This window comes from Phocoena sinus, chromosome 2, assembly GCF_008692025.1.
Source record: "Phocoena sinus isolate mPhoSin1 chromosome 2, mPhoSin1.pri, whole genome shotgun sequence".
In the NCBI taxonomy this organism is placed as follows: Eukaryota; Metazoa; Chordata; class Mammalia; order Artiodactyla; family Phocoenidae; genus Phocoena; species Phocoena sinus.
The window spans coordinates 61,730,787-61,800,005 of NC_045764.1; the positions used below are offsets into that span (position 1 = coordinate 61,730,787).

Sequence of the window (69,219 nt, forward strand, 5' to 3'; positions counted from 1 at the left end):
ACCCCAGGACCAATTCCTTTTAAGCATACTTTTTTTAAAATAAATGTATTCTATTTATTTATTTAGGCTGCGTTGGGTCTTCGTTGCTGCGCACAGGCTTCTCTCTAGTTGCAGCGAACAGGGGCTACTCTTCCTTGCAAGTGTGCAGGCTTCTCACTGCGGTGGCTTCTCTTTGTTGTGGAGCATGGGCTCTAGGCATGTGGGCTTCAGTAGTTGCGGTTGCAGGCTCAGTAGTTGTGGCTCACGGGCTGTAGAGCACAGGCTCAGTAGTTGTGGCACATGGGCTTAGTTGCTCCACATGATGTGGGATCTTCCCAGACCAGGGCTTGAACCTAAGTCCCCTGCTTTGGTAGGTGGATTCTTAACCACTGCACCACCAGGGAAGTCCCAAGCATACATTTTATTGTATGTAAATTATTTCTAAATAAAGTTGACTTAACAAAACTTGAGAAAATACCTAAGATAACATTTTGAGGGACATCCCTTGTGGTCTAGTGCTTAAGACTCCACACTTTCACTGTAGGGGGCACGGGTTTGATCCCTGTTTGGTGAACTAAGATTCTATATGCCACACACCATGGCCAAAACAAAACAAAGATAACACTTTGAGCATGCTAACTTATTTTATTTTCATGTCTTTAGTTTTTATATTTTTTATTCATACAGATCTGGTTTTTGTTGCTTTCTGTAAAATGAATGAAATGGATTAAAAATTTTAATTGTAGACCTCAAGTGACATGTTATTTGCCTTTTCTCCCTTAATAAAAAAGCAGGCCAGCTAGTCAACTTCACTCACCCAAAAGTCACTGACTACACATTCCTCCTGCCACTGAATCTTTAATCTAATACAATGCCCTAGTTTAACTGTATGTTAAAATGCAGACCCAGGGACCAATTTTGGACATTTCTGGGAAAGTTTGGCCACAAACTTACACAAAGTACAGGTCGAGGGTTTCAAATTCTCAGGGAAGACTGTTCTTTCACACAATCAACTCCCCTTTCACTGACCTGCCTTCATAGCAAGCAGAGAACTTTTCTTATCTTCTCTTAGTGCTGATGTATGGGTTTGGGTTTTTGGTTTTTTGTACTTAGGAGGCAAATCTTTTAGTTTTTAAAAAATATTTATTTATTTATTTGGCTGCATTGGGGTCTTAGTCGCGGCACGCAGGATCTTCGTTGCGGCATGTGGAATCTTTAGTTGCGGCATGTGGGATCTAATTCCCTGACCAGGGATCGAACCTGGGCCCCCTGCATTGGGAGTGCAGTCTTACCCACTGGACCACCATGCAAATCTTTTAAAGGTTTCAACTTTATGTAGTGGAATCAGTTTCAATTGCTCAAGGGCCCAGCCCAATGTTTTGGTGTTAAAAGAAAAATCTCCAAGCAAGGCTTCCAGGGCCACTATTCTCTCTGGAAAGGTGCTCATCAGCTTCAAAGCTCACTGCTTTTTCCAGTTACCTCTTCATTTCTAGCATCTGAGGATTTCCTATTTCTCCTGTGACCACAGTTACGTGATTTTTAAGATGTATTATTTATATACATTTTTCTTTGTAGCAGGAGTACTTACAGATGATTTTCATTTGCTGTCTTTGCCAGACCCAGAAATCCCCATATTAATTTATAGTTATTTTAAAAATGCAAATGTACTCTTTTTTTATTTTAATAAATTTATTTGTTTGCTTTTATTTTTGGCTGTGTTGGGTCACCCTTGCTGTGCGCGGGCTTTCTCTAGTTGTGAGTGTGGGCTACTCTTCGTTGTGGTGCACGGGCTCCTATTGTCGTGGCTTCTCTTGTTGCGGAGCACAGGCTCTAGGCACACAGGCTTCAGTACCTGTGGTGCTTGGGCTCAGTAGTTGTGGCTCGTGGGCTCTAGAGCGCAGGCTCAGTAGTTGTGGCACATGGGCTTAGTTGCTCCGCGGCATGTGGGATCTTCCCAGGCCAGTGCTTGAACCCGTGTCCCCTGCATTGGCAGGCAGATTCTTAACCACTGAGCCACCAGGGAAGCCCAAATGTGTACTCTCATAATTTGTGTTCCAATAGCAAATGATTGGGCAAATAGTCTCTTGAAGGTTTAATGAGAAATTGTCCACCACTTTCTCAGAGAAAGCTAATGAGGGTATAAGTCTCCAAATATGGATTGATGGAAGGACTGGGCCTGGACACTTTCTTTTTTACCATGTCTGGTTATTTGTCTTGTGTCCAGACTTCTAATTTTATCTAGAACCTGACCCTTGCATCTGGCCACCGCACCTATTTGGTAAATTGGTTCCCAAAGAACCTGTTCGGTCCTGGGTTATTCCTTCATTCATTTACTCATTTAATAATTTATCATCACAATGTACAATTCAGAACTCAGAGAGGCGTACCTCCTTTCCTGGGGGCAACAAGCTACAGCAAGACAGCCACATTTGGTAGATGAATTCTTTATTCAACACATATTTATTGCTCACCTACTATGTGCCAGGTCCTGGTCAACTGCTGAAGATAAAGTGGAGGGTAAGATAGTCATTGCTTATTCTCCTATGGAGCTTATAATGAAATGAATCAAAACAAGAAACTCATAAGCACCTAGTATATTCAGTTCTGCTATGAGGAAAACCAGATGAAGACAGGGTCCCTGTCTTCTCCAGCAGGCAGTCAAGGCACAGTATTGAACAAAGTTTAATAAAACGCTAAAGTATGTGGTTCAGGTGCAAGTACCTTAGTAGATAAGAAGGAGCTTAAAGAGGGCTGGATAGTTAGGAAGGATTTCCGAAAGAGAGGTTATATCTAAAAATGGGTACGATGGGGGAGAGGCTACTTTGGGGACAACTGTGAGGAACCTAGGGTTCAGCAAGAAGACAGTGACAGACTTTCGTGAAAATCTCCCGTATTAGAAGAGCAGAGGAGTGACTAGCCTCCAGTGTCAGGCCCTCCGAGACCCTGCAGTTTATCTGCTCTCCTCAGTCAAGCTATCCTGCTCACAGTTGCTGCCTTGCTGCCCCAGGCTGTACATTGGGACGTTGCAGAGTCATCCTTTTACGTTTGTGTACACCGGATCAGCCTTTAGTTGCTAGGACCAACCTCATTATTTTTTTATTCACCTGTGTTTTTTTTGTTTTGTTTTTTGCTTTCCTTAGTCCTTGAATTAATTCCTCGAGTAGAGTCCAATCAGAATAGTTGGATAATCCTAACCTCTGTGCAAACACCATCTATTCTAATCGCGCATCTAACAGTCAGCCCTCGGTACCGGGCGGGGCTCCGCATCCGAGGATACGGAGAGCGACTGTGCTATGCCATTTTATATAAGGGATTTAAGTATCCGCGGGTTTTGGTATCCACGGCGTGGGGGGTGGGGGTCCTGGGAGAAAGCCTCCGCGGATACCAAGGGACTACTGTATGCAGTTTCTCTAAGAATTCAGCGGAAATTGCCCTCCCCGAATTGATTCCCACCATTGCATGCTGGGGCGTAAGAGGAACCCGGCTTGGTAACTTCTCTCTACGAACCAACTTTTGGAGGAAGTCATCGCTGGGTTCCTGGTATGCCCTCAAAGGTAGGGTCGCCACGAGAAGCCAGAGGCGAGAAGCACAGAAGAGGCTGACTTCACCCGAAGGCAGGCCGTTTTCTGGTAAGGGCTGCAAAGTTGAGGCGTGTCTGAAGAGGCCGCTCAGGAAAGGGCCCCTCTGGGAGCGAAGGGTCCGAGGCGGGAGGGGATCCGGGGGTCCGCGATGTGCCCAAGAGCCCGGCAGTGGGAGTTCCCACCTGCGGCGCTGTAAGGACCCGGAGTAACCGAAGGACTCTGCATGCGTCCCAGGACAGTGGGGGAATCGCAGGGCTGTAAACCTCACGCCAAGCCCCGCTCTCGTGACCCGCCGCCTTGGAACACTGACAGCTCTAGACTCCTCTCCGACGAAAGCACGAAGACGCTCTCGCGCCGGAACTTTCAAACCGCGGAGGAGCCACGCCTCCCTGGAAACCGGAAGCTTTACAACTAGTGCCACTTGCAGGCTGGCTATTTATAAAGGGGCGGGGGCCACAGTAGGAACTGCAACTCCCAGAATGCAGCGCGGAGCTTCCTGTTTCCGGAGAGAGGACCTGAGTGAGTGTTTACAACCGGCGCCCTGCGGCCGGGTTCCTTCCGCGGGACGGGTGAGGGCGCTGGGGTCCTGGGTCGCGCGGGCTCGACGTGTGTTGACTTAGTTAGCTGGTCCCGTGGGAGCGGTGGGTGGGGCCGTTACCCAAAAGGTAGTGTCCCTGTCCCAATATAAACTATTCAGTGACTTGGGCCACTGACTTCACCTTTCTGAGTCTCGGTTCCTTTGTCTGTAGTATGTAAATGAGAATTCCTGTTTCAGGGAACAGTTGTGAGGATTAAATGAGATATGGTAGATTAAAGCCCCATTTCCTTCCCTGCCATAAACCTGGAGATGGACGGTTTGAGGATGCCTTAGGGTCTGCTGGGCAGCCTCTGAAGCCTTTTCTTTCCTCTTACAAAGAAGCCACTTTGGAAGCAATAATGATGATAGCAAGGGGCTTATCTTGCCTTACAAGGTTCTTCCCTCAGGTTTTTGATTCATTTTTCCTGGGCACCCATAAGTACTCGCGCATTGGGACAGTAGCGACCAAAAATTCTGGTCTTTGCTTTCAAGAGCCTCTAAGAATGGGATGCGGGGGAGATTGAGAAGTAAATAGATATTTGTAACCCTTTGCCATGAGTGAATATGACAACAATAGAGGGAAGAAGGGGACAGAGAGGTTGTATTTGGGTTGGTCTTGATGGGAGTTTGCTTAGAGATGGAAGAGAGAAGAGGAGTTACATGCAGAGTTAGCAGATGAGCGGAGGTATAAAGAGTGGGGGAGAGCTTGTTTGAATCCAGGCTTGGGGGGGTGGGGCAGCCAGAGCTCTTGAAGAGGAAGGCTGGCAGAGAGAACAGTTGTGAATGTTTTTTAAAGCCAGGCTGTGCCGTTTAGACTTATTCATAGAGGTGGTCTGGAGTCATTGGAGGGATTCTAAGCAGAGGAGTGACTTGATCAGATCTGTGTTTTAAAATGATGGCTTGGGGGCTTCCCTGGTGGCGCAGTGGTTGAGAGTCCGCCTTGCCCGATGCAGGGGACCGCGGTTCGTGCCCTGGTCGGGGAGGATCCCACATGCCGCGGAGCGGCTGGACCCGTGAGCCATGGCCGGTGACGCCTGCGCGTTCCGGAGCCTGTGCTCCGCAGCGGGAGAGGCCACAACAGTGAGAGGCCCGCGTACCGAAAATAAATAAAATAAAAAATAAAATGATGGCTTGGGTGGCAGCATGGATATTTGGTAGGGAGAGGCCAGAGGCAGGGAGCTTCTTGTAAAGCTGTGTGGTAGTTAAAAGCAAGAGTTGATGAAGAAACACGGAGTGTACATAAGGGAGAGTGTTGGATGATCTCATTTGAACCTCACAACATTCCTATTAGCTGGCATGTGACATTTTTTTTTTTTTTTTGCGGTACGCGGGCCTCTCACTGTTGTGGCCTCTCCCGTTGTGGGAGCACAGGCTCCGGACGCGCAGGCTCAGCGGCCATGGCTCACGGGCCCAGCCGCTCTGCGGCATGTGGGATCTTCCCGAATTGGGGCACGAACCCGTGTCCCCTGCATCGGCAGGCGGACTCTCAACCACTGCGCCACCAGGGAAGCCCCTGGCATGACATTTTTATGTCCACTTTAAAGCTGAAGAAACTGAGGCTTAGAGAGCTGAAGTCCCTTGCTGTCTGTCATAGGATGAGTGAAGAGAGGACCCCAGGTTCTAGTTCTGGCCTCCTGATGCTGCATCTTGCGCTTTTCAAGTGTCACCCTGAATTACCTCTCATTCAGCCCCCTGGTGGGGTGGGGGCGGTGTAGGGTGGTGGTCTGTCCTTTAACCACTAAGGCTTTGTTCCTTACAGGGAGAAAGAGAGGAGCGCGAAAGAGAGAGGATTGTCTCTCTCAGATTGGCACCTGGCGGTGAAGCTGGCTGACCAGCCACTTGCCCCCAAATCTATTCTTCGGTTGCCAGAGACAGAGCTCGGAGAATACTCACTGGGAGGCTATAGTATTTTCATTTCTGAAGCAGCTCATTGCTGGCAGAAACTCCAGGAGTCTGTTCCAGACCCCGAAACTGATCGGTGGAGCCTCTGTGGACTAAGGATGGGCTGCTGCTCTGATCTCTTTTGGGGGAGAATAATTCTGGAATTAAAGGGTAAATTAAGAGTTTGGGATTTGTCTCCTAATGTTAAACGACTCCAGGGAGTTGATTGTGTTGGGTGAATAGAAACACAAATCATAATGGAAGTGATTGTTGTTGGGTGAATAGAAACACAAATCATAATGAAACTATTGTTGCCATTTTAGTCCTTCGTTATACTGAGCTACTTTTATCACAACATTCCTTAACTATGACATTGTTGAATTATTTCTCTGATAGAGCAAGAGTTTGGGGTAGGGAGACTTCCTTGGTGGTCCAATGGGTAAGACTCTGTGCTCCCAATCCAGGGCGCCTGGGTTCAATCCCTGGTCGGGGAACTAGATCCTGCATGCGTGCTGCAACTGAGAATTTCGCATGCCCCAACTAGAAGCCTGCGTGCTGCAACTAAGACCCGGCACAGCCAAAAAAAAAAAAAAAAAGAATTTAGGTTAGGAAGGAGGAGCTGGCTAGGGAAAGCCCTTCAGTATATGGCATTTGAGCTGGGTATTAAGGGGTGGTTAGAAGGATTTTTGGTTTGGTTAGAGGTAAGGCAGTGAAAAAGGACAGATGGCAAGGGCATTCTAAGTGGAGGAAGAAGGAATTTAAATATAATTTCTTCCTTCCTCCCTCCCTCCCTCCCTCCCTCTCTCCCTCTCTCCCTTCCTTCCCCCTCCCTGCGTGGCTTGTGGGATCTTAGTTCCCCCACCAGGGATTGAACCCAGGCCCCCGGCAGTGAAAGTGAATATAATTAAATTATATTATAAACTCAATGTCATATAAACTGACAAAATGGTATAAGCTGGCAAAAAGTGTGTTTTCCAGTCATAAAAATATGGAGTTCATCCTTTTTTATTGTTGCATTTTCCAATTCATTTAAATCGAGCAGTCTCCATGGTGTTTAAGCTCTAGAGTTTTTCCTGCATAGATTCTGTGTTTTATCAGTTTGTGCTCGCTAACAGTTGTTATTAAAATGTATTTATTGGGTTTCCCTGGTGGCTCAGTGGTTAAGAATCCGCCTGCCAATGCAGGGGACACGGGTTTGAGCTCTGGTCCGGGACGATCCCACATGCCACGGAGCAACTAAGCTTGTGTGCCACAACTCCTGAGTCCATGTGCCACAGCAACTGAAGCCCATGCACCTAGAGCCCGTGCTCTGCAACAAGAGAAGCCACCGCAATGAGAAGCCTGCGCACCGCAACGAAGAGGAGCCCCTGCTCGCCTCAACTAGAGAAAGCCCGCCAGCAGCAGTGAAGACCCAACACAGCCAAATAAAAAAACTTAAAAATGTATTTATTAAGTAAGAGTACCTTTAAAAGCATATATCATTCTCTAGCTATCTGTCCAATCAAGATAAGGTTCTTAGGGGACAAAAATTCATTTAAATTGTTTTGAGGAGCAAAATATAAATGAAACAGTTCTTTTTGTTTTTTAGATCTGATCTACTGTGGCCGGAAGCTAAAAGATGATCAGACCCTTGACTTCTATGGCATTCAGCCTGGGTCCACAGTCCATGTTCTGCGCAAGTCCTGGCCTGAGCCTGATCAGAAACCAGGTGAGAGAGTGCTGTCTGTAAGACAGGCAGGGCTTCTGTAATATCTACAAGGGAAGGACGGTCTGTGTGTGTTCTTGAGGCAAGGGCCTGGAAGGAGGGTCTGTGTGTGTTCTTGAAGCAAGGGCCTGGGTGGAACAAAGGGGTGATTTACTGAGATGATAATAGAGGATATCTTTATTACTTATTGGATTAGACCACATTGATTAACAGAGTACAATTTTGATCTTGCTGCCAATGCCACTAACAGAAAGGGATTTGTTTCTCTACTTTTAAGTTCATTACCCACTGTTTTAATGGGGTGGGGAGGGATGTGTCTATTTAAATTCCTTTAGGGAGTGAACTTTGTATTTTTGTTATTGTTGTTCTCATTAGAAAGAAGCTGGAAACTCCCTGCTTTCCTCTAAATGCTGTAGTGTGCTCTCATGTTAGCAAATCTTCGCACAAACTGTTTGCAGGCGGTGATTTGTTCAGTCACCTCACTCCTGCTATACTGATAATTTATTTTCCTGAAGTTTGAAAATGTTTGAGTGGTATGAAAGTAGCTCTTGGAGAAACATACAAAGCCTCTAATGCTTTTTGACTTATTAATAAAAGGTGCTGCTTGGAATTTAAATTTTGCATCTGTGTTTTAAAAGCCTCCCCAAAGATAAAGCTAAGCTGTATAAGAGATTAGCTTTGTTAAAAACGGGCAGTTTAAAAAAAAAAAAAAAAAAAAAAAACGGGCAGTTTGACATATTTTAATAATGTTCACGATTGCTTTGACTGGTTATTAGCTTGAAATTTTTCCTCTTTTCAATTCTAAACATAAAGGACAAAAGATCTTCTTTTGTACCCTGATGGGAAGTGAGAAAGAGAAAGGCAGTCTCTGACATCTGGGGGCTGGCCTGGCCTTCAGCTAGGCCTTGAAACATGAACAGTTTCACAGGTCACCAACATCTACAAGGCCACTCACTCTGGGACTGTAATGGATCAAGACAAAAACAAGATTCTTCTCATTTCTGACAGAGACAAAAACATGAACATTGTCCAAACCAGAAAATGACCAAATATCCCTCTATCCTGGCAATATGAGTGACTGCTGCTTCTTTACCAATTACAGCTTTCACCTTGCGCTAGTTTTCCTTCCTTCTAGATAAGAATTATTAAGATACGTGATCATAATCATACTTCCTGACAGCCTCTAGTCCAGAGTAAAACCCTGCTTCCTTAAACTTCACCTGCCAAGTCACCCAACCGAAGCCCAAATCCTATAAGTTCTTTCTGACTCCCTCTTATTGAGATGCCCCATGGTTCTCGTGGTGGCATTCTCTCTGTAAGAGCAGTAAACGCAACTTGCTCAACTGTAGGTGTACCCCTCTGATCTTTGGCTGGAGGGGATTGACAGAAGGAAAGTAGCATTTGTTGCTTCTTCCAGCCAGATTGTTTCTCTTTGGTATCTCATTTAATCATTACAGTGGCTCAGCAGGGTAGGGTAACAGCATTAGCATTTTATAGACAAGAAAAAGCGGGTTAGAAAGGTATTTATTCAAGGTCACCTGCTTAGAAAATGACTGTAAGAGCTGGGATGTGAATCCAGGTTTTCCTGGCTCAAGAGCCCGTGTTCTTTCCACTGAGCTGGCTGCCTGCTCACTTCCAGAGGGTGAAACTGGCTCAGAGATGTTAAAGAGACAAGCATAACTCTTAGCTGATTGTGGGCTTTAAGATTTTGAGTCCTTTTCATCCCTCCTTCTGCCTGGAGATTTATTTTTGAAACAAACGGACTTTTGTTGGGAGGTGAAAATAAACTTTTAGATTTGAAAATAAACTTTTGTGACAGCATTTTGGGTATTTTATCCTTGAGTGTTCTTCCAAAAGGAAGCACATTTCTTTTATCTCCCGCCAGATTAGATCCTGTAGGAGGAAAAGGTGTCAGTTTCTTCCTTCCCACCTGGATCCTTTTGGTGGTTCTCCGCAGAGGGTTACAAATTCCTTTAGGATCTCACTTAGGCCTGCTGTTTGAGCAGGGGTGTGTACCCCGGGCTCCAGCCACCAAGAACGACTTACTGTTCCTTCGAAGTACCTCTTATATTCTTCCGTGCCTTTGCACTCGTTCTCACTTAGGCCTGGAATACCTTCTCTTCCCAGTAAACATCTGCTTTACCTTAAATAATCCCTCTCAAACGTTCTCTTCTGGGAGGCAGCTCTGTGTGGGCCTCCCTCTCAGTAATGGCTGTCTGCCTCCATGTTCCTAATGCCCTCGCTGTGGTCCGTGCCTCTGTTGAAGTCCTCAGCATGGTATTTTGTAATTGTGTGTGTGTGTTTAATTCAGTCTCATTTCTCCTACTGTTAAGTTCCTTGATGGGAGGAACACTCACTTTTTGTATTCCTGTGCTTGCACAAAACAAGATTACTCCAAAACCATGGAGTAAATGCTTAGCACAGGTTTGTTGAATGAATAAATTAGGTGATTTACTTGAGGTGAATATGTTTCAAAAGAGACAACCTCATGATTAGAGCTATAGGTAAGGATGTGGTTGCCACACTGAACCCTAGGGATGCTGTTCACCTTGCTCTGGGAATGGTGCGTCTGGATTTGGGCAGTACACAGTCCATATAATCACAAGTAGCCGTTTTGGGTGAGGGTCTCCACACTTTTAAAAGTGTGATCCAGGGTGGACTTCCTGCCTACTCCCCCTTCTTTTACCCAAATTTCTTTACCTGTGAGATGGGCTGATGTCCTAAATAGTAAAGTGACCAAGTAAAACTAAGACAACTGCTAAACGTTCCCATGTATATGAGTCATTGTGTCCAAAGATCAAAAAGGAGCTTTGAGTCCCAGTGACATGCTTGTTTTTGGACATGTGATGAGTTTGTTAAGAACCCTAGAAGTACAGTGTTTTCTTGGTCATTGTTGTATTTGTTTTTTTTAATCAAAATAATATTACAGGGCTTCCCTGGTGGCGCAGTGGTTGAGAGTCCGCCTGCCGATGCAGGGGACACGGGTTCGTGCCCCGCTCCGGGAAGATCCCACATGCCGCGGAGCGGCTGGGCCCCCCGGAGCCTGTGCTCCGCAATGGGAGAGGCCACAATAGTGAGAGGCCCACGTACCACAAAAAAAAAAAAAAAAAAAAAAAAAAAAAAAAAAAAAAAAAAATAATATTACAGAGGCCTGAAAGAAAATATCCAAAAGAAAAGAGTTACCCCTGATCCTGTCACCCTAGCTTGTTCCCTTCCAGCCTGGGCCCACGTGCACACTGACACACATCACAAAGTTTACTAGAGAATGCGCATACAACTATGTTCTATTTCTTTCTCTTAACATATTGTGTCAACATAGCTCCATATTGTTCAGATGGCTTGCAGCACTTATTTTAAATCATTGCACAAAAGTCTGCTGGGTTCCTTATACCCTCCTCCTTTTCAAATGTGAAAAGCCTAGAACTCCTGCAGTGGGATATTGGTCAGAACAGTCTCTTTCATGTGGTAAGATTCCCCTCTGCTGGAACTTGAATTTGCTTATCTACTGAAGATACTTAAAAGGAGTGCAGTTCTCACATCTATGACATAAATGCTTTTTTCTGATCGGGTGCCCATTTTTAGTGGGGGTCTGAGGGAAGGGAACCTGCACCTGGGCACTTGCTGAAGTGAGGTGCGTCTGCAGCAGGGGCAGGGCGGGGCTGTAGGGTAACTGAGTGTCTTGTCCCCAGAACATGTGGACAAAGTGGCTGCCCTGCGGGAGTTTCCGGTGCTGCGACACTGCCCTGCACAGCAGCTCCTCCTACAGGGAGGCGGTGAGTATGTGCTGAGCCCCCTGCGAGATGCTTGCCAGGCCTGCTCGAGAGGGGTTGAAGTGGTGTAGAGAGGGAGCTGGAAGCCGGTTGCCAAGGCTCCCAAGAGTTCCTTGGGGAGTTTTTGCCATGTCTGTGGCTCTCAGTAGAGCCCTATCTTCCCCCAGAGAGACTCTCAGCTAGGCATTGTTGACTCCCTCTAATGAAAATGATACAACCTCTCCTGACGTTGGCCTCATGGAATGAATATGGTTACAGCAAAGGATGCATATACTGTTTCTGCTGGGCCTCATTCTTCGACTTTGGCTGAACTGCCTGCCCCCCACTCCTTACCAGGATTTCCTCACTGGGAAAATGCACTGATGTCTTTCTATAGGAGAGTCGATAATCAAGATGAATACAGCTGCAGGGCTTCCCTGGTGGCGCAGTGGTTGAGAGTCCGCCTGCCGATGCAGGGGACACGGGTTCGTGCCCCAGTCTGGGAAGATCCCACATGGTGGGGGGCGGCTGGGCCCGTGAGCCATGGCCGCTGAGCCTGCGCGTCCGGAGCCTGTGCTCCGCAACGGGAGAGGCCACAACAGTGAGAGGCCCGCGTACCGCAAAAAATAAATAAATAAAAAAGATTAATACAGCTGCAAACTTCCCAATATATATAAATGTGAAATGGTAATTGTGTGGAGATTGAAAAGGACTTTTGGGATCTAGAGAAACCTTTGTTATTGGGCTTTTAATGAGAGCTTTTATTTTAGAAGCACTAGAGCTGTAAATGGGGGAAAAGACCAGAGATTGAAGGTTTACTGTGCTCTTGCTTTTACACTGTTTGTTTCCCCTCCAGTAAGCCATGATCTCAGAGAAAAAAGAGGCTCATCTGTGTCCTGGGGCTACTGTCCCATTGCGGTGGTGTATGTGCAAGCACTTAGAGGGAGGAAGTACTTCAGCAGAGTGTGGGGATTTGCTGAGTGCATTGAGCTAGTTGGAGTGCTCAGCCCTCCCCACTTCTCTTGCAGGTCTTTAAGATGCTCAGCAATAAGGAATCTCTGGATCAGATCATTGTGGCCACCCCAGGCCTCAGCAGTGACCCCATTGCTCTTGGTAAGTGCAAGGCTGAGCTTAAGGAGATAGGAGCTGTTGGAGAAGGAGAAACCAGGAGGAGGCAATGACCTTAAAGAACCTTTGACCATCTTGTGAAGAATCACTGGTCTTGTGGCTGGAGGGGGAATAATCCAGATGTATTCCATACACCCAGCCCTCCACGAGTTGTCAGTCCCACAGCGAAAATATGGCCTGACTAACATCAGAAATGAGACTGTGAGGAAGCCACGTGAGGGCAGCTGTTAGCCCGAACCACAGCCATCAGGGAAGACTTCCTGCACACCTTGGATGGATAAGGGAAGAACCCAGAGATAAGGGGAAGAGAGGCTGGTGTAGTGGTACACAGCAGTTAACCTAAGTGCGGGGGGCAAGTAGGGAGCAAGATGGAGAGCACGTCGTTGTGCTCCTGGGGCCTTTTGTTCCCCCTCTTCTCGTGAGGGCTGCTTTGTAGTCTTGCGTCCCTGTTAAGCCGGTTGCTCTGAGGCCTGAAAGTCTCTTCTCCCCACTGGATCTGACTACTAATTTCCAGTCTCTGAGGTGAGCCCTGTTCTCCTTCAGGGGTTCTGCAGGACAAGGACCTCTTCTCTGTCTTTGCTGATCCCAACATGCTTGATACGTAAGTATACCCATCTTATTAAGGGGACCCTGTCTCTCCTCATGGTCGGGCCAGAAACCTAATCGTTGCCCTGGATTCTGCTGTTGCAGCCCATCCCCCAAATCTGTCTTCTAAATGTGTCAGGAGGTGAGAAGGAGCAAGGGCTATGGGGGGAATAACAAGCCCAAGGGCAGGGGCATGCAGAGATGTTGGGATGAAGCAGGTTCTGAGGGAGGTGGCTTTGCAGGCCATGCTCACTTTAGATCTCATTCAGTAGATATTAGGGAGCCGTTGAAGGATTTTAAGCTGGGAAAGACACAGGTGCATACATCCCAAAATTTTAGAGCTGGAAGGGATAGTAGAGGTTGTGTCCCCTTATTTGCAAGTGAAGAAAACATCCAAAGCCTGGAATGAGAAGGGACCTGTCAAAGATTGCCCAGTGAAGTAGTGGTGGAGTCCAGACCAGAAACTGACCCCTGAGCCTCCTGGGCTGTGCATGTCCCATCATGCATTGCCAGAGGGGAAGGTGAAGCATCTGCAGGGGGGCCCGGGGGTGAAGGCCTTGCTGTTCCTGGGGACAGAGCAGCAGGGGCACAAGCCGACTGGAGGGAAGTGCTGAAGACTGGGAAATTGAAGGGCAGGCGTGGGTGACTTGATTGTTGTTAGGGGCACCCAGAATCCCTGTCATGGCCAAGGGTGCTTATTCCTTCTTAGTCACACTTGGGTTTCTTCCTGCCCCATCTCAGGTTAGTGCCTGCTCACCCGGCTCTGGTCAATGCCATTGTCTTGGTTCTGCACTCGGTGGCAGGCAGCACCCCACTGCCGGGGGCCGACTCCTCTTCCCGGGGTATGCCCTCCAGCTCGTACCGGGATATGCCAGGTGAGCCCCAGGACAGTGGAACACAGGCCCCCTCGGGAGCGGGCAGTGGTCCAGGGGTTTGCTTTACTCAGCAGCTATGTATAGTGCTGGCAGAGGGCGTTCCTTGGGAACTCTCAATTTGAGTCAAGGAGTGCATCTGTCCTGTAATTTTCCAAGGGGAGAGATGAAAATATGAATTTGGAGAGTAACTAGAGCTGAGATTCTGGAGCTGCGCCTGTGCCTCTGTTCTTCCTCCTGAAATCTGTTCTCCCTCCTCCAGGTGGCTTCCTGTTTGAAGGGCTCTCTGATGATGAGGATGACTTTCACCCAGTAAGTGGCCTGGCTGCCTGCCATTTGGGGGAGATGGCGCTGGGGATGCACCCCTCCCTGGGACCTGGCACGCCCCAGCTGGGAGGTGATCGGGAGACCCTTTGGTGACCCAGCTATGTCATACTATTGCTGTCTGAACCTGGCAGCTTGGGGAGGTTCCCCAAGAACTGTTCCTGGAACGGGGGTGGGCTTCATCGGAGAACGTCACAGGGCTGCTTCCCTGATTCTTGGTGCCTCTCTTGTTCAGAGCGCCAGGTCCACGCCCTCGAGCAGCACACCCAGCTCCCGCCCAGCTTCCCTGGGGTACAGTGGAGCTGCCGGGCCCCGACCTATCACCCAGAGCGAGCTGGCCACCGCCCTGGCCCTGGCCAGCACTCCGGAGAGCAGCTCTCACACGCCAACTCCTGGCACCCAGGTATGGAGAGAGGGCGGGAAGATCAAGGCCAGGCCCCTAAGGGAGAAGGTCCCAGTGGCGACCTTCCCGTCACCAGCCTTTAGGGCTTAGAAGTCTGGGGTTCATCACGGGAAGTCTGATTAACTCCTGCCAGCACTTTGGAAGAACCTTCCGTCACATAAGACACCCTCACTTGTCCCTGAAAGTGGCCAGACATCACAGGCTTAAGCATTCCTGGTGACGGTCACTCCAGCTTGCAAGGCCATCTGTCCCAGTGCTGGGTCCTAGGCTAGGTCGGGGGCTCCATTCCATCTCCCTGGAGCAAAAGAGAACAGAACCTTTCCCGCCCACATAGAGAGCTTTTGGGTACCTCTGTGTGGTTGTCTCATGCAGGCCCCTGCTGGGAGGCAGTCGTGGGGCACCCAGGGGCACCCTGGGTGATGTGACAGCAGTGGGTATGTGCTGGGAGACTGAGGTGTCTCTGAGCGTGGCGCTGACCCTGGTTTGTCTCTAGGGCCATTCGTCAGGGACCTCCCCGGTGTCATCCGGCGTCCAGTCAGGGACGCCCATCACCAATGATCTCTTCAGCCAAGCTCTACAGCATGCGCTGCAGGCCTCCGGGCAGCCCAGCCTTCAGGTCAGTCTTCCCCACTCCTGATGTTCACATGGCTTCTTAGTTACTTTGGACACTGAGCTTTCTTCTGCTCTCTGGAGGCCCTTCCCACTTGGCCTGCTTTGCTCCAGGAACAGCTGGGGCGTGGCAGTGTGACAGGAGAGGATGCTCCCAGCACGGGCAGTTGTCCCTGTGGCTTCCACTCCTGCACCCAGTGACCACGGCCTGGCGCCGCTGACCACCTGGCTTGAATCCTTGTGGCAGTTTTAATTGAAGAGACAACTCATCCATTCTGTGAGCGGTGACTGAGCCTTGAGCACGTATATACCGGGCCTGGGTCCAGCTCCTGGGGTAGAGACGAGCCAGTGCTCATCCCTGCCATGGAGGGGTGCCAGGCAGTTACTGCAGTGAGGGAGCAACAGGGCGAGAAGCCCAGCCCAGGCTTGAGGTGAGGGCCTAGGTCAGGGAAACCTTTTCTGAGGAAGGGGTGTTTGGACTGACTGTCAAAGAATTAGAGGTTAGCCAGGCAGGGAAGGGGTGTTTGGTTGAGGGGACATGGTGTCCAGGTAGACCCAGCCACCTGTTTGAGTGAATGTGGAGGTACAGGTGACAAAACTCAAATAGGCAAGCCCAGAAGGCGGTGTCCTTGTGGGGAGGATCCTGAGATGGAGCCAGAGTAAAGGAGAGCAGGAGCCTGAGTGTGAGGGCCTCATTGGGTGCCTGCGTAAGGAGATTAGTCTTGTCCTGTGGTCACCAGGGAGCCATGGAAGATTTTAAGCAGCGAGTGACACCATCTCCCCTGCCTTGCGGAATGTGGAAGCTTAGCTAGCAGCTAAGTGCAAGGGGTTCACATTCTACTGCATGCCTCTGTGCACAGGCTGTTTGCTTCACTCTCTTTCCTTTGCTCCTAAGCCTGGGGCATGAAAGTCATTTCTGGAACTTGTCCACGGTCATCAAGCCATTAAGTGATAGAGACAGGGTCAGGCCCGTGTGGTTTTCGGCAGCCCACATGGCCCTGGTGGACAGTGAGAGGAACGGGAGCTGGACCCGTGGACAGCTGGTCTTTTCCATTCCTTCATCTTCCCCATCCTGATGCCTGTTCACTCTGCTCTCCAGCTCAGAAGCTTTCATGTGTCTCCCTGGCCTGTAACATGAGTTTGAGTTGGTTTGTGCGGTTTTTTAAAAGCCCAGCACATCCTCACCCTTGCCTGCCTACTTCTCTGAATTTGCATTTCATCCCCACTGCCTTCTCCTTCCCATAGTGTGAACACGGCCTTTTCCCTCAGGTGTGTACTTCCTTCTGCATGGGATAGAGATATTGATGAAGCTTTGAAAATATGAAATTTCTTTAAACTCTTAGGGTAGAGAAGGACTTTCATAGCTGAAAGTCAAAATCGAGGAACCATTGTATAAAGAGTAAAAGATATTTTGAGTTAATAAATGTGAACATTGCTGCATAGCAAATCAAACCCAACCAACCAACCAACCAAAAAAAAAGAGACGTCTGAAAGCTAATAACAAACTGGGCAAGAAATCTGCACGTATCAGACAAAGGGCAAAACCTCCCTGAACTATAGAAGTTCTTGTGGTTTAGGACCAAGAACGCCATAGAAAAATGGGCAAAAGACATGAACAGACTATTCATGAAGAAGGAAGTACAGATGGCCCTTAAAGCTGTGTAATTCCTTGCAGTCCCATTTCTCAAAATTTATCCTGAAGATGTATGTGCATGTAGAGGATGAGATTTGTACACAACCAGTCACTGCAGTGTTGTTTGTAATGGCAGAGACTGGGAACAGCCCAGTTGTACATTTCAGGACATCCACAAGTTGGAATGTTATACAGTTATTAAAAAGTTCTTTATGTATTGGCATAGGGAGCTCTCTAGGATACATTAATATGTTGGAATAAAAGGAGGGGTGTAAGGAAAGGGTAAATATAGGAATATATATTCGTATTTCTTCAAAGAAAATAAAATACGTTATCGGGGTGGGGAGGGGAGTAGATGAGAGCGAGACTTTTCACTGTGTATCATAGTGAAAAGCGAAGTTAATTTAAAAATGTACCCACCCACCCGTTTGTGTGTGTGTCTATACATACAGCAGGAGAAAGAAACTTAATCTTTTGAAATTTAGACATTGAGTACTTTGTGATTTCTCTTTTGATCCTTATGTTACATTTTCCCCTTTTTTATTGGAAAGACTTTTACTGTAACTTGTTCTCTAAACCCTCAGCCTCTCTTGTAGTTCTCCTAGAAGCGCTGTGTTGTATGGAACTTCACATCAGCAACTTTACTGAGGGAACCCACCTTTCTCTCTCCCCCTGAAAGGACAGACATAAGCAAGTCACTGTAGGAGCCTAACTAACAGCTTCTGCCTGTCCTGTCTTTCTGCAGAGCCAGTGGCAGCCCCAGCTGCAGCAGCTGCGTGACATGGGCATCCAGGATGATGAGCTGAGCCTGCGGGCCCTGCAAGCCACTGGGGGGGACATCCAAGCGGCCCTGGAGCTCATCTTTGCCGGAGGAGCCCCATGAACTCCCTGCTCCTCCTGAGCCCCCAGCAAACTGCCAAGGCCGCTGCCCATGGGAAGCACTCTTGAAGGTGCCCCATCCCTCCTCTCCCCAATACACCTGATGGTCGACCTTCTGCTTTGCCCAGTGCTTGGCCTTTCTGGCTGATCTGAGCTGGTAGAGGCAGTGGGGCAAGCACGGCGTGCAGGTTTTGGTGCCGTGGCATCAGGGAGCACAGCTGGTCCCTGCTTCTGGGCCCTGGGTGGAGAACTTTAGATCCACATCCTGATATGCTGCGTGATGCCCACGCTGGTTTTTTGGCAGAAGTTTCCAGTGGTAGCCCCCAGAGCCTTTGGTGCTTTGGGTGTGGCATCCTCAGGATGTGCCCAAGGACTGCTGCCCAGTCTCCATGTGGCTGCTGTGTTACAGCTGTGGCCAGAAGAGGCTGTGCTTCTGAGGTGACCGGTCTCAGGAGGGGCCAGGTGGACTTCCGGGGCAGCAGGTCGGGGAAGCTCACCCTCCACATCACTCCCTCTCCCAAAGGCTTTCAAAAGATTTCTTGTCCCTCCCCTGGCCTAGTCTCACCAGGCACTCTTTGATGGCCTGTTCTGTAATGATGCCAGAATCCAGGCCTCAGAGCCATGCCAGGAGGCAGGGCCCTCTTCTCTCTCCTGAAGATGTAAATACAAGAGCCGTTAAATAACAATACTAAACAACAACACCAACACAAACAGGGCCCAGCTTTCATACTGAAGAGAGGGCACGAACCCCCAAGCTGCTGCTCCATCTGCCCGAGCTCTCATTCCCCTGGCACAGTGTTCCCTGGCACGTCGCAGACATGTCCAAGTTGAGCGAGTGGGTTTCATGTGCTTTGACTACTTTGTCAGGAAAAAAATCCTTCAGCTGGTGTCTCGGTGGGAAGTTGCTCAGAGGTCTGCTCCTGCTGTGTCCCTTTGCCAGAGGTTTCATCCACAGCATCCACAATCACGGTCATTCGTCTTCTGCTTGTCACTCCCTGGGACAAAAGTTTTACCACTGATAAGGACTGCCTACTCTGTCCTTTGTTCCCCAGAGCGTTTACCCCTTGGCCCCCTTTCTGTCTTGAGAGACCACACAGAACAGGCCTGCTCCCTCTGCTCTGTGAGCTGGGCTCCGTGAGTTCAGGAGAGTGGTAGCAATTCATTTGCCCTTTGACCTGTCCTCCTGGTTTTGGTCCCCAGCACGTCCTGTTTCTCTCTCTGGATGACCGCCAATCCATCAGTGATATTCTTAAAGAGAGGTACTTGGGAGGCCCCACTATTCCAGATATGGCCTGAACCGCAGGCCATATCTGGAATAGTGGCCTGCCAGAAAATGTGAAGTCTCCACATTTCCCTCTCCATCCTAGAGTTAACGTTGAGGGGTGTTTGAATTGGCTGAAAAGACTCAGAGCTCACCAGGCTTCTTGGTGCCAGGTCTCTTTGTGCCTCAGTGGTCTGCCTGGAACCCAGCTGCCTCTTCGTGGTCAGGAGCAAAGACCAGGAAGCTCTGTCTTTGAACCCGCTGTCTCTGGTTTGTGATGGGAACAAAGGCCAGTTCCATCCTCACAGGCCTGCCGTGGTCAAATGGGGCTGACACAGCCCTTCCCGTCCCCGTGATACAGACTGCCTAGGGCTGATTTCCATTCTGTGGCAACTTGCACCCTGCCTCCAGGGACTGTGCTGGGGCTCCTTAACTCCCCCGGCCCATTATGCTGCGAAGCTCTTGGGTGACCTTGCCCTGCCCCTGGAACTGACTCCCAAATACCAGTTATACTGTTTCCCAGAATTGAACGGTCCCCACGATTTCCCTTTCCCTTCTTTGTCAGCTTTTTCCTCCAGGGTCTTGGCATGTTGGCTTTGCTTCCTGTAGCCATGTTTTAAATAATATATGTTGAGTCTGGTAAGTTCCTCCACCGAGTCTGGGGCTTTCCATGGGCCAAGGACTCCTTCCTTGCCATTGTCTGCTTTACCCTTTCAACAAACATTCATTCAGTCTCTGCCTTGTGCCAGGTAAACATGACAAGGTCCTTGGTCTCACAGAGCCATGCCATTGGGAAGACAGACCAACAGATGTTTACACTAAAGCCTGATGAGAGTGGGCCAGGCAGGTCCTGTGGGCTTGGAGCTCATAGGAAGGGGCACTCACTTGGGTTAGGGTGGGGCTGTGTGTGAGGGAGAGCTGCTTGGAGAAGGTGGCGTCTGACTTGAGACCTGCAGGAGGTGAGGAGGAATTGGGCAGGGAGGTGTACGTGCAGGGTGGGCTGGGAGAGGAGAGGACACAGCTCCTGGAGCCCTGTGTGTGAGGGTGGACTTCAAGGTAGGCAGAGGCTAGATCACTTTCAGCTATGCAAGGAGTTTGGACTTATCCTAAGGACAGTGGGAAGTCACAGGAGAATTTGAATCAGGGGAGAGAGTCAGGCTTGCATCTTAGAAAGGCAGCTGGCTGCTGTGTGTGAATAGATGGGGAGTGGGGCGAGCTTGAGGAGGGGAGACCAGCGAGGAAGCTGTGATCCTCTTAGAACTGACAGTGTGTGACGGGCAGTATGGCAGCTGGGGAGGAGAGGAGTGGGGGGGGGGGGGGGGGGCGGGGAGACTTCAGGAGTTAGTGTTGATAGCACATCTTGGGAAAGGTGAGTGTGTTATGATTAGCTCCATTTATCCGATGGAGACACCAAGGAGGAGAGGTGAGATCATCTGTGCACAGTCTCATGGTGGGGCAGTGGGCAAATCGGCCTTGGAAACTCAGGTCTGTCTTACTCCAGAGGCGGCACCCTTCCTGCTGCTGCCTTCTGAGTGTGGAGAAGTGGGAGGCGGTGTGTGGGTCTCATCAGGCTGAGGAACTTGGGCTTCATCCTGAAGGCAAAGAGCACCCCTAGGATGGCTCTAGGCAGGGCAGTGGAGCACCAGACTCGTGTGTGAGAGAATCTGACAGCTGCGTGGAGGCTGGATTTGTGGGAAGTGAGATTGGGAGTGGGAGACCAGCTAGGAGGCCCATTGCCTCCGGATGGGACACAGTGGGGGTCTCGACTAGAGCTGCAGTGGGGGAGCTGGGAGGAGGAGAGAGAGGTGAGATGTGAAGGACTCGATCGGGGGGCAGGCAGGTTGTGAGTGGGTAGATGGTGGTGCAGCAAGAATGAGGGAGTGGGGGTGGGATCTGGAGTGCAAGACCAGTTTTGGAGATACTGAGCTTGAGGTGCCATGGGACGGCCAGGTGGGGATGTCTTGTAGACAGGTGGAAGTTTCTAGGATGGAGATAATGATCAGGAATTTTCAAGTTGAAGGCTGGGCCTGTGTCAAGTGCAAAGGGAATCCAACTTTCCGGGGAAAGGTAGAGGAAAAGGGATGCCCACTAAGGAGTTAGACTTTCTAGGAGATAGTGCCTGATGGGCATGGGCGTGGAAGGGGGAGATTTGCTGCCTCTGGGAAGGCGAGAGCAGAGGTCATCAGAGCTGACGGAGTGCAGAGAACTGGACAGTGGGGCATGGTCAGTGGTGTGGAATGCCACAGAGAAACGTAACCAGGGGCTGACCTTTGACTTGACTCCTTTAGCCATGGTGACCTTGGGGACGTATCACAGAGCTCAGTTGCAGGGGTTGAGGCCTTGAATAGGTGGGAGCAGTGGAGGCAGGGAGGGCAGAGAACTCCGGAGTACCTTTCCAGTGAGAGGGTAGTTGGAGGGGAGATGGGATTGAGAGTGAGCTTTTGCAGTTCAGCAGAGGTGAAGTTGGAATTGATCACGAGAACTTTTCTAGGAAGCTAAGGGGAAAAAAAAGGAAGAGACCCCAAAATAGAATATGCAAATATGCAGAGATGGGTGAGTTTTCTGAACAGATCCCTTCTCCTGATATAACTCAAATTTGGCTGGGCTGGCATGGGCTGGGCTGGCACAGCTTGCTGGGCACATGGGCCTGGTTCTGCTCCTTGCCTCAGCCCCATATGGCCTGGGCCCCCGACCAAGCTCTGAGTCCTACCCTGAGGTGGCCTCTTGTTGACTCTGCCACAGACTGGCAGTGAATGTTGGGTGGGGGTGGGGGTGGGGTATTTAGGCTTCCCTCTATCTGCTTACCCAGGCTCTGCAAACCCCCTCTGGCCCTGGGCTGGGGTCGGGTCAGCTTGGCTGTGGCCCTGGTTTCCCTGGGCTCAGCCGCGTTTGGCTCCTGTAGCCTCTGCAGTTGCTGGTGACAGAATTCGGCCTCTATGCTTGAAATGCATTTTGCAGAGACCCAGGCACTGCCCTATTCTACCTTGGCAAAAGCGGCTCACAGCAATGCAGTGCAATGGTGCTCACTTATCAAGCACCCTCTCTGTGCCAGTCATTGAGCTAGGCATCAATATGCCATCTCAGTTGGTCCTCATAACAACCCTGAAAAGTAGACATTATTATCCCCGTTTACAGATGAGTGCTTCCTGTTAACCGGACGTGACTGTGCTGGGAAACTGGTCTTTCTAGGACTTGGGTGGGATTGTATCAGCACAATTCCATCAGTGCACCCACCTGGGACCTTGTGCCTGGCTGGCAGGTCGGAAGCTACTCAGAGGGACTGAGGGTCTGTTCACCACTCATCCTTCCTGGAAGTGGCAGCTTGAGTCCTGGAGGGAAATCAGGCTTCTAAGTCAGACTGACTGAGCTGTAGGTCTCTTTTCCCCAGAGAACCTAACCTCGGAGCCTCAGTTGTGTCCTGTTTGATATTTTCCCTCAATTTATATAAGTGGATGTTGACAACGTGTATATCTGAGATGCCAAGGCACTCAGAGCTGGACTGGTGAATGCTCTAGATGACCGAAAGAGTCAGGATCCTGACAATTAGGCGTCCCTAGCAAGAGGGACAGGAACAGGGACACCGAGGTCCTGTGGTGGGGACTGGAAAACCATTTGCTCTTCTGCGGGATGGGGTCTCATTTCTTCCCCTCTTGAACCCAGATTCACGCTCAATCTTTCTCAGCCAGTATCTCAGAAAGCCACTGCTGGTAGATGGGAATGGCTCAAGGATGACCCTAGGCTAAGATCAACAGGATTTAACAGCCCGGTGTCTCAGCCCAAGGAGGCAGTGCCTTTGGAGGGGCTGTAGTAGGAGCGAAGAAGTCTTTCCAGCCCTTTACTCCTCCACCTCTCTTCTAAGTGCTGTGTTCTGATCTGACACCGACCTCTGAAGGAGATGGTCATAAACCAGACTGCCTAGCACCTAGGACAGTCTCAGCAGAAGTTTGTTAAATGACTGGCTGATGATGTCCTAGGAACCAACCAGGATTAGAGAGACCAAGCAAAGCCCCACGAGGGACCTAGTTGGAACTGGGGTTATTTACCCTGAAAAAGAAGTAGATTTAGAAGGACATGACCTCTGTGTTGAAATCCCTGAAGGGCTCTATTCCAGGAAGAGGGATTAGACGTGGTCTGTGTAGCCTTGGAGGATAGGTTTAGGACCGATGGGTAGAAGTCTTCCACTGGGGAAGAAGACTTTGTGTCAGAGCTAAACAAGAGGGGCAAGGCTGCCTTGTGGCTAAGCTCATCGCCACTGGAGGTATGTTAGCAGAGGCTACATGACGTCCAAAAGGGCTGTTTGAGGGGCTCCCAGGTTGGACTGAATGACTTCTGAGAGTTACTTCTGACCCCAAGAATTGGGATTCTTGGATCACGGTATCCATGAAAGAAAGTGAACCGTTTGTGGGAAACCACATGTCTGCATGCATTTCTTTTCCTCACTCAGGTGGCCCCAGCAGGCCCAAGGATCACATCAGAATTGGGTGGGTCCTGCGACGCCTTCCATCCTCCAGAGATTTAAAAGCATGTTTATTTCAGCCTACAAACAAGAAGGAAATGCAGAAGATAGAATGAGAAAGCTTTGTCTACTCTGGTCCAGATAGGAGATAGAAGAACTGCTGATTTAGCTCCTTTTTCTCATTTTGTAAACAAAGAAATGGAGGCCTGGCCTGGGGTAGGGTCTTGCTTAACTTGGGTCAGTGATCAAGCTGGGGCTTGATCTTTGGCCTCCCAGCCATGTCTGGTCAGGAGACTTCGTTAGTCTTGATGGGTTCCGCGTGACTCCTACAAGATCCTGCTCTACCTCAGGGCTTGGGCACTGAGAATGGAGGCTCAGAGATGGATTTTGAGTGGGGCGGGCAGGAGAGGGAGTAGGGTGGAGTGGAGGGAGGAGTTTGTCTCCAGAAAGGCTTGGGAGTGTATATAGTTGACCCTTGAACAAGCAGGCTTAGTGGTGCTGACCCTCTGTGCAGTCGAAAATCCACATATAACTTACAGTCTGCCCTCGGAAACTGCTGTTCTGCATACGAGGACTCAACTGACCGGGCATAGGACTGTGTAGCACTGTAGCTTCTATTAAAAAAAAAAAAATCCACGTGTAAATGGACCCACGCAGTTCAAACCCATGTTGTTCAAGGGTCAAACTGTGTTACCTACACGCTTGGTCTCTGCTAAGACTCTGTTCTTAAGTGGCCACCAGGTGGCACTCCCGCCACAAGCCCAGTGACATTATGGGCAGAGTTTTGGGGCTAGGGATACCAGGCTGCCCTTGGAAGCCATGGGAGGACTTACCATGTTTTGGAGTGAGCTGAGTGCCCTGACAGAAGGAGAAAAGGTCTCTCTTCTGCCAGTCTCCTGTTGATCACTGAATATCCCCCTGTGGATTTTTACTTTTTGTCTCTCAACTTGGCCGACCAGACTCCGATCTTAGCAGTTTAGGGTAGGGCCAGTCAAATAAAAATGCATCTAGAATGACTAGGACAGAGAACAGAGATCCAGGAATGGGATGCTGCTGGGAAGTATTGACCCTCAGAGCTAAGAAAGGTGGTGGCAATTCTGAGAAGTTCTTCATTTAGGGTGGCTCTGAGCTGGCCTAGAAGGAAGAGGCAGCCTGGGGTAGGAGGGGAGGGGCAGGCACTAGAGGGGACATCCTGTCAGAGGTTTAGGGGTGGGCAGACCACTGAGAGAAGGGTGAGATGTGGTATTAGCATCTGTATGAGCCAAGGTGGTTTCCTCTGCGTGCCTCGCTTGGTCCAGCCCTGAGCCCTTACATGGTCTTTCATGAGTTGGGCCAAGTCCAGTGGTAGCTGAGGCTATTATGACCATGCCTGTGCCTGTGAGACAGGGGCCTACACACCATGAGCACACAGTAAGTTGGAATTCCCAGATGTGGCCTACATGACCATCAATATCTTAATTTTGAATTATTTGCAAATATTTTAAAATTGGGAGTTTCAACAAAAACTCATTTTTAGCTTCTCTTGAAAGATCAGCTGTCTGTCATACTGAGTGTACTTTCCCATGGCCCCCAGGGCTGGAGCTGTCTACAGCCGCCCTGTAGACAGATCACCCTGGTCTCTCTGCCCCTGCAATGGGTGGTGGTGGTGATGAGGGGACAGGAAGAGTTGGCTATTATTAGAAGCTGCAGGTCCTAGGTGGGCACCAAGCTCTGAGGCTTCATGAAGGGGCTGTTGTGGGCTTGGGCTCCTTATACCTCCCACAGGCCTCTTGTTAGGGGTGGGTCACTCCTTTGAAGACCAGGTGTAGCCATGGGATCAGGGCTGAGGAGGGGGTCAGAGGAAGCCTGGAGTGTGAGGAATGCTCTGAGTATGGCCCTAAAAGGCCTTACTTGGAAGGCTGGGGAAGGCTTCCAGGGCCTCTTGCGGCTTTGGGACTTCAGGTCTACGTGTGTCCATTTCTCTGACTCCCCAAGGGGCTTCTTGGATTTGGCTGTGCCTCCACTGCCCACAGGGAAGACCTCTACAAGGTAGGTTTCTCCTAGATAGAAGCCCCCGCATCATTTCTTTCTCACAGCCTCCTCCCCCTATTCCCCCCATGTGGAGTGGCAGGGAAGGGGAAGGCAGGAATGTGCCTCCGCCTCAGACCTGTCAGCGTCCACATCTGTTGCTTCCTCTGCTGATCCATTTCCCATCATTGACTCTGAGTGTGGATTGTGCCCCTGTCCTTGGTTCAGGCCCAAAAGCCAGCCTTGGGCCCCACTGAAGAAGGCAGGCTCCTGTCACCACCTACACCATTCTGGTTTGATTTCCCTGTGCTACCTGAGGCAGGCAAGTCCACGCCAAACACTGGTCCTGTGCTCTCCCCACCCTGGGTACCCGTTCTCCTTCATGCCCTTACTCTAGTTGCACTCTTCTGCTATAGAGTTACTGTCCCAAATCACTTTCACGGGCTCGCTTCTCACCTCCCCTGGCTGCCTGTAGCCAACCAGGAGTGGGCTGCCATCTGGTGCTGGCCCTTTGCCCTTAGATTGGCTGGCTCGGGGTGTCCATTGGGGTGAAGCAGGTGCTGAGATGAGCGTGGAGGAGCCCAGCCAGAGGCCCTCCCTGTAACATGAGGTGGGACAGTCTTCAGCACTACCCCCTCACCCTCACCCCAGCCTGGAAAAAAATTCCCTGGAACCTGCCCCAGTTTCCATCTGCTGCCCTGTTTCTTGGGAGGCTGAGCCCAGCCCCTGACCTGCCCTCCTGTTCAGCACCTGGTAACCTGGGCCCTGGGTCTTTCTGAGGATCGTTTGGATCCAGCCACACACAGGAGGCAGTAGCAGAAGGGTGCGATGCATTGAGAGCATTATGATATAGAAGATAAGGGTGTGGGCCCCAGAGAGACTGCCTGGGCTTCAGTCCCAGCCCTTCACTAATGAGCTGTGTGACCTTGGCCACATCTCATCCCCTCTCTGTTCCTTGGTTTCCATGTTTGCAAAAGGAGCCAAATAATAGCACCTACCTCTTAAGCTTGCGAAGATGAAATGAATTAAAACGAGGCTATGAAACGTTCACGGCACATAGTAACCTCAGCATCAGCTATTGCTACTGGAGTCAGAAAACCCAGGTTCCCATCATGGCTCCATCAGCTGAGCTTGGGGAGATCTCTCTCCCTCCCTGTGCCTCAGTTTCCTCCTCTCATATAGGGATGTGCTCCCTCGCTCACTAAGGGAGAGAATGTAGGACTGGCAGGGAGAACGTAGGCAGAAGTGGGTTGTGTTGTGAGTTGCTGTGCACGTGGGCAGTGTTATCAATTCTGAATTCTCAGTTCTTAAAGGCAGGGCAGGCAATTTCTTAATTTGCTTACCTTGCAGAGAGGGCAGGCACTGGGGGTCATAAAGTTCAGCAGATGAGGCTGGAAACAGAGTGTCAGTCTTGGAGGCCAGCCTGGGCCAGGACGTGCTGCTGGCTTCAGGGCCACAGGCTTGGGTATAGGACTGGGGAGGGGCCGTTCGACTGTCCACAGCCTCCCTCTCTTTGTGGCAGTGTACCCCTGGGCATCATGGCGCTGTTGGCCTTACCCAGCAGGCCAGGAACCTGGTCCTGCACTATCTCTGGAGGCATCCTGATTTCACCTTTTGGCTTGTTGGGGTATCTTAGGAGCACTTAGGGAAGAAAGAAGGGATAGCTGGAAACAAAATATGGAATGGTAAGGCAGAACTTCCCGGTGATAACCTTTTCTTGGCTGTGGAGCTGGACAGAGGGCTGGAGCTGGGGCTGGGGCCAGGGCAGCCTGTTCCCTGTCTTTGGTGGTGTCTGCACTATGTGAATCGAGTCCAGCTAGGTGTGTGTGTCTTGGAGGCCCCAGTGCCCCTCTGCTCCTTCCTCCTCAACCTGTCTTCTCTCCGTGCAGTCCACCTGGGGATAGACATCCAGTAAGCACTGGATAAGTGGATTTCCCATCCATGGTTACCTTGGGCCGAAACAGAGATGGAGGGTCTGGACCCTCTCTGGTTTGAGGGAGAGGAGACTTCTTTACAAAGGGCAAACACGTGGCTCTGAAAAGATGAGCTGATGGCAGAGCTTCCTGGGGCTGTTCAGATAACTGCAGAGGGACTGGGCCGGACCCTGCCGGGGGTCACCACCAGGTCATCAGGTTGCCTGCACAGCTGAGCCCTATGCATCTTGTGGGCAGAGATCGCTTAAAGCTGGTCTGATTCTGCCTCCCCAACAGTGAGTCCTGGGCATGCAGGATGCTCCCCTCTCTTTCTACCTGGGGAAGGGGACTTCTTAATTATATCCCCCTCCACTCACATGGAAATGAGTTTGGATTTTCTGAGCATACACCAGCTGGCTGGGGGGGAGGCAGCCCAGAAGGCTGCTGCTGGCTGGGGAAGGGAGGAGAAAGGAGGGGAGGGAGCCAGGCCAAGATGAAAATCCCGTGTTCTCACAGCAGAGCAAGGATGGGGCTCTGAGTGCTCCCCACAGGTTACTGACCCTTTGCCTGAAACCCACCCCCCCTCCTTAGGGAAAAGCATCTTGCTCCTGCTTATAGGCTCAGAGGAGCTGTTATCCACTCAGGCCAGTCCATCCTCTGAGCACTACAGCCTTCAGGGTCCAAACACTTAACTGACCATTAGCAAGGTTGTGCCCTCAGGAGAGGTCCTCCCTGACTTCTAGGCCAATCCTTTTATGGGGTGGGGGGAGTGAATCTAAGGCCCTGAGAGGGGACAGGACCTGGAGCCGATCACAGAACACCACAAGTCTGCCTTGCTTCCCGCCCACCCGGGTTCTCCCCGTGGAGTTGCCCAGGAAGAGGTGGTGAAGGTTCCTCGGGCGGTGGTCACTGCGCCCCCCTTGGCCAGCCGGGAGGCGAGAAAGGCTGCGGGGGGGGGGGGGGGGGGGGGGGGGGGGTGGGGTCAGGCGTTTGACTCCGCCTCGCGCTACATTCCGCCTCTGCTGTCGGGCGCTGGCTCAGTCTCTGCTGCTCTCCGCTGTCGCTCCCGGGCCTCGGGATGACACCGCCTCCGCCCGGATGCGCCTCCCTCGGCGCCCCGCGCGCCCGCGTTCCCAGTCCGCTGGCTCGGTCCGGGCTCCCGCTGCGGCTGCTGCTGCTGCTCTGGACGGTCGCCGCCTCCCAAGGCCACCCGAGGAACGGACCCCGCATCTCCGCTGTCTGGAAAGGTAGGTGGCGCCGCGTGAGCGGCGAGGCGCGGGATCCGATGCCGCGCGGCGCGGGTGCGGAGTGTGCGGCACCGGAGGGAGTGCGTGCGCGCGGCTCTGCGGGTCCTGGGCTGTCCCCGCGGATAGCGTGTGGGTCTGGGTGAGTGTGTGAATGTGCGCGCTGCTACACTGGAGCGGGCAGTAACGCTGCGGCGAGAGATCCGCGGGGGCTGGAGACCCGGCTAAGTCACTCCAAGTCCGCCCGCAGCCGGGAGCCGCAGCGCCCGGGCGCAGGGGGGAGGGAGAGGGCCCCTCTCTCGGCCCCGAGGCGCTCCTGGTCCTCCAGCGGTGGGGCCTCTGTGCGGGATCCTTTCTCCCGCAGGGACCCCCACCCAGCTCCTCTCTTCCTGAGCTGCGGTCCCCGCTGTCGCGCGGGGCGCAGGCTGGGCCGGCAAGGGGGGCGCGGACCCTTTGCCGCCGCCGCCGCCGCGCTCCGGCTGCGGGAACAAAGACCCCGCTGCCTGCCCCCCGCCCCCGCCCCGGCCCCGAGCGCAGGCCGGGTAAAGGGGGTGGGCACCCAGTGGTGAGCCGGGACGTGGTGCGGTGCGGAGGCTTCAGGCACCGGGGCGCTGCCTCTGCAGTGCCGGGACCGGCCGCTCCCTCCTTGTCCGCACGTGGCAGTTGTCACCAGGAATCGGCGCCAGCGTGGGGGGCAGTGCCCGTTGGGTGGGGCGCGGCCATTGGGACCCCCAGGCAGAGGATCTGGGGAAGGGCTGCAGCTTTTAGGCCCCGGTGGTTATGTGAACTTGGGGGACCGGAGTCTCCCCCAGAGGCGCCTCAGTTTAGACCACACTGTACGATGGGTCAGAAAGCTGGCTGGATGGGTTTTGAGGTTTTTCTGCCGCGAGGGGCTGAGCTCGCCTCCCCTGCAATGCACACATATGCTTCCCCACCTCCAGGCTGACTGGGCTCTGTCCCCAAATTTGGCGGCGCCGGGCCCCCCTGTGGTGGTGGTGGCCTTGCAGTGGGGGGTGGGGGGATCTGGCCCCTCCGGGAGCCCTTTGATGCCTGAGGCGGTTTGCAGGGATTGCCAGAGCCTGAGCATTATCTGGGGCAGGTATTCTTAGCAGAGAGAGAAGAAGAAGAAAAAAAAAAAAACCGCTCAAAAAGCGAGTGGCCTGAACTGCGGCTGCGGTGGAGGGGATGGGACTTGCCCAAGGTCACTCTGTATTGTGTGAGCTCACAGTGCAGTCAGGGGGCTCTGATCTGGCACAGGACCAGTGCTTGTTCTGGGTTAGGAAGTGGAGAAAGATTTAGGCAATTTTTTGGCCATAAAGAGGGTACTCTGGGGGCCAGCTCTGCTACCCAGCCAGAGAGGCATTCCTGGTGGAAGTGGAGCAGGACATCTGGACCTCTGGCCATCTATCTACTCATGGTGGACACTTACACACCCCTCAGTCATATTAGCTCCAGTCTGAGCTTCCTCTGCCTTCCCAGCATCTTTGCCTTGCTTCAGTCCTCTTAGCTCTCTTGGACAGCACGGCATTTGTACATGCTGAAGCAGATGAATGGCCACATCTGAGTGTTCTGGAATCTCCCTCTGCGCCAAACCTTTGCATTTGGCTCTGCTTGTCCACATCCCCCATCTTCCCAAGGCACCCTTCCACACACATACTTAATGCACACCCACCTCTTAGCACCTAATACTGCCTCCCCATCTCGGGCACTTAGTCCCCACCCTGAGGCTATTTAAAACTGCTTTCTGTCCTCTTACCCACTTTCCAAAGTGCTCTCTCCCCTGCACACAGTTCACTATTGTAGCCACACTGGCCATGCCTTCTGCTTGGTAATACACTATTGACCCCCACTGGGGTCTGCCAGCCCCTCACCTATCTTGTCCAAGGGCCGTCTGTGGTCTTCTTCACCAGTGCCAGGCACCCCACTGCCCAGACAGACCCTGCCATCCACCTGTCCCCCAGGACCACCAGCTGGTAATGGTATGCCTAGCTGACAGCTGCCTCCTAGTTCCTGTGGAGTGACACATGGTAGTCGGACGGGAATGGGCTTGGGCGGGGCAAACGAAGGAGTAGGGTGAGAGGAGGACCCTTGCTGTAGGCCTAGTTCCCTATATACCAGTGTGTTGAGGGGATGCGGACGGTGGCCTCCAGGAATGACTAGATCAAGGGTAATGGTGGGCTTTTAGTTATAAGACAGGACAGGTGTGGGGACTGGAATGGGTATGGAGGGATCTTCTCCATAATTTATTTTCTGCTGCTTGGACCTATAAGTTCTAGGGAAAGATTAGATAAGGGAGCTCTGGGAGGGTCCCAGCCTGCCCTTCTCAGGGCGGTTGATGCCTCTCTAGCCTGATGAAGGCCTGGCCCAGAACAGCTCTGGACAGAGAGAGGGATGTGCTAGTACTGACCTGCCAGGTACTCTTGAGCTCTGTACCTGTTTCTGACCCTCAGAGCTTGCCAGGGCTCTGGAGGTTGTCCCCCAAGGGCTGTCGCTGTCACATGGGTCAGTCAAGGATGTGCCTTTGTGGGCCTGACCTCCCTGCAGCAGGGACTGGAGGGGGTGGTTTGAAGGTAAGGGCAGGAGGTTGGCACGCTTGTGTAAGCTGTATACCCCTCTCCCATTCCATCCCTGGTTGGAGGAGATGGAGAAGCCCAGGAAGGCCCTGACCTCCAAGGTCAGAGGTGAGCCAGCTTGTCCACAGCAAGAAACAGAGCCCAGTCTCCACGTATCCAGCTGGTTCTGGCCTCACCCTTGTCCAGTTAAACAACAGGATGTTATTGTTGACTTGGTGGCTGCTGGGGGAGCCATTATGGGGCCACTCCGCAGGGCAGGGCGTTGTTGTTACCTCCTCTAGGGGATGAGGTCACAGCTGGGGCTCTCCAAGCATCACCATTTCCAGTGGAAATCCTTGCTCCCTTGAGAGCTTAGATGTATTCATCACCTTCAAGGTGAACTCCCCCTGCTGAACAGGGTGGCGGGGTGGGGGAGCAATTCCCAGGCGGCGGGGGGGTTTTCTAAGCTGGGAGAGATGGGAGAGATGCTTGGTGATGTCACCAGGAGTTTCCTGCCAAACTCTGTGACCCCTCTGTCCTGAATAGTGAAGATTCTACAAGCAGGCTGGGGTGAGGTAGATGCTGGCACAGGCCCAAGATGACCACGGTGTGGAGGAAAGAGATGGGAAGTTGGAAGCCTCGTTCTGGACCCAGCTCTGCTGATTTTCCTTGCGACTCTGGGCGAGTGCTTGCCTTTTCCTGAGCCTCAGTTTCCTCAAATTTCCAAAGCAGGTATAGGGAGGAGCTTACACTTATCAGAGCACTAATCCCTTGCCTCTCTGGGGTAGATGGAGGCTGCAGTGGTCTGTTCAAACCCTAGCAGTGAGGAGAAATTGAAATCTGGGAAGTCAGGGAAATCCTTTAGTTTCGTGTTCTTTCCTTTCTTTTTCTCTCGTAAGCGAAGGCTGATGATCAGCTGGAGGAAGTGGCTCATTTGGATTGTGACCTCAAGGGTGGGCATAGTAATTCAGCATTTTTGACATTTATCATTTACTGGGGCCAACCTTGTGCTGGTCCTGGGCTTGGGGACCAGGGATGAGAAACTAGATGTGTCTATAGGCTTCTCCATGTGGATGGGGAGACAGACAGGCAGGTCAACCTACAGTTACAATGAAATGTGTCAGGGCCTGTAACAGAGGCAGCTGTGGGGGTCGAGGAGGTACCTAACCCAGTCTGCACAGTCAGAGAAGGCTTCCTGGAAGAGGTGATAAGTCAGGATGGCAAGAGGAATAGGAGCCAGCTTGGGGAGGGGTGGGACAGGAGGAAGTACCCTGGTGTGACAGGATTTCAGACCCCAGAACTTGCAACTAGGACCAAGGAGAGGAAAGGAGCTGTGTGGGGGTCCCCAAGAGGGAGACATTGAGTCAGCCTGGGCCTGGGGCCTCCAGGAGGGTTTCATGCAGGAAGGGATATCTGAGCTATGCCACCTGACCTTCCACAGCCAGCCCAGCAGTAGGAAGGAAGGACCATGGCAGGCAGGGAAGACTTCCCCAGTGTCACAGCTCCCTGATGGAAATCTGGGGCTGGGTCCAGGGACACCAGGGCTTTCCGCCTGACTCCTGACCACAGGAGTTCTCCAGGTGAGGAGGCCCAGTCCTCAGCGGAGACTCTCCATGGGGTGAGGAGCTCCCCCAGCATCAGCCGGGCCCTGCAGGTGTGGGTGGGGCAGATGACCTTCCTCTGCCTAGCTTCCCCTTCCAGGAACCTTCACCTCAGCAGGGGTGGATCACTACCCAGGCTAGGCACTTGGGAGAAGCAGGGAGAGCTGGACACTCTTCTTGGAGGAGGGCCAGGCCAGGGCCCCTAATGTGCAGGTGGGAAGCTGAGGATCAGCCTAGGGGGTGGGGCGCAACAGCCTACAGGGGGCAGTGGTAGGAGTGGGTGGCCCTGGAGTTGACAGCTCAGCCCTCACCTGATGTCCTACCCTCTACCCCTAGTCCCATTTCAGCCACTGCAGCGCTGTCTAGCTATGTCACAAGAGACTGACCACACTTCCCGTGCTCTGGTTGACAGCTCTGGGGCCAGAAAACTTCCCCTTTTCTTGGCTTCCTTTTTTGGCAAGGCCTGGCTGCCCTGGAAGCTTCCTCTTTTGTGGGGGCGGGGGGGGGAGAGGTAGGGGGGAGGAAGGGGTCCTCCTAGAGCAGGGACTGTGGCCCCTTGTTTGGTACCCCCATCAGAGAACATGGACTTCTCCCTTCCCTAGCCAGCCCAGGCAGTGAGGGACCGTTTGGTCCATCTCTTTCTTTCCCCCTATGGTCTAGTCAGCCTCCAAGCCTCTTGTTCCACCCCTACCCCCCACCTTGGCCTGGGCCCTGCTGTGTCTTCAGGACTGTGCCCTGGCCTTCTCCAGGCCCTTGCATCCCTCTGGGTCACTGTGCTGGCATTCCAGCTGGAGCACACAGCCCACCTGATCTCCTACAGTTCTTCCCTCACCATTCCCCAGCTTCCCATGCTTTCCTACCTCAAGGCCATTGCCCTGCCGGTCATCCCTCCATGTACCCAACTCACCCTCCTCCTCCTTTCTGCCAGTTCTATCTCACTTCCTCTAAGGAACCTTGTTGGATGACGCTAACACAGCCTGATGTCAGAAAACAAATGTCAGAGATCAGCTGGGTCAACATTCTACAGATGGGGAAACTGAGCTCTGAGATGATGGGGACTGGCCCAGCATCACCCAGTGAGACAGGCAGAGCTGGGACCAGCCTACGTCTTCTGCCCGAGCCTGCCCTGGCCTTAGCTTTTGGCCTCCCTCCACTTGTCTGTCTGTCTTCATGCTCTGTCCCCAGGCTTATGGCTCCCTGTGCCCATTTTCTCCTCAGCCAGTTCAGCTGAGCCCAGACTCTCCCTGCCCCAGTGCTGTCTGCTCCCAGGAGCCCCAGCAGCCATGACCGTCCTCCCTTCAAGACCTTAGATTTGGGCCAGCTCCATGCACTCTTCTGGTCTTTTCCGCAGGGCAGCTGGGCCTCAGGTCTCGGGGGCAGGTTGATCTGTGTCACGGCCTGGGCTAATCTGGGTTTAACCGTCACAGCAGTCTGGGATTAGGTGGATGCTGTCGAGCCTCCTGCACCCACTTCTTCCAGTCAGGGGCTGGGGCTCTGAGCCAGCACACCCCTGGGGGCAGCCCTCACGATGGAGGGCAGCCAGTTCCTGCCCCGTGCCTAGGTCTGTGTTCCGCTCCTCTGGGGGAGGGAAGAGGAGAAGCCCTGGGTTTGCCCTTGGGGGGCATGCCGGTGCCTGGAGAGGTGGGCCTGCGGCCTGTGACGAGAGACGGCACGTGGGGAGGTCAGGAACTTTGCGCAGCCAAGGACTGTGACAGGAAGTGAGAGCAGGAAGGGTCATTGTGGGGTGGTGCCACCGGGGAAGACTTCCTGGGGATGGGGAAGAGCCAGGCTAGAGAGAGAGAGGCAGGGATGTGGGGTGGTGCAGAACGGGGCACAGATTGCTGCTCGTGTTCTTTGTCTTCTGGGCCCAGGGCTCTGGGCCAGCCTAGCGAGGGAGGAAGGTCACTGTGGTAAGCTCGGCACCCTAACAGCGGCCCAGAAACCTGTTCTAAGGTGTCTCCGCGTCTGACACTGGGGTTTGACCTACCCCAGTCCTGCTTCTCCTTGCGCTCTGAGCTGCCCCCTCTTGCCCAGTCCTGGCCGTGGCTTGGCCCAGGGACCATGGAGTAGGAGGAGGGCTGGCCTTCACCTTCAGGATCCCACAATCCAGGTGAAATTCCACCAAAACAGTGTGATCTGAGAGAAGATAGTGTGTGCCAGATGGTGTATAGCACAAGGTCAGAGGGAGGACGGAGCTGTGAGGGCTGGAGCAGTCTGGAACACTTTGTGAAGCCAGGGGGATTGAGGCTAGATCTTAAAGGACAGGTAAGACCACGTGCCTAGAGAGAAGGGGAAAGGGCAGTCAGGGGAAGGGAAAGCACAAGCCAAAGGGTGGAAGCGGGACTCAGCCATGGCAGAGATGAGCAGAGACGGGTGGGCCTTGACTGCCAGGTAGAGGAGTTGGGCCCTGCTGGGACAGGCAGTTGGGACCCATGGTGGTTCCTCTCCCGTTGCGAAACACAGTCTCTGGACACGCAGGCTCAGCGGCCATGGCTCACAGGCCCAGCCGCTCCGCGGCATGTGGGATCTTCCTGGACCGGGGTATGAACCCGCGTCCCCTGCATCGGCAGGTGGACTCCCAACCACTGCGCCACCAGGGAAGACCCCATGGTGGGTTCTTGAGCTGAGGAGCCAGGGTGGGTAGAAGCGAGTGTTTTTTGCCTGTGCAGGTTGGGTGGGAACCTGGCTGGTCGGATAGTAAGGAAGGGTCTCAGCACATCCTCCCTTCTCTATAGCCTGTCCCAGACTGCACAGCACTTCTATTCTGGGCAGAGACCATGGGATACTTGTACGCTGGTCAGTACTCAGTGCCGCAGTACACCCCCAGATCCCTAGTCCCCTCCCCACCTCAGGCCTGCACATCCACGCTTACTTACACACACTGTCTTTAGGGCATCGTGGATGAAGCTCGGGCATTCATCAGCCAAGCAGCCTCTGACCAGGCTCCACCCTCTCTGGGCCTCAGTCTCCTCATTTGTATGGGAGAAGCTGGCCTAGAAGCTTCCAAGGGCTCATCTATGGAACACAGTGTTATAAACACAGATTCCAGAGTCAGTCTGCCTGAGTGTCAACCTCCACACCACCACTTAGCTGTGTGATCTTGGGCAAGTTACTCAACTTCTCTGTGTCTAGCTGCCCTCATCTGTAAAATGGGCATAATAAGAGAAGCCACAATGGGCATTATAAGAGTTCAGTGATGATTGAATGAGTTAATACACCTGACACTCAGAGAAGTGCCCGGCACATAGTATATGCTATGGAACGGTTAGGTCGGGGTGGGGGTGGGGATATCATCATTGTCAGTATCATCCTCCTCCTTTGGCATCTCTGATTTCTGATGAAATGCAGCCCTGGCAGCCCGGCCCCTGCTAGCTCTCCCTAACTGCCTATGTTGGCTGACTGCCCTTGCTCTCTGACCCCTCCCTCCTTCCCCACCGGCCCAGGCTAAGGCTGAGGTGAGGAACCTTCTGTTTCTCAGCAGTCTTCCTGTCCTGCCTGCGTTCTTCTATTTGGGGTGGTTTAGCCCTCCTCTGCCCTGTCCCTGACCCCTGCCCTGGCTCTGGGCCCAAGGGCAGGCCCTGTACCTCTGCCCATCCTTTCCTTTGAAGGATCCACCAGCTGACTTCAGCCTCACTCTAGGGCTTTTGGAACCTGCTGAGCTAAAGAATGGGCAGAATCCTGACGTGGCTTCCTGCCTTCCCTGGGCTTGGAGCCTCCTCCCCGCTCTGGCTGGGCCTCTGTGCCAGCCTTCCCTCCCTGAGCCCCCGGAGTCTGTTTCGGCTCGGCCCCGCCCCCAGGACACACTCAGCTTTCTCTCCACACTGCTTCTTACCCACAAGCCTTTGCCCCAGCTGATCTCCCCACCAGCCAAGCCTTCTGGTCCTTTGAGTACAGTGGCACAGTGCAGAGAGCACACAGCCCTTGCTGGCGTGGAAGGCCCTTAGTTTTCCTGTCTATAAAATGGGCATGCAGATGCTGTCCTGCCTTCTTTACAGGGTGGTTGGGGGATTTGGTGAGCTAGTTGCTGGAAGCAGATGGGGATATGGTTTCTTCTGCTGCCTCCATCTCTAGGAAGCCATCTCTGGCTTATCAGTACTCACTACCCCACACTTTCCCCAAACGCCCCCGAACTTAACGCTGATTGTTTTGTTCCAAGAGTCATGGTGGGTCGTAAAACCTAGACCTTAGCCCCTCCAGTCCACAGAGGAGGAAGCTAAACTCAGGAAGGCCCAGCTCTTGGTCACAGTCACAGCCAACCAGCCACTTGGCTGAGAGAGGGAGCACAAAGCTTTTTAGAACCAGGGCTGAGCCCACACCTGAGATGCGCTCCCCTCCCACCCACGGCTGACCTTGGTGGGCGGGAAGACGCTCCCCCTCAGCCCAGCACACAGCTCACTGGTCCCATGGCTGATAAAGAGAGACACACCTCCCACACCCGCATGAGCTAAGTACCGCCTCAAGGACCCACCGCCTGCCCCAGCACACCGGCTCTGCCCGTCAGGCAGCTGTGTCTGGAGGCTTGCCCTGCTGAGTGTCGCCAGCACCCCAACAGCAAGCACAGCCCTTCCTTAGCACGGGCCCGTGCCACCCCGGAAACTGGGCTTCTGGATATGAGGAGCGGCCGCTCGTGCCCTCATGCCTGGCCATACTGCGAGAGGCAACGTCAATGAAACATTTGTTCCTTTGCCCCCCCCTCCCCCTCCAGTGAAAGGTTTCCGTCCACCAATCTGACACACGCAGAGTTCCACAGTTAGTCATTCCTTTGAGTTTAAGGCTTTGATTGCTAAAGGCCCCTGGAGATCAGAGTCTTACCTGGAAGATTGGTGGCTGGTTGATTCCCTTCAGTTATCAGGTCAGTGACTTATCCCCTGGCCTGCAAGAGAGCATAGGGTGGAGAGCAGGAGATGACACAGGGAAGCAGAGAGAAGGTGATGTACAGCTTTTTGAAGATCAAGAGGCTCTCAAGGAAGTTCCGGCTGTGGTCCTGGTCTGGAGCCGGGTGATGGGCACCAGAAACCCTGAGCTGCTGCCTCGCTCTGCTTCTGTCTCCCTTGTTCTTTTTTTTTGGCTGCACCGTGTGGCTTGCAGGATCTCAGTTCCCTGACCAGGGATTGAACCCGGGCCACGGCAGTGAAAGCCTGGAATCCTAACCACCAGGCTATCAGGGAACTCCCCTGTCTCCCTTGTTCTGTGCCTTGGGCCAGTGGTACGGGCTCTCTGGCCTCTGTGCCCCCCTCAGCTTAGTGACTATTCCCTTCCCTTCCACCTTGACCTGTGGGGTTCCAGAGGGTGGCGAGACTGCAGGCTAATTCCTGGGCCCCTCACGGGCCTTCCCTCTTCCTCTGGTGAGGGTGTGAGGGGGGACTGGTGATTCAGGTGGGGCACGACTGTGGGAGGAGACTCCTGCCTGATGTGGTTGGGCCTCCAGTCCGAGGCAGGCCTGGCTCCTGCCCCACGCTTGGGCCTCCCTGGCTGCCTGACTCAGGCACTCCCTGCTGGGCGCAGCATTCCTGCCCTTCTCAGAGCCCGCCTCACTGCCTGCTCTCAAAGGGCTCCTTGAGGTTAGGATTCAAGGCCCGTCAGGTCGCTGGGTCAGCTTGGAAGGCTGTCCCTGCCCAGGCCAGACTGTGGGGTCCATCCCTTGTTGCTCCCTTCACAGGTAACGACACTGCCCCTGATCCTAGCCACCACTCCACCCTCCCCCTGAGCAGCCCTCTTTCACAAGTAATGAGGATATGGGGCTGGTGAGGACCAGACGGGGACAGCACCCAGAGTGAATGAGGAGAAATGATGCTCCACCAGGCAGACCTGCTTTAGGAAAACCCGCTCCACAGAAGTTCACACTTGTCCCAGCCAGTCGGTTGCTGGGATTGTGCTGGGAGGGTGGGGGGCGTGAGAGGAAGGTCTGATTCGTTCCAACAGGATCAGAGCCCCATGGATGGCCTGGCTGGGGGCCTGTGATAGGGGAGGACAGCCCCTCACACCCAGCCATCTTCTCGACCCTCATTTCTGGCGGGGCTGGGGCTGGGTCTTGTTGGTCCTGCCACTGTGAGGAAGGTGGGGGCTTCGGGGGCCATGGAATCTGGCTGGGTATGGGGCAGCCTGATTGGGCCCTTTCTTGGTCCAGAAGGAGCCAGGATTGGCTCAGAATCACATGGGGGTGGGGTGGAGGCTTGTGCTTGGCCCGCCCCTGGGGCCATGCCCACCCCATGTGTCCCTAGCCCCCTCCCCTGCCTGAACCCCTGGTTATTCTGGGAGCTTTTAGCTCCCACTTAGTCAGCCACTAATGCGTCAGGCCGGGGAGTGAGGGGGGAGACACGGTGCCAGACGGTGCTCCTTTTAGACATCCAGGATGGAAAGCAGAGGGGGCTGGTCAGGCAGGGGGACCTGGGGGGTGATGCTGGAAGAGAGAAGGCTTTCTGGATCCTGGCCCTGCTCATAGATAGGAGAGGGCAACTCCGCAGACTGATAGGCAGTGGGTTGGTGTATCCTTGGGCCGCTGCAGCTCCCTTCCCCCATCACACTCGGGGCTTCAGCCCGCCTTCCTGATTCTTCTCTCATTAGGTTTCTGTACCCACCGTACGGTCAGCTTCCCCAGCTTCCCCACCGTTGCTCAGGCTGTTTCCACTGCCCGGAATTCTCTTCCTGCCTGTCTCTGACCCATCTAGCTTTGGTGCGCCTTCCCCATCCTTTTGGATTCCTAAGGAAGCAAAAAGACGCATTTAGGGATGCGGCCCTTGCTCCCTTGGCTGGGCCTCTTTAGGAGCAGCCCCCAGCCTTGCTCAGCCTCTGCGTGGGTGAAGCCTTGAATGCCACCACCTCCCCTCTTGGTGCCAAGGGGCCACAGATCCTGGCTGTGAAGGCTTGGTTCTGCCTTCACTTCCAGGCAGCCCTCCTGCCCCTGAGCCCCCAGCCCCCGGCTCCTGTGACCTGAACAAAGCTTCCTTTCATGTATTCATTGAGCTGCTGCCGCTCAGACACTTCCCGGGCACAATCAGGCCCTTTGAGGGCCTCGGGCAGTACGGGAGCCGGGCTGGGGCTGGGGTAGAGAATGGGCCAAGGCCTCGTCCTGGGGCCGAGCTGGTGCCATCTCCCCCATGCACATCACCAGGCACAGAGCCGGGAGGGGCGGGTTCTTCGGGGTTGAGGGAGGCAATGCTCCTGGGCTCCTGTTTGTTCTTCTGCAAAATGAGGTGAGCAGTCGCTTCCTCCCTCCATATCCTGACCCTGGCAGCCACAGCCAGGATTTGAGGGGAACAGGGCTCATACTTGCAGATCTGTGCAGGACTGTCCTGGCTGGGAAGCCCCCGACGCTGCACGCAGCAGCAGGCAGCCCTCCCCCTCCCTTTGTGTTCTCAGCAATGCTTGGTGAGCAGCTCTGGGGACTGTACCAGCACAGTTTTGCTTGAGTGGTATGGAGGCTTGCTTTGGTTTGACAGTTTCACCTCTCCAACTGGATTCCAGGGTAGGGCCGGGCCTCCCCCTCGGGCCTTGCTCTCTGGGGCCAGGCTGGGTCTCTCCCATCAGACTAGACTTCCCAGGGCAGGACTGCATCTCCTCCTCACTTTGACGGCCCTGTGACCCCAGACAAGGGCTCCCTCAGGGCCCCTTCACGTACCCTTTTCTCCACCACTAGAGCTGTGCATTGGCTGTGCAGGCCCCTCTTCTGAGGCCTGGGGTTGTGGCCTTGATGTGAGCCGAGGTGACTGTTTGGAGGTGGCCAGCATGACCTGAGCCGTGGGGCTCCTCCCCTGTGGCCTCTGGAGGGCTTCAGATCTCAAGCCCCACCCAGCCCAACATCTTCAGACACAGACATATAGCTTTTCCCAGCCGCCTGGCTGTCTGGGGGACTAGGTGGGGAGCTGGGGCTACAGACTGTCTAGATTCCAGGCTAGGCTGTGGGAACAGTGGCCGCTGCTCAGGCTGCGGGTGAAAGGGGAGCTGGAGCCATGGAGCTGAGTCAGGAAGGCCTCGTGTCTGTCCCCAGCACTCTTTTATCCCAGCTGGTGGGGAGGGGGAGCCTGGGGCCTGAGACGTATCAGCCCTGCCCGAGCCTTGGCCAGCACCACACCCCTACCGCCCAACAGGAAGTGGGCTGTCAGCTCCCACCTTGCGCAGCCCCTGGGGTCCTGGGAGGCCTGACGTCCTAAGCTGTCAGGCTATTTGCGGAGCACCGGAGGAGACCCAGGTGAACCCGAGGGCAGTGAGCTCAGCACTTCTCTGTGGCCTGTGGTGCTGGCATCTCCCTGAACGCACCTGAGAACAATTACTCAGTCTGGATGAGCCAGTCTCTCCTGCCTCCTAGTGCGACCTTGGGCTAGAGTATCCCTGAAGGCCCTCCGTTTCTGCGTCTGTACAGTGAGCTGGGCCACAGCTGAAGTGGAGGGTAAGAATAGCCCACTTCCGGGGATGACTTGGCCATGCGGGGATGTATCTTAAGGAAAGGAAAGGGAATGAAGGTGGGGGTCGCGTGGTAGGTCGTGCTCTTCATCCCTGCTGAATGGAGCATCAGTAGGAATGGTTCAAGTGGCACCAGGGGAAATGGGGGCAAACTCAAGGACATGGCAGTTCTATTCTCTCTGGGCTTGGAGGGTGTCCTGCTGGGATGTTCCTGCTCAGTTGGCTGCCCCTGAGTTTGCTGCAGCTGAGTAAACAGTGGTCAGGCTGAGGACCCAGGCTGGTCCGAGGTGGGAAGATGGCTGATTGCTGGGGGCACAGCCACAGGCTGTCCCATTCCTGTAATTTAGCCCTGCAACCAGGACAACCTCAGCAGTGTCACCGGAGATGAGATATCTTCTCTCCGGAGGCAGTGGCTACAGGCAGTTTCTATTTTGGGAAAAATTGTCCCGGTCAGCCCTTCTGCCTAAAGGCCCAGGCTGTGCTCTGTGAAGGGCCCCCTGTCCCAGAGTTGTTGGGGAGGGAGGGCTGATCTTTTCCCCCGGGGTGAGCTGGGATCTCTGTGAAACCAGGCCAGGGCAGGCCAGGGTGCAGAGTCCAGCTTGGGGGCAGGAGCTCTGGTTCCTGGCCTGCTACTGACCATGTGAGCTTGGGCTGCCCCTCTCTGGACCTTTGTTTTTCCATCTTTAAAATGGGAGAGAGTGGACTTAAGATTCCTTTCCAGCTCTGATCTGTACTGACCTGCTCACTAAGGGGATGGAGTGGGCTGGGAAGGGTCAGAGAGGGCTTCCTGAAGGAGGGGATAGGGTTCTGAGCAAAGTGATCCCTGGGAACCTGAACTGTACGTGGGGTTCTTAGAGGCAGGGGGTGGAAGTGGCTGCTTGCTCTGTCCTAGATAGCGGAGAGCCTCAGAGCAGAGTTGGGAGCCCTGGTCCCTCCTGCCCAAGCCCAGCCCCTTAGGAACAGCAGTGTGTGTGTGTGGCGGGGGTGGGGGGGGCGGTCTGTTCTCCCCAGGGGTCCCTAAATTCTGCCCCCACTCTGAGGTCACACATATTGTAGGGTAGGGGTCATGGCTTTGGGGTGAGGACATCTGGTTGCTGGACCCCGCCAGAGGACCCCTGTCTTCTCCCGCTCACGGCTCTTGAGTTCAGGCGCCGCCCTAGCCAAATCCAAGCACTAGTTGTTCGGGGGATGCCGGTATGCATGGGGGGGGGCCAGGAGCTTCCAGCCCAGGGTCCAGCCTCAACATTTCTGCCAATTGTTTCTTCCTTAGGCCACGCAGGGCAGGACCATGTGGACTTTGGCCTGGCCGAGCCGCACACGGTGCTTTTCCACGAGCTGGGCAGCTCCTCCGTGTGGGTGGGTGGACGCAGCAAGGTCTATGTCTTCGACTTCTCCAAGGGCAGGAACGCCTCCATGCGCACAGTGAGCCTGGACCCCTCTCCCTGCCCCCTTTTCTCTTCCCCCTTCCCCATCTTCTTATCTCCCCTCTGGCCTTGGAGAGGAGCCTCAGGGAATCCGGGGGAACTGGCATTTCTTCCAGAACTGGTCAACCCCCTATTATATCCCATAAATGGTCCCTGGGGGAGGCTCCCTGAGGGTGGTCCCAACTGGCGTGGGTGTTGGGGCAGTGTGGAGAGAAGCGCAGAGCTAACACGCCTGGCTGGGCGGGTAGCGCCGACTGCGGAGGCCTAGCAGGAAGCTGGGCTCCAGAACCCCATGGCCCCTGTCTTCTGAGATCTCTGGGCTGGCTCATGAGCTCTGGGCTTTGGCTCCGGGTATCAGGCTGAGCAGCCTGTGTGATGTTGGGTAAATCACTCCTCCTCTCAGAGCCCTAGCTGCTCATCTGTCAAATGAGCCTATCCTGAGGGTGCACGGAAAGCACTTACGGGGGCGTCTTGCCCCTGGCAGAGTGGACTGACGCTCCCCCTGTTCCCCTCAGGTGAACATTGTCTCCACGAAGGGGTCCTGCCGGGACAAGCAGGTGAGTGGGGGAGAGGGAGTGCAGAGGGGAGGCTGGGCCCCTTGGAAAGGTTCCTGAGAGTCTGAGGAAGGAGGCCTGGCCCTGTCTTGGGAGCCCCAGTCCAGGAGGAGAGAAGTAGCCCTGCCCCAGGGTTCCCAGTCTGAGGAGGAGACACTCCTTCCCCAAGGCCCTTCCTCTGGCGTCAGCTGCACCCGCTCTGGGTCCTCCTTAGAGGCCGCCTCCAGTGCTCAGACTTCTGATGCTTTCTTCCCCAAGACGGAGGGTCCCAGTGCTAGGCCTGCCAGGGCCTCCCACCAACCAACCTCTCTCCTTCCCCTTCTCCCGAGCAGGACTGCAAGAACTACATCACGCTCCTGGAGAAGCAGGGTGAGGGCTTGCTGGTCTGCGGCACCAATGCCCGGCGCCCCAGCTGCTGGACCCTGGTGAGAAGGCCCCTCTCCCTGTGCCTGGTCAGCTCACCCTTGTCCGATGGGCTTCTGCTCCCCATGGTGGAAAGGAGGTGGGGGGACTCTGAGGCTGGCCTCACCTTGTACAGAGTTCCTGGGAGGATGGGGACCCTGGCTGGGCAGCTGGCACCCATGGGAGGCAGTGACCGTGGGATCACGTGGCAGTCTGACCCCCTTGGTCTCCCCCAGGTGAATGACACTGCAGAGTTGCTTGGTGAGAGGAGAGGCTATGCCCCCTTCAGCCCGGATGAGAACTCCCTGGTTCTGTTTGATGGTAGGGCTGTGGCTGGCGCTGGAGGGTTCCCAGAGGGCTGCTGCCCTGGGCAGGGGGAGGGTGGTCAGCTCTGTGCCTGGAGACCCAGGTCCGGGGGAGGGACTTCCAGGGCCTGTGTGCCCTTACCCGTGCTCCTCCCACTGTGCCCAGGCTCTGAGGTGTACTCCACTATCCGGAAGCAGGAGTACAATGGGAAGATCCCTCGGTTCCGCCGTATCAAGGGTGAGATTGAGCTGTACACCAGTGATACTGTCATGCAAAGTGAGTCAGGCTCCAGCTGGGCTGGGCTGGGCTGGGCTGGGCTGAATGAGGCGGTGTGACTGCTCAGGGCGGCAGATGGGATCCTCATGTGTATGGGGAGGCTCCCCTAGGGCCGCTAGGGCCACAGGCCAGTCGGGAAAGCGGGAGCTTGGTACAGCCCTGGGAAGATGGAGCTGAGGAGGTTGGCCTGGCAGGGAGCAGGGGAACAGCCGAGAGAAAGATGTGGAGGCAGGAAGGGCCCAACACCCTCTGGGAACAAATCAGAGGAAAGCCCAGACCCAGCGTGGAGTCCCCGGGTGCCATAGCGTATCCCTCTGCTGAGCTCACATGGGGCAACACCCACTCCCTCCTCATTAGGGCTCTGCCAGTTAGTCAGAAGTGACATAGGGGCCCCTAGGGCTCTCCCCTCAGGCCCTAGGCCTGAAGTCATTGCTCCTGGGCCAATGACATCTTTGTAAGAGAGGGCAAAACAGGTGTGGGGTGGGAGTGCAGAGTCTCAGGCCCTTTGGGGTGTTAGATCTGTTTTTCTGAAGTTTATTCCAGGTGTGATTTGACCCGGGTTTGTTTGTTTGTGCAGACTCAGGGGGTGGGCAGGGTGTGGGTGGGTCCTTTGAGAGGCTCCCCGCCTCACACCCTTTCACTTCTGTCCCCGGTAGACCCGCAGTTCATCAAGGCCACCATTGTGCACCAAGACCAGGCCTACGATGACAAGATCTACTACTTCTTCCGAGAGGACAACCCTGACAAGAATCCCGAGGCCCCTCTCAACGTCTCCCGAGTGGCCCAGCTGTGCAGGGTGAGCAAGTGCTGAGCGGGCAGAGTGTGTGTCTGTGCCTGAACAGGAGCGAGTGAGCGTGTGTCTGCCTGTGTGCGAGTCTGTGTGGGACTGTGGGGGGAGGTGTGCGCGCCTGTGAGCGGGTAAAGATGCTTGGGCTCCCCTGCATGTGTGATAGTGTGCAAATGTGTGTATTCGTGGAGAGTGTGCGTGAGCGTGTGCGTGCGAATGGGAGTGCACTGACGTGTGTGTGTTTCCCCCGTGTGGAGGTGCTGGGTCGTGCGGGTCTGTGTCGTGTGTGTGAGCGTGCACGTGTGAGAGTGGGCAGACGTGTGTCTGAGCCGGTGTGCTCTGTGGGGACCTGGTACCCGCACCCTGCAGGTCCCTGCTGTGAGCCCTGTGCCCTGGGTCAGCCGGGCCTGCCTCCTGGAGCCTGGCCCAAGAACCTGGCCTGAGTGGTGGGGTACCTCAGCCTCGTCCCCTCGCAGGTCCCGACCCCTTTCAGGGCCTCCCTTCCTCCTCAGAAGCCTGGGTGCTGGCATTCCCGGCAGCAGGTGCCCCGGGTGTGTGGGGCAGCCCAGGCAGGTGCTGAGGGACCTCCTCTCCCCTCCCCCGTTCCAGGGGGACCAGGGTGGAGAGAGCTCACTGTCGGTCTCCAAGTGGAACACCTTCCTGAAAGCCATGCTGGTGTGCAGTGACGCCACCAGCAACAAGAACTTCAACAGGCTGCAGGACGTCTTCCTGCTCCCTGACCCTAATGGCCAGTGGAGGGACACTAGGGTCTATGGCGTTTTCTCCAACCCCTGGTGAGTGGCCCTTGTCCTGGTGCTGGGGCTGGCATTAGTTAAGTGTCCAGTGGGGATCAGAGGGTTTGGGCCCTGCCCAAGGGAGGGCTGGTGTGGTAAGAGCAGGGACCCTGGCTCAAGGGACAAGGCTGTTGCTGGGCCTGGGGTGGGTGGACACACAGTGCTCAGGGACACGTGTGTGCCGGTGTGCTTGTGAGTCTGTACACATGGGTGTGTGCGCACACGCCATATGCATGCTCGTGGCTGCACCTGTGCCTGTGTGCCCGCCAGCTGTGGACGCAGAGCGGTGCCTGGGAAAAGGCTGCTGCGGCCTCTGGGGTGCTGGGTGCCGGGTGCTATCACACCCGCTCAGGCACTGCCTTCGCCTGACAATTCACACCTCTTAATCACTCTCGTTGATTGAAAACGAGGCAGGCAAAAAGTGTCAGGTGTGTGTGGGGAGAGGCGGGTGGCAGGGTAGGGAAGCCAAGACCCTGCTCTGGGGCTCCTGTGTGCATAGACCCAGCAGTCTGGGAAGGGGATGGAGGTCTGGCCTCCTTGGGCATCAGCATTCCAAGGATGCACGTGTTGGGATTTCTCCTGCCCTGGGGTTGGCCTCTGAACTCAGTGATTCTGTGACAGAAGACATGATGTGGTTTTACATTGCAACAGAAAGAAATTAGGTTGAACTTCCCTCCCTCCCTCTTCCCATCCTCCCTCCCTCCTTCCTTCAATGGTTTTTGGTAATGCTCAGGCACTGGCCTTGGCCCCCAGGATAATCCCTGCCCTCATGGAGCTCAAAGGCCAGGGAGCTTGGTCGGAAGGCTGCAGTTGTACCCCATCTGGTGCTGGGCTCGCCTGGGTGAGTGGAGGTGGGTGGGTCCTGGGCCTCCCACTGAGGTGGCCTGTGTGTCCCCCAGGAACTACTCTGCTGTCTGCGTGTACTCCCTCGGTGACATTGACAAGGTCTTCCGCACTTCCTCACTCAAGGGCTATCACTCAGACCTTCCCAACCCACGGCCTGGCAAGGTGAGTGGTGACACCCACCATGGCGCAGGCCCCAATCCCATTGCCCAGCCACCCCATTGATCTGGACCTGTTCTCCTTTCCCAGTGCCTCCCAGACCGGCAGCCGATACCCACAGAGACCTTCCAGGTGGCCGACAGTCACCCTGAGGTGGTGCAGAGGGTGGAGCCCATGGGGCCTCTGAAGACACCACTGTTCCACTCTAAGTACCACTACCAGAAAGTGGTTGTCCACCGCATGCACGCCAGCAACGGGGAGACCTTCCATGTGCTTTACCTAACCACAGGTGAGGGGCTACCCGGGACCAACTCCTCCTGCCCGCCCCCCACTCCGCCCCTGGTCTGCTTTGTAAAAATGGGTATAAAGAATAATGTAGTTAACATCTGGTTGGGAGAGTTGAGTGACTAAGAGCTGTCAGGAGTTAATGTGTGTGGCTGTGGAAGAGTCAGGCAGTGAGAACTTCCCGGAGGAGGTGGGGCAGAAGGGAGAGGGAAAGGCATCATAGGCTAGAAGGTGCCAGGATTCAGAGGCAGAAATGTTGTAAGTCTGAGCAAAGCTGGGTATAGCTTTGGTCCAGCTGTCTGACTCCTGAAGATGGTAGGAAAAGATGTGGAAGTCAGGAGGAAGGACCTGGTCCAGGGTGTCCTGTGGGCCTCCGCCTCGCAGAGCGAGGAAACTGGACCCTCTCCCTGTCTTTGGGATTATGCAGATGAGAGGAAACTTTTGATGTGGGATGCAAAGAATTTAGTGAGATGTGACGAAGGACTTCCAGATGGCAGGGCCTTTGCAGAGAGATACTATTCTGGAGTCTGCAGCAGGAAGGATTGGGGCTAGATATGAAATAGACCTTTCTGAGCCCTCTGCAGAGAATGGGAGGCTCTCGCGGCTGGGAGAAGCGATGGGAGGCTGTCACCACGCTGTGTGGAGGAGGTGAAGGGCAGTGTGTGTATGAAGGTAGTGACTGGGCTGGGAGCTTGTCGGGCCGGAGGGGCAAGGGGCCACATCCCAGAGCCTGCAGAGGCGGGCCACAGACACACAGAGGAAAGGTCCTAGGCAGGCAATCATCTGATCATCTGACTGCTTTTTTGGGGCAAGTGATACCCTGGGAAATTGGGAGGGAGCAAAAGGGAGGTAGGCTATTCTAGAAACTGGGACAGCCCGTGAGGTCGGATTGGGAGGACCCAGGGGTCAGGATGCCCATTAGTCCCCGATAAGTGTGAATGGAGAGAGCACTGGCCTCTGAGGCAGGCAGCCTATTGTGTGACCTTGGGTTCCCCTATGCTGGACCTGAGGTCCTTTTCAGATCTAAGATTTTATAAAAAATTTTAAAATCCCCTAAGACTACATGCAATGTGGAATCTTGGATTGGATCCTGGAACAGATGAAGGACATTAGTGGAAAAACCCGTGAAATCCCAGTAAAGTCTGTAGTCGATTTAATAATTATGTACCAGTGACAACTGCTCAGCTGTGACAAAGATCACAGTTATCTAAGAAGAAACATTAGGGGAAACTAGACGAAGGGTATACGGGAACTCTTTGTACTATCTTTGTAACTTTTCTGTAAATCTGAAATTATTTCAGAATAAAAAGTTTATTTTAAAGACAACAAATCCCAAAGAGTCCAGGAAGCAGAGGGGTTTATAGAAGAAGTTGAGGGGTAGAGTTCTGACCCCTCTGGGTTCCAGTCACCAGCTGTGTGACCTTGAGCAAGTTGCTTAGCCTTTCTGAGCCTCATGTCCTTATCTTCGAAGTGGGGATGATAATACCCACCTCCCAGGGGTGTGGAGGATTAAACGAAGTGGTGCTAATGCATGTAGCTGGAGGCTTAGCAGTGCTTGGGCATGTGAGACTGCTGGTTCTGTTCTCCATGCTCCAGCTTCCCCTGCGGCCTTGGGGAGCCCAGGGCCTCCTGCGATAGCCTCCCTGGCCCAGGCTTGGAAGCTTCCTGCGATGCCTTTGGGCTCTTAAGACCCTCCCCAGTCATGCTGTCCTCTCCCCATCCCACCCCAGTCCTATGACCCTTGCCTGAGCCATGACTTCCCAGCCCTCCCCACCGGCATCTTTCCTGGTCAGCTCAGCCCAGAGGGAGGCTGCCTGGCTCTGTGGTGGGACTCCCGCCTGCTGACCCTCTGCCTCTCACCTACAGACAAGGGCACCATCCACAAGGTGGTGGAGTCGGGGGAACGGGAACACAGCATTGTCTTCAGCATCTTGGAGATCCAGCCCTTTCGCCGTCCAGCCACTATCCAGGCCATGTCACTGGACTCTGACCGGGTGAGCCTCCCCAACCAACCCCTGCCCTATGGGGCTGCCCAGGGATGGCCAGGTGAGGACAGAGCTCCTCTGCATGTGATTTGCATGTCCTTTGCTGGGTCTCTGGGCCCCAGGGTCTGCCAGGCAGCTGGACCAAAGCTTAGGGGCTTAGAACTCAGTTGGGATGGGGGCCCTGACCTGACTCAGTCCTTTTCTCTTTCTAGCGGAAACTGTATGTGAACTCCCAGTGGGAGGTGAGCCAGGTGCCCCTGGACCTGTGTGAGGTCTACAGTGGGGGCTGCCATGGCTGCCTCATGGCTCGAGACCCCTACTGCGGCTGGAACCAGGACCGCTGCGTCTCCATCTACAGCTCCCCAAAGTCAGAGTATGTTGGCTGGGATCCCTTGTCGCTAGGAGACAGCGAACACAGCAGTGGGGGTTGATGGGCTATACAGGAGGCGGCCCTTCTGGCCAGACCCTCCTCTGGGTGGGCACCGCTGCTGGTGCTGGGTGGGGAGGAGGACAGGGAAGGGGCCAGGCCTGTGGCCTCCTGTCTGCTTAGCCTCTCTCTTCCTTCCAACTCCAGGCCAGTGCTGCAGTCCATCAATCCAGCCGAGCCACACAAGGGGTGCCCCAACCCAAAGCCAGGTACATGACCTGGCCCTGCCCCCATCCCATTAGGGTGGTACCGCCGTGCCCTGATTGCCCTGTCTGAGGGAGGCCTGGTCTGGTCCTGGGGGCTCCAGACAGATGGGCAGGACAGTCCTGTGGAGGGAGCCCCGTTGGTGTGGGGTGGTTGTGAGAGGAGTGGGGTGAGGGCAGCAGGGGAGAGTCAAGAGGAGACTGGGCGCTGGTTTCCCCGCGTTCATTCAGAAGCCTTGGCCTTGGAGGCCTATCAGTGGGGGAGGACACAGCCTGCCCTGGGAGCCGTCAGCCCCTCCTCATGGCTATCTCCCCATCCCTCCCCAGAACAAGCCCCACTGCAGAAGGTTTCCCTGGCCCAGAACTCTCGCTACTACCTGAGCTGCCCCATGGAGTCCCGCCACGCCACCTACTCGTGGCGCCACGAGAACAGCGTGGAGCAGAGCTGTGAGCCCGGCCACCAGAGCCCCAACTGCATCCTGTTCATCGAGAACCTCACGGACCTCCAGTACGGCCACTACTACTGCGAGGCCCAGGAGGGCTCCTACCTCCACGAGGCTCAGCACTGGCAGCTGCTGCGCGAGGATGGCGCCATGACCTCACACCTGCTGGGCCGCGCCCGCGCCCTGGCTGCCTCCCTCTGGCTGGGTGTCCTGCCCACGCTTACTCTTGGCCTGCTGGTCCATTAGGGCCTCCTGGGGCTGGGCATGCTGTGGGCTTCTGCAGCCCCAAGGCACTAGAAAAGTCTCACACCCAGAACCGGCTGGGCCCGGAGCTCCTTGCCCACCACTTCTTCCAGGGGAACTACATAACCCGACGGGGAACGCCAGGCCTGGAGATGGCCAGCCGCAGGCGGCTGCTGGGCCCCGGTGGGGCAGGGGTGGGTGTGGGCCAGAGAATGGAGGCTCCGACTGTGAAGCTGGCGCCTTGCTGACCCAAGACTTTATCTTTTGGAGACCATTTTTCAAAAACTGCTCCTCAAACTGACTAAATGCAATGATGCTCTTGGCCTAAGAGCCTGTGGCCCAGAGAGAGGGGTTTAAAAAGGGGAGTTGGGACCCCATCTCTGGACGTTTGGGCTGAGGCCTGAGTCCTTCTGGACCCTCTATACCCAAATTGCCCCCCTCATCCTCCCTCCTGCCATGGCTGGGGGTGGCTAGTGTTCCCGCAGGCCCAGGGCAGCCCTCTGTGGCCCCCTCACCAGCCCTGGGTCTCACTAGGCAGCTGCCTTGCATGTTTATTGAAGGATGTTTGCTTTCCGGACAGAAGGACGGAAAAAGCTCTATTTTTATGTTAGGCTTATTTCATGTATAGCTACTTCTGACTGCATCTGTATGAAATACCAAAACTGCGTGCTGGGGTGGGGTGGGGAGGGAGGGGCTGGGGAAGGGATGGGTCACGGGCAGGGGGGTCCCAGTCTGCGGCTCCCGGGAATGGGATAAGAGTCCAGGGATGGGTGTGGGTTTGGCGAGAGTGGCATGAGCTGGCTCTGCCCTGGGAGCCCAGTCTGAAGGGGACATCGTCCAAGCCCCTCATGTGGGGTGGTTATGGGAGGGGGTGGGATGAGGGAGACAGGGGAGAATGAAGGAGAAAACTGAGCGCTAGTTTCACCGTGTTCATTTTGAAGGAGGAGCCAGGTCCTCAGGGGGAGGTTCCGGGACTCTGCCCTTGGCATTGGGGGCTGGGGGGTGGGGGGGTGGGGGCCTACCTCCCCTCCCCTCCCCTCCCCTCAGCCCCCTTCCCCAGGGGCTGTGCTTCCATGCTCCTAGCCTCCCACCTTCAGCTCAGGACATGTTATAACTTAGGCTAAACTGTGAATTCCTGTAGGGACGACCTGGGCCAAGCTCTCCAGGTGGGCGGCTCTGCCCCCAGTCCTGTCCATGGATTTCAGCAGAGAGCTGGGCCCTTCTCTGGCTGTGTCTGGCCAGCCTGGGGTTAGTGGCCTTCCAGCTTCGGCCCCTGCATCTCTTCTCAATGCACTTTAATAATGTAACATATTACTAATAAACAAGCTATTTATTTACCTGTGTCTGCTGCTTGCCTTTAAAGCCATTCTGGTCAGGGGGTCAGGGGGTGAGGGTGAGGGTACCTGCTGCCCCTGGGAGCATCACATACTCTCACTGGCCCTCTGCTTAGAGCCTTAGAGCTAAGGAAACACACAGCAGGGCTCCCAGTTAGTGAGAGGCAGGAGTGGGATCTAAACCCACAGCTCCTGAGCAGGGCTCTGTGTGCCAAGCAATGACCCTGGAGCCCAGACAGCTCCTGCACCCCACCTTTCCTCACAACTCAGGAGCGGGTCTTTACCCTTCCCAGCCTCCACCCCCTGACCATTTCCCCTGGTAGGCCTGGCCATGCTAGAAACAGCCTTGGGCCTCCCTGCCTTCAAGGGGTCCATTCTGGGAGGGAAAGCTGATCAAATAAGACCCTGTGGGGGAAACCTGTGGCGATGGAAGTGTGTGGGCAGGAGGCTAGAGGGCAGGGCAGGTGGTGGTGCCTGAGTGGAGATGAGGTCCTTATTCCAGGTAGGGCCAGCAGGAAGGGCAGGGGTCAGTGTGTGTGCAGAGGGGACAGCTGGAGAGCAAGGAGGGACCAGCGGGCAGGCTTTGTGTGCCAGTCCCAGAGCTTGGCTTTTCAACCCGCAGGGCAGTGACAGGGCTGAGGTGGGATTTGTGCCTTAGAAACTCTTGAGCCCCCTCCAAGATAAAGCAAATCAAATAGATTTAGAATCCCAAAAGGTGTGTGGAAAGGAGCCCTGACGTAGGTGTGGGAGGTGGGGAGGGGAGCTTGAGGCTCTTCAGGGGGATAGTGGACAGAACTAGGACAGGACCAGAGATGGAGGGTGGGGCATCCTGTGGGGAGATGCACAGGGAAACCCAGACTTTCTTCTCTCCCCTCCCCACCCCTTTGTTCCCCTCTCTCCTGCCCCTTGTGAAGGGATCCAGGCCTTTTGAGATTTGCTGGGAGATTTTCCCGAACAGTAACTACCGGGGAGAGGGATGTGGCCGACTTGGGACAGTTCCCCTCTCTGAATCTGAGCCGAGCTTCTGGCTGGCTTGCAGACCCCACAGGGCTGGAATCGCTCCCTCCCATTCAGGCTGCCCTGTGCTCTTCTGGGCCAGTCCCACGCTGAAGGTTCTCCTTGGTTCTTTCCTCTCCCACACACTGCCTTCCCAGGGTGGCCAAGGTGGCAGCAGGTGCTCAGGCCAGGAGTCTGAGAGTTTGGGGGACCCCAGTGAACTCTGGGCTGGGGGCAGAGACCTGGGGCCACCATCACCCTTCGTGATCCTGGACAGACCTGGCCCTTCCTGAGCCTCATTCTCCTCATGTGGAAGAGGAAGGGGCTTGGCCGGGCTTCTGAGAGGCCCCTTCTTGCACACTGTACTGGGCTCTAAGACTAATTTGGTCTTTGGAAGGAGCTCAGAGTCAATGACTTGGTGAGTCAGTTTTTCCAGATCACAGCTGGGCAGCAGCGGCAGCAGCGGCCCCCTCCACAAGCCCCTCGATGGTGGGGGAAAGGGCAGAAGGAGTGGGTTCTGGGAGCCGCTAGTGGAGAAAGTGGGGCTCAAGTCCTGGCCCTGATTGCTGGGCAGCCTCCAGTGAGGTCCCTGCCCTCTCTCTGGACCCCAGGGAGTTCCCCCTTTCCTATGGGGATTCTCTCGGTGCCCCTCTGGGCCTACAGCAGGGGACATGAGGGACAGAACATACTCCTTTGTCTCCATGGAGGCACCGGGAGAGGCCTGGCGGGCAGGCGGGCCGGGAAGCCGTGTGCATCGAGGCATGAAATGAGCCCGTGTAAATCCCATGTAAATGAGCTGGCGGGGAGGGGGCAGGCCGGGCACAAGGCTGCTGCCTTGTTTTCCCCTGACAGGTAAGCAGCACAGTGGGCCTTGGGGCTGGTGGGTGGGAGGACCATTAAGTTGGGCCCTGGGGGGCATGGAGATCCACAGAGTATCACGGCACCAACACCAGCCTCTTGCGGGCCAGGCCGGGGACAGGAGCCCGGCGCGTCCGTCTGTCTCCTGTCTTGTGCATCCCTCCCCAGGGGGGCACAAAAGAGAGAATGAGACTGTGAAAAACCAAAGCTCAGCTCTCCTGGAGAAGCCAGCAGGGGATGGGGCACTCCTTTAGGCTTCCCTCTACTTCATAATTCTTTTTTATTTATTTATTTATTTTTTTGCGGTACGCGGGCCTCTCACTGTTGGTGGCCTCTCCCGTTGCGGAGCACAGGCTCCGGACGCGCAGGCTCAGCGGCCATGGCTCATGGGCCCAGCCACTCTGCAGCATGTGGGATCCTCCCGGGCCGGGGCACGAACCCACATCCCCTGCATCGGCAGGTGGACTCTCAACCACTGCGCCACCAGGGAAACCCTCTACTTCATAATTCTAAGGGCCATTGAGGTTTACCCCCATTGGTCAGTGTCCTGCCATCCTGTCTTGCTTGGGGGAAGGCCACTGCCATCTCATCTCTCTGCTGCTTGAAACCCTTTAACAGCTCGCAGCATTCACAGTCCTGAGTGCCCTGGTCTTCTCTATCCCTGTCTCCCCTTAGTCCTCCACCTTCCTTTGCTGGAAACAGTCTGTGCCTTTGCTCCTCCGAGCCTCTGCCCTGGAATGCCAGGAGTAGGATGGTCCCAGGCAGAGGTTTCAGAATGACCTTGAACTCTTCAGAGGAGTTCTAGACCCCACCTGGCCTCCATGCCTCTCCTGCTCAGTCCTGAGCTGGGGAGAAGATGGAGCTTTAGGGGGAGGGCACCCGGAATTGGGTTCTGGGGTCCTGGTGAGGGAAGGCACAGGCCCTGCCCTCAAGCCCTTTCATCCTGGTAGGGGAGGCAGATGTGGGGCTGGATGGTGACCATACTTGCAATGGTCCTAGGTGGGAGGGGAACCAACCCATTTTGGGGGAGGTGTCAGGGAAAGCATGCAGTGGGCCTTGGACGATGAGTAGATGCCCCCCCCCCCCCCCAGGTAGAGAAGTCACCGAAGAATGGAAGAGGGAACAGCATTTGCAAAGGCCTAGGGGTGTGCGAAGACTTGGGGTGTTGTAGGGTTAGTTGCAGTAATGCGAGCTCCAGGAAGGCAGAGAAACACGTGTCAGTTTTGGTCACAGCTGCATCTCTAGCAACTAGAACAGTGCCTATGATACATTCTTGTTGGATGAATGAATAAGATAAAAGGGGGAGAGGTTCTTGAAGCAAGATTAAATTACCCCATCAGTGCCAGTTCCTGGGGGCAAGGCCCTAGATCTTTATCCCGTAGGTTCTAGGAAGTCATTGAAGGATTTTGAGCAGGGGTGGGGTGGATGATGATGGTAATGATGGTAAGGATGATGTGGACCTGAGATCCAGTTTTTCTCATACCTTATCCTTGCCTCCCTCACTCCAAGCTCACCACTGCCCCCTCCCCCCCTCCCCTCCCCCAATCCCCAGGCATTTCCAGCTGTCTCCATGGCCCAATTTTAGCTTCTCATTGTCTGGAAAAGCAAGTGGAGAGTCTGGGATGGGCTTTCCCAGCTAGGGTTCTGGTCGGGAGGTCTGTGGGTGTGGGCTGGTGGAGTGGGCTTGAAATGGCTAATTCAGGCTCAGGAAACACTTTTATGTTGATATTATTTAGCTTTGGGAGGAAGAGGCCTTGGGGAAAAAACAAAAGCAAAACCCGCATTCCCAGTGTCACTGGCCACAAGCCAGCCCACACAAGAGGAAAGAGCACAGGACCACACCCAGGAGGCCCTTGTCCTGTTGATGTGCTGGTGCCATTTGGTAGGATGGTGCCCACGCCAGAACTACTGGACCTACACCTGATTAAAGTCCCAGAAGTCAGATTGGCAGTTTTCTCAGGTTGGGCAAAGTGAATGGGCTCAAAAGGGCTAGGTAGAGATGAACACGTGCCTGGGGTTGGGCCTATAACACAGAGGCCAACACATGGCCTGCAATTTTATACAGCTCAGGGGACCGGCCCAGGTCCATAGCAGACATCACTAATCAATCGTGGCATTCCTTTCTCCTGCGCTCAGATGAGCAATTTCCTCTAGAACTGCGTTCTCCAAGGGCTACTGAGAACTTGAAATGTGTAACTCAAGTGAATTGAGATGTGCCGGAAGTATAAAAGACATACTAGATTTTGAAGATGTAATATAAAAAATAATTTCTTATTAATAAATTATCATATTGATTACACATAGAAATGAAAACGTTTTGGATAGATTGGGTTACATAAAATATATCGTAAAAGTTCATCTCCCCTGTTCCTTTCAACTCCTATTTAATGTGGCTGTTAGAAAAGTTAAAATTACCTGCGGGCCACACTGCTGTAGAATTCCTGCTTTGTGAGCGCATTTTGTCATTTTTGCTCACAGCTAAATCTCCATCACCTAGAACAGTGTCTGGCGCACAGTAGATACTCAAATGAGTATCTGTGGATTGAATAAATGAATCCTTGTCAACATTGTTCTTCAGGGAGCTACCACTGAGTGATCAGATGGAACATACTTGCTACCCAGCTAAATTCCCCTGTTTGCGCTTTCTGATTTTAGAGCTTCATCACCCTCTCCTGACTTTCCTGATACCCAGGAGGGGCAGCTGGAAGTGGACTCGGGTGAGTATGTTTCTCCACCAAGGGTCCTCTGAAAGGGACTTTTCTGTTCCTGCTGATGAGGAAGCAGGGCAGTGTGCAAATGATATGGAAATCCCTCATGGGTGTTTGCATGTCTGGGTGTACTGGACATGCTTCTGGTCCACTTCCTGACCCCAGCTCCTGGTCTCTAAGGACAAAAGAGAAAGCTCTGGAGACCTTGAGCTCCAAGGGGAACCAGTCCCACTTTAGTCTTTCCCCAGTGAGCTGTAGCCTGGAGCATCCTTGTCTCTCCAATCCAACAGGAGCCTAAAAATAGTCTGCGGTTCCAGCCTCCCTCACAGCCAACCGCGTGAAACTGGGCCCTGTGCCCACCAGCTCCTCCGCAACCCAGACTGTCTGCAAGGTCTGTCCCAGCTACCAACCCCTGTCTCCTTGGCCTTGGTCTGTCTTGGCCCCTGGGGACCCTGAACTCAATGTGCTCACTGTCAGGCCTGATGAGGGTTTGCCTACTGCTCTGCCCTCCCTAGCGGACAGGACCCTGGACCCCTGGACCTCCAGACTCCATGCTCTGTTCACTCTCCTGTTTTTGAGGGGATGCTGGCCAGACACAGAGGCAGGTGAGGGTGTTCCAGGCAGTGGAGCCAGCACATGTAAAACCAAGTGGTATGAGAGACCATGGGAAAGGGTGAGCTGTTTGGAAGGGCTGGTTGAACAAGATGGAGCGGTGGGGCTGGAAGGTAGTAGGGCAGGTCTGCTGCCTCCCTCCCTCCCAGGCATGGGTCCTTCAGGTGTCTCTGTCCTGCCCCATGGGGAGGGGGCTGTCCCTCTTACATCTGGCAGCCCGTGGTAGGGCTGTTGCCATTCTGTCCCTACCGTGTGTAGAGCCCAGGGGGAGCGCTCAGTGCCGGGGCCCTGTTCCCCCATATGGGCCTTCCATATCTATGATTTGTGGGAAGCCCTGGTGCCTTCCAGATCTGAGCTTCTGGGGTCCCTGCCTACTCATCAGGGCTGCAGGTGGGCTCCCCAAGGAGGCAAAGGGGGAGGAGGTACTCAAGGCAATCTGGAGCATCTGACAGAGTTGGGACCAGAATCTCTGAACCCTGACGCCCAGCTGGGACCTATCCCCTCACTCTGAGGCTGGATAATCATTGTTGCGGGCACACCCCGGTCTGAGTCTAAAGAATGAGGTTTGAGGCCCGCCTCTGTGGGGGGCCTTCCTCGTGGCAAGAGTGAGCGTGCAGGTGACACTGTTCGCCCATGACGGTTTCCCGGCTTGAGCTGAGCAGGGTCCCAGCTGCAGGAAGTGGGGCCAGCGGATGTCACAGTCACTTTCCTCTTCTGGTCGGGGGTGAATTTGGGGGAAATGCTGAGGTCATGGAGCAGTTCTTTCCACAGCTGGTGCCGGGAATCCTATTACCAAAGCCCCTTCTTGCCCTGACATCTTCCAGTAGCCTGGCCACAGCCCTGAGAGGCAAACAGCCTGTGTGGGCATCAGCTTCTCCCCCAGCAGTGAGATGGGCCGGTGAGGCCAGGGGGAGGGAGCCAGAGCTACCTGGCCTATCAGAGCCTGGCCTAGAACCCTGAATTCTTTTTTTTTTGTTTTTTGCGGTACGCAGGCCTCTCACTGTTGTGCCCTCTCCCGTTGCGGAGCACAGGCTCCGGACGCGCAGGCTCAGCGGCCATGGCTCACGGGCCCAGCCGCTCCACGGCACGTGGGATCTTCCCAGACCGGGGCACAAACCTGTGTCCCCTGCATCCGCAGGCGGACTCTCAACCACTGCGCCACCAGGGAATTGTGGGATTCTTTACCTCTTCCTGTTCCCACACAGCACCCTCCCCCAAGGAAGCAGGGGTGGGTGTGATCTAGATGCTTCTTGGCCAAGGTGAAGGTGTTGAAGGAGCTATTTAGATGTTTGAGGTTTTCTCACCCCCTACTGCTCCCTCATTTCCCAGAAGGTGGAAGCCCTTCTCTGTGCCCATAGGCTACCTTGAAGTGTCAGACAGTTTTAGGACATTTGTTCCTGGTGCTGGGGCCTGTCACAGGTGCTCCCCTCCCCCAGCCACCTCAGGAACCCAGAGCCACCTGGAGCCCTTCTGTGCCCTGGATAGCATCCTTGGGACCTTAGACCCGTTTCTCAGCCTGAGGAAACTACAGCCCTTGGAGAAGGCCAAGACTGGACCCGTGAGTGAGGGGGTGTGGGATTGTTGACGTCTGCTTACTCACCTCCCCTGGAGACACCCCCACCTCTACTCCAGGTCATGAGTAGAAACACAGGCAGAGTGTCAGTGTAATGAGAGAAGAGTCATGTCCCTGACAGCCCTCACCAGGGAAGATGCAATTGTGGGATTCTTTACCTCTGTGCCTTTCGTGTATACACATAACAGGCACATGGGACCACACACATTACCTGCTCGCATGTACACACATGCAGACATGCACATATGTGCACCCAACCACAGAACCCTCTCCTAGGGTCCTGCCTACATACTCAGATAGCGGGGGGGGTCGACAAGCTCTCTTTTTGTGTGTCTGCACGCTCAGGGCAGACCCACGTCTAATTTCCCAGCTGTCCCTGCCTCCCTGGAACTGGCAACTGGGAGCTTGAAGACCTAGGCTGGGACCCCCACTGATATCTGGGGAATTTAGTGGGGAATCCCTGGGCCAACAAGACCTGTAGAGAGAGAAAGAGAGAGAGAGAGAGAGAGAGAGAGGGCTCCAAGGAGGTGAGCAGGGGAGGTGGAACAGGAGGGTGCCATGTGGGGATGGTGCCCTGGCCCAGAGGGTGTTTTAGACGCTCCCTGTGGTCCTGCTGAGATGTTGTATGACCCATCTGGGAGCTGGTGACAGAGGACAACTGGACCACAGGAAGCCCCAGGGTGAGGTGGCTGCAGGGAGGAAGGCTGACTCTGCGTGTACGCTGCCCACAGAGAGCAGGGTGTCCCTGGCGGTCGGGAAGGGGGTCATGGTGACAGAGGCCTCTGTTCCCACCCTTTCAGGACAATGGGCCAGATGAGGCCATGCCAGGTACTTGGGTTTCCTGGGTGGGTCAGGGTTTTCCTGGAATAAGCAAACTTCCTGGTCTCCCAGGGTTGAAGTGATCTCACTGGAAGAGGGGGGATGTGCAGGCAGGAAGCCCCTGGAGACACCGAGGGCCTGCCCTACCCTGGCATCCGGGCTCAGCTGGTCCCTGGAGCCTCCTTGTCTGCCACCCTCAGCCCATGACCGGCCCTCTGTTCAGAGCAGCCCACTTACTGAGCACCTGAGTGCAGGCTCTGCGTGCAGGAGGCTTGTGAGGAGCAGAAGGAGCCAGGGCTGGGCACCTGGGAGGGGGCACATATCACCACTGGGGCAAGAGCTAACGGTCCTCCAGGGACTGGGGCTGACCCAGCAGGAGCCCAGAGATCTCCTGAAAGGTGTCACTGATCTCCAATCTCTTTGCCAGAAAAAGGCGTCGGTCAGCCAGCCACCCGGCTTGTCTTCAAAGGGCAAGACTATGAGGGCTATATTACAAATAGTGATAACAGTGACTGTACACCATAGATCATCACACATATGCCTGGGACTGTTCTGGAAGTTTTATATGAGTCATCTTAGTTAATTTTCTCGCCAGCCCTATGAGGTTGATACTATCATTGTCTCCATTTTATTAAAGGAACTCAAGCACAGAGAGGGTAAGCAGTTTACCAAAACTTCACAGCAAAAAAAAAAAAAAAAGCAATTAATCCTTGTCCTCAAAAAACTGGGCTTGGGCTTCTCTGGTGGCACAGTGGTTGAGAGTCTGCCTGCCGATGCAGGGGACACGGGTTCGTGCCCCGGGCCGGGAAGATCCCACATGCCGCGGAGCGGCTGGGCCCATGAGCCATGGCCGCTGAGCCTGCGCGTCCGGAGCCTGTGCTCCGCAACGGGAGAGGCCACAACAGTGAGAGGCCCGCAAACAAACAAACAAAAAAACTGGGCTTTTGGGCTGTTTTATCTGATCTCATTCACTCATTGTGTAGTTATTTATTAAGCTCCTCTTCTTTGCTGGGCTTGTGGTTGACATACGGGATACATAAGGCAGAGGTGAGCATACAGGTAGGTGGACAGGTCACTCTGGCAAAATGTAAGAGATCAGGCCTGGGGCAGACTCAGCCCCAGCGGACCAAGGCTCCTCTCACACCATCTGCTCAGACCTGATGCTTGGACATCAGAGGAAGATAACGGGACCACTCATTCTAAAAGGCTCAGTGAGGGGAGGGCCACCTGCCAATCTATCTATCCTCTGAGGGACTAGAGGCAGGTTTTGTGGGGTCCCAACCCCTCTGTTCTGGCTAGAGGGCTGCCGCAGGAGGGTGGGGAGGGGATCAGCCTTCTCTTGGCTAGAACCATTTCAGGGAACAGCTGCTTTGGGGGCTGGAGGGAGCCCACATCCTGCTTCATCAACATGAAGTGAGCATTTGAGCACAAGGACCTCCATGGGCACCCAAAGTTGAGTAAGGCTGAATCAGGCTGACTCAGCGGAAACCTCTGCCCACTAGTGTCTCCAAGCTGGTTACAGCAGTCAGACCAAAGGAAGAACTTCCCAGCTGCTGGTCCATACACTGCTGGAGTGCAAGCCAAGAGAGAGGTCTTTGGGATGGTGCCCCAGTCTCAGGCTCTGTCATACCTCATCCTACCCTGTGAGGCAGATTCCTGATGGGGAAACTGAAGGAGGCGACAGGACCGGTGCCAGAGCCCAGAGTGCAGCCAACCCCCTAGTCCCCTTGTCATGAGGGCACCTGCCCTGAAGGTGGGACACAAGGTGAGGGCTTCATCCTCCTACAAGGCCCACTGGGTCTCTTCCCCTCCCACCTACTCCTTGCAGGCTGAGTCTTGGGGGCAGGGGTGGGGTGTGAGTGTGTAGCCTTCCCCAGGACAAAGAATGGCTCCCGTGGGCTGGTGTTTTCAGAGGGACATGAATAGGTGAGCAAACCAGCCAGACGGACAGGTTTGGCCTTCCAACTAGTCAGTCCCTAGGGAGGTTGTTTGGTTTTATTTGTTTATGTATTTAATCGAGATAAAAATCACCCTTTTAAAGTGTACAGTCCAGTGGTTTTCAGTATATTCATAACATTGTGTGGCCACCACAACTATCTAATTACAAAGCATGTCATCACCCGGAAAGAAATTCCATACCTGTTAGCAGTCACTTCCCCTTCCCCCTGCCCCCACTAATTACCTTTCTGTCTTTATGGATTTGCCCATTCTGAACATTTCATATAAATGGAACCATATGTATGGACTGTGTGTTTGGTTTTCTTTCACTTAGCATAATGTTTTCAAGATTCATCCGTGCTGTAGTATGTATCAGTTCTTCACATCCCTTTATTGCCGAATACGGGTCCTTTGTGTGGATATGCCATATTTTGTTTATCCATTCATTAATTCCTGGACACTTGGGTTGTTTCCACTTTTTGGCTGTTATGAATAATGCTGTATGAACACTGGTGTACAAGTTTTTGTATGAACATACGTTTTCAATTCTCTTGGGTATCTATCTACCTGGGAATGGAATTGTGGAATCATACGGTGATTCTATGTTTAACTTCTGGGGACCTGCCAAACTGTTTTCCACAGAAGTTATACCGTTTTACATTCCCACCAGCAACGTGTGGTTCCAATTTCTCCACCTCCTCACCAACACTTGTTATTTTCTGTGCCTTTATTCTTTCAACACATGTTTTGTTGAGCACCTACTTGGTGCGGGGCCTGTGCTTGGGCTAAAGGATGCAGGCGGTACTGAGCCTCAGGCTGCTCTGACAGAGCCAAGGGGACATAAAACAGTGGCAGCTGGTGGTGAGTGAAGGAAGAGTAACAGGGGGCCCAGCCTGTGAGGAATAAGCAAGGCAGTCTTCAGAGCAGTACTCATGCCCCTGGGAAGGGTGGTGGTCAGGTGCCAAGTGCCTCAGTGTTGCTTATCTGGGAAGTCCCCTCTTTGCCTGAACTTCACCCACTAGAGCCTGTTCCTTTGTGAGGAGTCCTCATCTTCACGTCACAGGTCAGCAGCCCAAGCCAGAAGAGGAAACTGAGGCTCAGGGGGGAGAAGACTTGCCAAGGGTCACCCTAGAGGCCAGTGGCAGAGGGGAGACCAGAGCCCTGATCTCCAGACTCCCAGCCTGGGGTCCTTTTAGCCCTGCTGGGGTGAAGCCTGGTGTAGCCTGAAGCTGAGGGGAGGGAAGGGGAGTTGTCAGAAGGCTGAAAGGGTGGGGGCCCAGGTAGCAGGAAGCCAAGTTTCGAAGATTTTCCCAGGCCAGGGGGAGGGGGCTCTGATGTGAGTGAGGGGTGAGCAACAGAGGTCCCTGGGGACTGCTCAGACTGGTTTCTCCCCTCCCCAGTTTCAGTTCTGCTTCACATGCCCCCTGAGACCCTGGGATTGGCGATGGGTTGGGTGGTATCGGGGTGACTATTAGTCAAGCTCACCTTGTTCCTTGGGGGTGGGGGTGGGTGATGGGCCCAACACCTGTCAGTGGGCCACCTCCTTCAGCCTGCCTTCCTGTCCCCACCAGATCCCACAGTCTGAGAGAGGAGACTGGAGGCCTGGCTGGGCCCGTCCTCAGTGGGTGGGGGTGAGCTAGGGCAGGGCCTGGCTGACAGACAACGTGACAAGCTGATGGCCTCTCCAGGGACTAGTAACTGCCCCCAAAACAGGGCTTGGGGAATGTTTGCTCAATGAACTCCTACTTTATAGGGCTAAGCCGAAAAGCGCTCACCCCCTCATTCCGTACTCAGTGGCTCACAGGGCCCAAAGGTAAGTCCCTGGCCATAACAGGTGTTGTGGGCAAGTGGGGACAGGGTGGGGCACAGTCCCCGTCCTCCCAGACAGCAGGAGAGGCCCTGGTTCCCCAACCAGTGTGCTTAGGACACTGGAAAAGGCAGTGGTGGTAGTGCTGATGGGGGTGCAGACAGGTGGGACCAGCCTGACTGGGGTGCTCAGGTGGGTGGGCTGGCAGTCCCGGGCCCTGCCTCAGCCTGGAAGAACACTTTCCATCTCCCCATGGCGATGTGAGCTCAGAGACCACACCCCAGATTTATCAAAGATGGTCCCCATTTGGGGCCTTGGACCACCTTGGCTTTGCCAGGGACCTTTGCGGCTCTGTGGGAGAGGTGTCTGGGGCTGCTTCCATGTCTTTGGTTCTCTGGGGTTTTTCCAGGGTTGGGGTGCATCCTTTAGGGGCTCTGGTCAGTGGCAGGGGGACCTCAGGCCCTCCTTGACTTCCCCTCACACACCTCGACCTGCCGGCCCTGGGGGCCTGAAACTCTGGGAACTAGGAGGGACCACATGTCTCTCAAGCCCACCATCTGCTCCCTCGTTCCCCTCACCCCACACCTCATTTCCTCCTCTTGGGGGGGGAGCTCAGCTCACTCAGGCTGACGTTATCTTTTGATCTTGTTCCCCGGAAGTCCCCAGGCCTGTCCCAGTGGCTGCTGTGAAGAAACTTGAATCGTGGGGGGAAGTCCAGAAGATGCTGTCGTTGAAGTGCCTCCGGTCACCCTGGGCTCCCGAAGGTCTCACTTCCCCGTCTCGGAGCTCCCGTAGGGCTTCGGGGGCAATGGTTGGATGTTTAGCAAAGGGCCTCTGAGGGACTGGCTTTCCTTGGGGCTGCCCTGCTGCTGCGACACTGCAGGGTGGGGGATTTTGGCAACGCCAGAGGTTCGGCATGGCTGAAACTCCCCTGGGCCGGCTTAGCTGCCCGAGCATAAGCCCTGGGCTGCCGCAGCCAGGCCTGTGCCCCTGTGAGGACAGACATCAGGATGGCATTGTGCCTTTGGGATGGGCACTCCAATGCCAGCCAGAGCGCTGACAGCAGTGAACCCAGGCGGGGAGCATTTAAAACCAACGAGGTACTGTGTAAGGTAGTACTGCACAGCAGGTACTACCTTAGGCTGGGCAGAGCAGTTCCTGAGTTCTGCCTTTGTGGGCAAGTAGGAGTTAGCTAGGCACAGAAGGAGCAGAGGGAAACTTCGTGGTCAGAGGCACAGAGGAAGGGAGCAGAATGACACATCTGGGGGAACTGCAAGCGTTTCCATATGACTGACTGGAGCGGAGTGGATGTGTGGAGACAGAAGGGCAGAGGGTGGGCAGAACCGCTCTGAAAGGACCCCAAGGACTCAGGTAAGGAGCAGGAACTCTCCCTGAAGCCAGCGTGGGGGTGGAGAGCTGGGGCCCTCCTGGACCACTTGCACGTCTGTGCAGGGAGGCCTCCTGCACGAAGCCGGCCTGGCAGATGGCAACTGACTCAGCTCTGCCTCTGTGAGGGCCAGCAGGAAGTTGCCTGCCTACATGAACCACCTGAGCTGTGGTGTGGCCCGGGGCTGGCTCCTCTGGGCTGCCCTCAGTCCCTTCCTGAACTCGGGTCCTACTTCTGAGGGTAGGCAGGTTGGTACAGAGGGGAGAGCATACATTTGGAGTCACCCAGTCCTGGGTCCAGATCCAGGCTCTGCTTGTGAACACCAGGTTGGTAAGGCAGTGAGAAAGTAGCACATCACGCCTTGCTAGTCACCTTTGACCCAGCAATACCACTTCTGGGAATTTGTCCTATAGAGACACCTGCACACATATGACGATGCACAAGCTCATTCATAGCAGTACTGTGAGACAGCAAGAGATTGGAAACACCCTCTGTACCCATCAGTGTGAGACTTGCTTAAACTAGGGTGTGGAATACTACACAGATGTAAAAAAGAATGTGGAAGCGTTCTATGTATGAATGTGCAAAAAAGCTCTGGGATTTTTGTCAAGTCAAAAAGCAAGTACAAGTCATTGAAGCACAGAGAGAACAGCTCATGCCCAGGACCGGGGCAAGAAGAAGCGTGGCGTGCTCAGGGGACACGGAGAGTTCAGTGTGCCTGGAATGAATGGGCAGTTACGGGCAAGTGGGGTGGAGACTAGCTTGGGAGGGTCCCTGGGCTCAGAGAAGAAACTGAAAACCTCCAGGAGCCAAGGGACAGTTTTCAACAGGTGCTGACCTGCTTTTTCTGATAACAAGATCTGGCAACTGCAAAGCAGTAACTCCCATTTATAATGTGCTTTATGCACATTGCCTCATTATTTTTTTAATAGTCTTTTAAAGATTTTTTATTTTATTTATTTTTGGCTGTGTTGGGTCTTAGTTGCGGCACGTGGAATCTCTGTTGAGGCATGCGGGATCTTTTCGTTGTGGCACGCGGGCTTCTCTTTAGTTGTGGCACGTGGGTTCTAGAGAGCGTGCGCTCTGTAGTTTGCGGGACGCGAGCTCTCTAGTTGAGGCGCGCGAGCTCAGTTGCCCCGCGGCACGTGGGATCTTAGTTCCCTGACCATGGATTGAACCCACGTCCCCTGCATTGTAAGGCGGATTCTTTACCATTGGACCACCAGGGAAGTCCCACATTGTCTCATTTAAACCTCTCGACAACTGCAAACCCCATGAGGGAGGTGCTATCGTCATCCTTATTTTACAAAAGAGGGAATGGAACACAGAGAGGTTAGGGGACTAGCCCCAAATCACACAGCAGAGCCAGAGAAAGAACCCAGCCAGCCTGGTTCCTGAGCCCACACCTGAATCGCTTTGCTATCCTGCCTCTCAGAGTGGTGGCCTGGAGGGGCGTATCCTGGAGAGGGCTAGCTGGAGGGCAGGGAGAGTCAGGAGGTTGTGTAACAACCCGGACTAGAAGCAATGAGGGCCTGGGGGGAAAGCAGTAGTTTTGGGGATGGAGATTCAGGTGTAGATTTGAAAGCTTTTAAGGAGGTGGAAACAAGACCCCGTGGTGAGTGGGGTGTACCTGCTGTAGAGGGGGAGGAGCCCAGATCCATTCATTCATTCACTCATGTTAGCAAAATCGTCAGTGCCCCGTGGGTGCCAGGCACTGTTCCAAGACTTGGGCTTGCCTCGGTCACCAGCGCAGACAAAGATCTCTGCTCTTAAAGAGCTTTCGTTTTAGCTGGTGGAGACAGACAATAGATCATACACACAACAGGTATGTTAATTACATAGTCTGTTAGAACTGTGAAAAAAATAAAATAAAGGTAAGGGTGAATGGCAGTCCTGGTCAAGGAGGCTTCTGAAGTTTTAAATGCGGTGGTCAGGGTGGGGTGAGCCTTATCAAGAAGGTGACATTCGAAGGAAGACGTAAAGAGGGTGAGGGAGTGAGCCTTGCAGATGTGTGGGGGAGGGGCATTGCAGGCCGAGGGGCAGGAACATCTGAAACGTTTGTTAGACTCAAGTGGAGCACAGAGTGGGCAACTGGGGAGAGATCTGGACAGGGAGATGGCGGGCGGCACCTCTGGGTGTTTGGGTGTCAACAGCACAGAAGGCATTTACTGCCTTGAGACGGAAGTAGATCAGGAGGGAGAAAGTGAAAGGTGGTGCTTGGTTTCAGCATCTGGGCCACGCATGATGGAGAGAGAAGCGAGGGAAAGTTTGGGGAAGATGACAAGCTGTGAGTGTCTGAGGGGCATCCGGGAAGCAGTGTCCAGCGGGCATGTGCGTTATCTGGTCTGGAGTTCCAGAGAGGAGCTGGAGGGCCAGCGTCTCGAGGATGCAGGAGGGGAAGCTGGGGGTGGAAGAGGTCTGTCTCCTTGGGGTGGTGTGGGCAGAGAGAGGAAAAGGCCCAGGACAGAGCTCTGGGTGGGGACTCACTTGAAGGTGGCACCGGGAGGAGTGGGGAGAACCAAGAAGGGGCCAGTAGGAGCAGCGGTCAGAGAGGTGCGAAGAGGTCTGGCTGTGCGTCTCAGGAGTCAGGAGGGCTCATGTTTCAAGAGAGAGAGTAAGTGGCCAGAAGCATGGAACAATGCTGAGAAGCAGAGTGAGATGTGGGCAGAGATGTGGCATGGAATAACCATAGAGACGCTGCCCGTGACCTTGGTGGAGTGTTGGGTGGGAGTCAGATCTCAGGGGTTAAGAGGCGGGAGGTGGGTAGTGATGGAAGCGGTAAGTGGAGTCTTGCTTTCAAGAGGCAGAGCCTGGAGGTCAGGGTGAGGGGAGCTGTTGAGAGAGGGTTCTGGTAGGATGGGAGAGACTCAAGCAGTGGGTTTGATGCCAAGAGGTAGCAGCAGGAAGTGGGGGGAGGTTGGGATGCAGGCGAGACAAGGCCGATGCCAACAAGCCTCCTGGAGCCTCTCTGGGACACGTCTGGGGAGCTGCGCTCCTGGTTCCTGAGTCTCGAGGAGGGAGGAGAGGGATGCCAAGGAGGTTACGGGAGGGGGAACGTGGTCAGGGCCAAGCGAGGGACAAAGGCAGGAGCGGAAGGAAGTATTGACATCTTTTACAGAAAACATGATGGTTGTTTCCACTGTGATAAGAAGACCATAAAAGAAACTCCGTGAAAGCAGGGGTGCCTTTTGAAAAAATGTCCAGGACATGTGGGTACAGGCCCCTCTCCCAGCCTGGCTCTGCCCCCATGCCTAAAGTGGGCAACCCTCAGAGGGCCCCCAAACAGAAGGGCTTCCACGTGGGGCAACCCTACAGACACAGAGATGGAAGGAGGGTGGGCAGGGTGGGAGGGCAGCTTTAACAAAGACATGGAGGCAGGGAAGCCTTGTGACATCTGGGAAGCAGGACCAAAGGGACAGCCGGGGAGAGAGGCTGAGGCCTGACCCCAGAGACGCGGGAGCATCTGGGTCCTGCTCAGCAGGCCCCAGGTGCCCAGGAGTCTTTGCCGAGCATGACCTGACCAGAGATGCCCACTGGCCCTGTGTCTGTCTCGCGCCCCCAGCCTGCGGGTGCCTCAAGGCGCTCACCACACTCTCCACGGCCTGCGCCAGAGGTCCCAGCAGGGAATGGCCATCCGGAGGTGGGGCTACTGAGGATTCAGGGAAGGAGTGATGCTTTGTCACCTTTTCCCTTTCTGGGCACACCTGGACCTCACCTACTGAATCTTCAGAGCTACACACTTGTCTGGGCGTGGATCTTCCCCCTCCTGTCTAAGGTGTCTTAGGAATCCACCTACTTCCTTTCTTCTGAAAACTGGAACAACCTTTTTTTTTTTTAAATTTACTTACTTAATTAATTAATTTTAGTTTTGGCTGCATTGGGTCTTCGTTGCTGCGTGACGGCTTTCTCTAGTTGAGGTGAGGGGGGGCTACTCTTGGTTGCGGTGCGCGGGCTTCTCGTTGCGGTGCCTTCTCTTGTTGTGGAGCATAGGCTCTAGGCGTGCAGGCTTCAGTAGTTGTGGCTCGCGGGCTCCAGAGCGCAGGCTCAATAATTGTGGCACATGGGATCAGTTGCTCTGTGGCATGTGGGATCTTCCCAGACCAGGGATCGAACCCGTGTCCCCTGCATTGGCAGGCGGATTCTTAACCACTGTGCCACCAGGGAAGTCCCCGGAACAACCTTTTAACTTTAGGGAAAAGGAACTAACCCCATTGATAGCCCTCCCCCTACACACACACACATACACACTCCCTGCCCACGGTGTGAACAGGTGCCAGACCCCACGTATTGAGTGGTGAGGTCACTGACAGGACACGGAAAGGCCTGGCCATGGGGTTATCGGCATATGGCCGGCCACAAGCTTGCTGTGACAGGGTAAATTCTTAATCTTCCACTCCTATCTTGGGTGTGTTTTCCTGGATGCCTCGGTTTCCTGTGGCTCTCACAGATGTGAGAGAGTTCCTCCATCCCTGGCGAAAGGCGCTCAGGCCCTCTGGGCCTGAGAAAGTTTCCGAGTGGGTACCTGGCACACGGCTGGCTTCATGGACACCATTCAGTTTCTACTGGGGCTCAGGATTGGCCGCTGGTGGCCAGAGCTTGGGGTCCACGCACAGAGGCTGGACCTGGCTTCCCACTTGTGACCCCCCGGCCAGCAGCCTGCTCTCTGCTTGGCCCAAGCGCCCCACAAACACCCCAGCCAGAAATGCCCCACATATCT

At 54.5% G+C, this 69,219-nt stretch overlaps 2 protein-coding genes across 2 annotated transcripts; both read left to right on the forward strand.

Moving 5' to 3' along the window:
* The first annotated feature begins 3,708 nt into the window (after positions 1-3,708).
* UBL7 (ubiquitin like 7) lies at positions 3,709-19,813 on the forward strand. The gene is given in 12 exon segments (XM_032621698.1): positions 3,709-3,752; positions 5,961-6,115; positions 7,607-7,726; positions 11,413-11,459; positions 11,461-11,496; positions 12,501-12,585; positions 13,144-13,201; positions 13,927-14,060; positions 14,320-14,369; positions 14,617-14,784; positions 15,278-15,400; positions 17,772-19,813. Coding segments are annotated over 12 exon segments (1,158 nt in total). The 3' UTR covers positions 17,910-19,813.
* Positions 19,814-28,557: 8,744 nt separating this feature from the next.
* SEMA7A (semaphorin 7A (John Milton Hagen blood group)) lies at positions 28,558-51,139 on the forward strand. The gene is made up of 14 exons (XM_032622440.1): positions 28,558-28,789; positions 42,610-42,761; positions 43,279-43,320; positions 43,650-43,742; positions 43,956-44,040; positions 44,191-44,301; positions 44,958-45,097; positions 45,698-45,882; positions 46,782-46,890; positions 46,975-47,173; positions 49,036-49,163; positions 49,367-49,527; positions 49,729-49,790; positions 50,112-51,139. The coding sequence occupies exons 1-14, from the start codon at positions 28,621-28,623 to the stop codon at positions 50,471-50,473; spliced, it is 1,998 nt and encodes a 665-aa protein (XP_032478331.1). The 5' UTR covers positions 28,558-28,620; the 3' UTR covers positions 50,474-51,139.
* Positions 51,140-69,219: the final 18,080 nt, after the last annotated feature.

Coding starts and splice junctions, on each gene's coding strand:
- SEMA7A (XM_032622440.1), top strand. CDS start 28,621: ATGACACCGCCTCCGCCCGGATGCGCCTCCCTCGGCGCCCCGCGCGCC. Junction 44,041..44,190: donor CTCCCTGGTTCTGTTTGATG/GTAGGGCTGTGG, acceptor CACTGTGCCCAG/GCTCTGAGGTGTACTCCACT. Junction 45,883..46,781: donor GGCGTTTTCTCCAACCCCTG/GTGAGTGGCCCT, acceptor TGTGTCCCCCAG/GAACTACTCTGCTGTCTGCG.